Source organism: Calidris pugnax, unplaced genomic scaffold (genome assembly GCF_001431845.1).
Source record: "Calidris pugnax isolate Ruff unplaced genomic scaffold, ASM143184v1 scaffold70, whole genome shotgun sequence".
NCBI lineage: Eukaryota > Metazoa > Chordata > Aves > Charadriiformes > Scolopacidae > Calidris > Calidris pugnax.
The window spans coordinates 3,699,696-3,771,784 of NW_015090862.1; the positions used below are offsets into that span (position 1 = coordinate 3,699,696).

Below are 72,089 nucleotides of genomic sequence, written 5' to 3' on the forward strand. Positions count from 1 at the left end.
ATCCTGGCCAAAATCCGAATGTTTGAATTCCTTCAGCTTCTTTTGGAGATTTGTTTCCTTTTCACTGTCTGCCTCTCTTATAAAAAGTTCAAAAGAGGAAAACCAGTGTTAGTAAATTATTGCTTCCTCTGGGTTGCCCTGTCAAATGGATCTGTTTGGGGTGAAGATCCTTCTCCCTGCCTGGAGTGGTCCCTGCACACCCTCTACCAGTGAACCACCTTCTGATCTCCTGTGGGGGGGATGCAGGGAGCAGCGTTGGTGTCACATGCCACGGCACAGAAAACTGGTGATAGATGCTGATTTTTAATAGCATGTAGTGAAAATCTGATTTCTTAACAAAAAGGGAGGAAATAGCCCACATCTGCACAGTGCCGATAGAAAGGATTTCTTCCCAGCCTGTCAGCTTTGTCATAACTGATTCCAATTTTCTTCTGTGGCACTTACACTTGCTTTCTGGTGACTTCAAATCCTATCAAAAGCTACATCATTTACTTCTAATGCTGTTTAAATGTAGACATCATCTTTGCTACAGGAAAACTTTTTTTTTCTAATTTTCATTTGTTTGATTTCTACGTGGATGGCTCAGTTAAACTCCTTGTGTAACTAGGAAGTATTTCTAAAAAGCAGCATTTTTTGGAGCCCCTATGTCATGTGAGTCACATTTCTAAGCCTTGCCTTTTATAAGATCAATAAATTTCAAGAAAGACTGGGTAAACTTTACCCCTAGAACCAGAGGGCAGCTCTGTAGCCAGAATTGTTAGAAGTATATTGTATCTAGGTTATATGACTGGATTTTAATACTTCAGAGAGTTCAGTAAGTAACTACCTTGAAAACAAAAATGTTTTACAGAATTAACCATATGTAAGTGCATATTTGATTTTACTTTACAGAATTGTGTTCAAAAACAGAGTTTTCTTCAGAATATGAGGCTTTGCAGATAAACCCTTCTCTAGTGAAAAGAACTGACTGTTGCACCTCACAGTGAGCCTTTTCACCTTTTATTATTCACGCTTAATACTTTCCCAATCATTTATCTGTTATTCTTCATTGCTTATAGTTCTAGTCTTCAGTTTTTACAGCTGTCTGGTATTTCTACAGGCTATTCCTCATGTGTTGTATTTCTATGCTGAGTTATCACCACATTGGAAAGACTCCCTCTACTTGTAACACAATTGCGATGTTTTTCTTCATGTAACCACATCTGTTAGAAAAAAGTACATTTTAAAGAACAAATTGAGAACCTTTCCCCAAAACTCCACCTAACCTGGATGTCTTGCTAAAATAAAGCTGTTAATATTGTTAACTCAAAGGAAGCAAAATGAAAGTAGTTTGTGCAACCTAACATAGCTGTAAAACTAGCTATTGTCCCCTAGGAGGGACAACGAAGACTTTAAGGAGAAAGCAGACCTTATGGGGCTATAGTAGGAGCTGATAATAATGGTCTACAAGACTGCTAAATAGCTAATCTAAACTCACAAAGTGCCATGAAACCAAAACAAAAAAATGAACAAAACCATGATTATTATTACTGTGATCGTAGTATTTGCTCCAATGTCTAGCTAGATGCAGCATCAGAACCAAGAAAAATCTGACTGAGGAAGCAAAGGCCAAGGCAGTTACCTGAGGTCCTGGGGCTGGAGAGATTCCTAAAGAATTCCCAGCCTCCCTCTATTGCTCCCCATTTTACACTTGCAAGATGAAAATACTGTCTTTCTGCACAGAAACATTATGCCACTCTGTTCACTCAAGAAGGTCACAGAACCATCTGAATAGAAAGCCATGTGGCTCAGCCCTCTGCAGAATAATACTAAATTTACTTCCTTTGTTCCACAGCAAATCATCTTCAGGATGTCTACAAAGACTGAAAACTCTTGGAGTGACTGGAAGGAAAGCAAGGCAGACCCAAGCAGCCATACCTCTCACACAAGATTCAACAGCATGTAAGTTTTGCTATATTCAAGTTGTTTTTTTTTTAAATGTAAAATACCACACATTAGACTTCATCTGCCAGTTATAATAAAAAGCCCTGATTATTGAATTGAAGTGAGTAGCAAGGAAGTAGAGCAAATGGCAGTGGTTAGTGTGGGACCCCGTTATGAATACATTTAAATTAGTAAGTATATGAGTACACTTACCATAGGTAAAACTGATAAACATAACACAAAAGAGTCCCATTAGATTTGAAGTCCAATGTCCTGCCTGGGCAGTCAGGAGGAGTTTCGACTTCTCTGCTCTAGAACTGAACTTGATTTGAAGGTAAGTACAAAACACTGGAATTAGTCAGTGATGGGAATGTAACTGCAGGGGAAAATTCCTTTATCTCTTTTTGCATTACTTCTGGGTAACATTCTCCAAAAGACATGATTTATGTGAACTGAGAAGAATCATGAGTTTAATTTGGCATCAGAGTTGGTTGTAAAATCTGTTATTGACTTCTTGTCTTCTGCACAGTATTCCAGGAAAACAGAAAACTGGCAAATGTACCATCTAGGGGATTTTAAATGTTGACAGAAGGTTCATGTAAAAAATGTTGCTTTTTTCTTTAAAGAAGTTTTTTTAACTTAAGAAATTAAAAAGAAACAAAAGGAAGTTGTTTACAGACTTTAACTCAAATTATGGATGTGTGACTACATAAAAAAACCAACTACTCCCTGACTTTTTCAACAAAGTTTAAACAGCTCTGTAGCCCACCCTTTTTGAAAAGCTGACGCATCGCTTGTGTTGATGATTTTCCAGAATTTCCAGGTTCTAGCTGGGATTTAATACACTAAGCAGGACTTTGCAGACGGCTGGTTAATATGCTACCAAGGATTTTATAAATTTGCCTCAGAACTAAAGGATGTGTAGGGCTGAGGGAGTGGGACACATCTGTGAAGAGAGGCAAACGGCACTAATTTGGCTCCAGCGCCCAGATCTGTTTCCCAGGGCAGAATCTGGCCAAGGAGGAAGGTGCCCATCCCATGTCTGTCGCCTCCATGCACGTGTCTCTGGGGCACCCGTGGGTGCTGTTGGGCACCCATCACAAGAGAGCTGGATGAACTCACTGGCCTTGTTTCCATCTGGCAATTAGATCTATTGCTGGCTGATGGCCTTTGAGGTATTTGCTGTACCTTAGAATGGGACAGTCAAGAGGGGGCTATGGATCTTTATAACTGATGAAGCCTGCAGCAGCTTTGGCTTCTCTTCACACAATGACTCTTGTTTTTTGAGGAAATGATCAGAGAAGCCAGGAGCTCGTTAGCTGTAGCATAAATATCTCATGAATCTGGGCTTCTAAGATTTGTGGATAATACTGCTGTAACATTTTATTATTGAAAGCAAATACAAAATAGAAATACTTCAGATTCACTTTTACTATATACTGCTTCAGATCATTAAAATGTGGCTGGCATCAAGCAGTTCAAATGCTCGATACCCTGTCACATCTGAAAACCTTTTTAAAATTAGAAATACTGCTCATTAGAAAAGACACTCTGTAGCATGTCCTTGTTCTTCCAATTGTTTTATCATTCATGGGAGGTGACATTTACCTCCCTGAGCTTAGAAATAAACAGATCTTAATCCAGCATGTTCTTTGTAATTACAGAGATACAGGAGCAAGGGTTTATCAGGCAGAAAAGGTATGATTAGGAAATTGTAGTAAATAATTCCCAGGGATTTATCCCAGCGACAACCCTTCCCAGGCCACAGTCATGCTTACAGGAAATGGCAGTTCTAAGTTAAAAGATTTTTGTGTGATATTCCCCAAAGCAAAGAGGCAACTCTTTTTAGGGGCACCCAGAAGGGAGGTACTGCTTCAGATACTGACTGCTGCCCCCTGACATGTTCCATTTCTATTAGATATTTCACACAAATGTTCCCTGTGGTGTTAGGAATTTACAAGCTGGGCTTAGTCTAAGATGAGGTAACCCCTATGGGATAAAAACGTGTCTGTGTGTGTAACAGTGAGTATAGATTGTGCCTGGATAGTAGGGAGCCAGAGTGTTTTTCCTTGGAGGAGGGCAAAGATGCTGTGCTGAAGATGCTGAGCAGGTAAGCAAGGAGGCCCTGCTCTGAAGCAGTTGCTGTTTGGAGTGGGATGGAATGTGAACAGATGACCAGAAGATGAGTAAGAAAAGGCTTTTTTCTTCTACAAGCAATGGTAACATTAACACTGATGGAAGACTCTGTCATAAAGCTGAGAGATGTGAATCTAAACCATTGCTATCGGTAAAATAATTGCTGAATTTTGAAAGAATTGAACACACTGTACCACCACTTTTTGGCTCCTGTCTGCAGGAGGGCGGGGGGGTTTTCTCAGAGCTTCCATCTGAGTCCATAAAACAGATTTGCTAGCCTTATAACAGCCCTGGACTTCAGGCAGATTATTTTATGGACCTGGTGAGGGTGCTACATAACTTGGCTGTGATTTTCCTCTTGCTGTGTAACTTCACGTGCAGGGCAGGGCACAGCCTGTGCCAGTCCTTCTCTGGGTCCCAGCCAGCCCCTCCCTACCCCAGATCACACCAGGCAGAGAAGCTGGGGCCTCTGCACAGCGTGGTACAGACACACGGCCGCGGGACAGCTGCCTTTTAGAGCTGGGCATTGGGCTGTGCCCTCACTCCCACTTCACAACAGTTACGTGGTGACGCGCTGTCTCCTTGAAATGCTTCCCTTCTCTTAGCAAGCACCATGTAACATGCAATTTTTACAGCGACTTGTAGCTTATTTTTACTCCCGACATGTAATTCTTCCTTTTTAATCCTCGTGATTTTAATCATAGTGATTTTGTGGAGAATACCAAATTTTCCATTCTTGGACTTAAAGCTTGATTATTTTTTTTTTCCTCATTTCCTTTGGCATTAATTATCCTTCCTAAAAATAGACAGGTGGAGTCCAAAAATACCCAGTGGAGCCTTAATGGAAGGTTTCTTACAGGGAAGCCAACAGCCAGGCCTGATTTATTCACCCAGCCTTGTTGTTTGTGCAGTCCCACCCTCCACACGGTTCCTGTTTCTCGGGCTGGCCTCTCGCTGGCTCACCCGGGTTCCTCAGAGCAGCTGCTGGCGAGGGCACGTTAAGGGGAAACCATCCCCAACCCAGTCCTCAGGGAAAGCTGCAAACTCTCTGGGAAAGGCTGGGGCTGCTCCCACCCCCTCAGCCCCGGGAGCAGCTCCTCTCCCGCGGGGAGGAAGGTGGATGTGGGTCATGTCTGCTGGGGGACCTGCCAACCTCCTGCCGCCAGCCCACGCCTGCTGCACCCACAGGGGAGGCACTGCCAGCTCTGAGCTAAACTCTCTTCTCCCTCTGCCTCCCCATTCATCCTGTTCCTCCCAGCGGGCTGTGAAGGGCAGTCTGTACCACAGCCCCACAGTGGGAAAGCCTGGGATTTGTTTTACAAGTTCCAGAAAGGTTGCATATTACACCAAACCTGTATGGCCCTGCAGTAGGACCTTACTGTCTGTAATATCAAAGGGTTTGAGACAGTTCTTAGCCCAGTAATAGAGGCTGAAGGAAGAAACAGAGCAAATGGGCTCCTCTCGGGTCTGACCAGTGGTGAGTCTGTGTTTTGGTGTAGAAAGTCTCGATACGCTTGTGGGGGGTGCCCATCTCCACTCCTTACGGGGAAGGTCACAGTTGTGAGGCTGATTTTCAGATGTATGTGAGCTCCCGAATGTGACATTTTGAGAGAGAGTCCCAAACCGACATCTTTTTTGCAGAGGGTGGGGCACGAGGCTTGAGAGAAAAATTGCAGGGTCTTTGAAGTGCAAAGCTTTGAAGTTTATAAAAGCTAGCAAATTCCTGTTGTAGTTCGCTGTCTGTGGAAAATCTGGAAGGTGAGACTTTTAACCAAAGAGACTGGATAACATATTTAAGAGTAACAGGCTGGGGAAGTGTGGCTTTCATCTTTTAACTGTTTATGCAGTGGAGAAGTGAACTTGACTCACAAAGTCTGTACCAAACATACTCTCGCCTGCGCCTTGTTCCTCTTCCACTCGGAGGTTTGGGTGCGTTCAGATCGCTGACGTAAAATGCGTGTGTGCTGGGAGGGGGAGGGAGGAATTTCTCTCTTCCCGTTGCTATTGTGTTTTGTTATGTTTTGTGTCTGTTCAGTTTGTCTCCAGGATCAGAGAAATGACTCAGAAAGTTATTTCCACAATAGGAGAGCATGGGAAAACACAAACATCAGTCTCTTAAAGACACACAGCCCTGTTTATTACACACTGACATACCTTACCTTCTAGTCTGTTGGAAATGCTACCACGTGAGCTATCTTATTTCTTCCTCTAAACCCCCTTTTGGATTTTGCACCTTAGGCCTTTCTTTTTCTCTCCAGAAAATGACATAAAATTGCTCTACTCCATACTCCTTTCTCATTTTTCTTTACTTATCTTCCCCCTCTTTACGTCACCTTACCCATTTATTGCACCTTTTATCTCTGTTTCCCACATTTTTTCATCTGGTTCCTCTCATGATGCTGCCGTACCCCTGCAACCCTCTCTCTCACAGGACCATCTCTCTCATCCTTCATCCGAGCCTTTTTTCTCGGTGGTGTTCTCTCATCCACCCACTCAGCACCCTGCACCTTCCCTCCGGGAGATGTACGTACTGGGTAGGCCTTGGGAACCACACTTGGGCCACCTCTCCAGCAGCTGGCCTGGCCACTGTCAGCCTTTGCGACCCTCTGGAGTGACCTTGCACGCACTGGTGCGGCAGGGTCCCACTGCATGCTCTGCCAGGAGGCACCTTCCTCCGGTGCTGCAGAGAGAACCCTTGGCTCAGCAGTGACCTGCCAGCGACGGTGTCTCAGAGCCTCCCTTCGCCCAGCCCCTCTTCCCCTCTTCAACACTTGCTCCAGCCAGTGGGACCCGAAGGCTGAATCTACCTCCTGCCAGCGCCAACCAGGTAGGACAGGTTAATCTTTTATTTACAATTTAGATGAGGCAGCAATTATACTCGAGAGCTGTTCTCTCTTGGTGAGGTGGAGTTACAACTAAGCTCAGCATTTAGGTTTTGTTAGCACACCTTTGAGGCCTGTTCTTGCCTAAAACCCCACTCAGGCTGTCTCAGATCTCTTTTCTTTGCTTTTTTTTTTTTTTTTTCCCCCCCTTCTAGACTTGTTTAAAGCAATCTTGTTCTCTGAGTTGCCCAAAGCACAAATCTGGCTCCCAAAGCCAGTGTTCATTCATGCTTCCCTCTTCCCCTCTTCCTGCTCAGATGTCTGGGCATCCAGACTCCCCTCCCTTGTCTGGTGCATGGATTGAGAAATCAATTAAAATAATCCCTCCCTCTCTTTATACTCTTAGCTGTGCCAGCAACACACTGTAGCTGGCTAGACACGTGCTTTTGTCTGCTTGAATCGCTGTTTGACTTAGCTCCCTCCTCTACGGCTCTTAGAAAAGATGCTACTGTCTCAGGTCACCTTTGGAGATGCTGCCTGACTTGCTTGCTCTGAAATTCTTTAGGAAGCCCCACACTGATTCTAGTGCTGTATGAGCCTTTCTGCTCAGCTGCTAGAAACACCCGGCTCATCTCATTGTCCCCACCTCTTCTTTATTTCAACCTCCATCTTCTCTCACTTTCCTCTCTGTTTCTAATGACTGTGTATTTGTATTTATGTCACTTTACTCTCTTGTGATCCACTAGAAAAGCATGCCGTGGGTGTGGTTCCTTGAAAAGCTGGGGCAATGCACCTTCAGGTGGACTACTTTGAAGCCAGAAATGATACACAGGTAAACGTAAAAAGGAAAATCCCATTCTAATTCTAGCAGTATTATCGCTTCTCTTCTGAACTGATGGACGACTGCCAAGTCTCTGAACATTTCGTGGCAAATGCTGAGTCACAGGCAAGACAGAAACCCATACATTTAGCAATCTGAGAGGAGAAGTTTCTCTTGCAGATGAGAATGTGTTAACATACACGTTTCAGAGTGTGGGTGTCTGGGCGGGGAGGCACATAACGTTACAGAACCAAGGCAACAACTCCATACTTAAACTGAAAAGGCATATCCTTTAGAAGGATTTGTTTCTCTTTTCATTCTTCTAGAAAGTTTAGAAAACAATCTTCAGTTATCAAACATGAGGTGGGTCCTTCATGTAGGATGTACTTACATGTCCCTAGAAGTGTTGTGTAACCTGTATTTTCAAGAAACGTAAGACTCATTCCTTCACAGAAAAGAGAAGCAAGAAGTCAGTGAATTCAGATAGAGCAAGTGGCTGAAAAACTGGGTAGTGGCAGAGGTTAGACATGTCACATCCTTCCACCCAGAACAAACTAGCAAAAAGCAAGGGGACTTCTAAAGCAGCTGCCTAACCTGTCTGTTGAAGGGCAAGAATTGAACTGAGAACTGTGAATAGGATGAGAGGACATCTGGGGAAGCGTTAAGGGAAAGCCTGCCAGGGGAAGGGTGATGTTAGTTACTTCAGTGGAAGTAAATGCAAGTTCAACAGAGAGATACACAAAGAAATGCCAACTCAGGTATTTTTAGGTGGTTCACCAGGGTTTTTGCCTGAGAATTCTCACAACCTGAATGCTTGAGAGTCCTCTGCCTGGGATTTCCCAGTTATAACACAGACATTGAGAAGAAGCAGTGAGAGGCCACATCATGCTAATGTTAGGAGAAGAGAATGAAACAAACCTGTGGTTTTCTGCTGGGCAGAAGCATTTTGTCTTCTCCTCCAGTGAGGGTTCACTAATAATGGGACAGGGCTATCCACTGCATGCAAAAAGAGTATGTTATGCTCAGATAACAAGCCCTTAAATACTGCATTAGCATGGTTAAGCATTTTTGTGATTTAGCTAGTTCCTCTGTGTACAATATAAACCAGCAGTTGGTCACAGACACATTGAGATGTCCAAGCAAACTGCTACGTGGTCAGAGATAATGAATAGCACTGACAGCTCAACACTGTAATGAACACATGGGGAAACCTGCTTTTATAGATAATGGCTCTCCAAGTTATTTGCTCTGAATGGTTTTCATGACCCCTACACAAGAAAATGTACTAATTTTAAAGTAATTCCCATAATTGCCCTTAGCTTAGTAAGGATATTTTAGCTTTCATCTTTCAACAGCAGTCCACTGTTTTAAATTATTTTTGCAATCAGTGATAATGTCCTATAGACAGATATTCATTATAGAGCACAAAATTGTTTTCCTGGGGGTATGGTGTTACTTTCAAAGGAGGATAAAGGCATACATCTGCCACTGCCTCATGTCTTCAAGAAAGTCATTTAAATCTCTTGTGTTTCAACTTCCTCATCTCTAAAATTAGGAAAGAACATTTCAGGGTGCTGTGAGATTAAGTTACTGCTCTGTTGACATGACATTGCCACTTGTGGAGATGATATCAGACATTTGCAAAGAATTGGGCTTTGAAAGAAAGGATGGCTGACTCTCTAAGTCACGCATACTAATTCTAAAGAAAAACACAGTATATGCCAGCTTTGAGAAAGGAATTTCACTATGCAACTATAAAATACCGGTTAAAGCAGAGGGGAGTACAAAACAAACATCACAGAAATTTTCTCCTAATGATTAAAAAAAAGTCCCACTTTAAAGAGCAGCACTGGGTGAAATTTAAATAAAGATATGAAACAAGATATCAAGCCTCAAATGAAGTGCAGAAATATTAACAACTGATGCTTTTTAACTGATACATAGACAAGAAAATTAAGGGAAACCCAACATTTCATAGTTATAAGTTTTATTTTGGAAAATGTAAACGTCACTAACCATGCATACAAGTTAAGACGATATTTTACAGTTGTTAATTTTCTTCCTTTTTCCTTTTTTTTCCCATTTTTATTGTTGTTGCATAGGACATTATCACAATATATAATCTATGCAGTACAAAATACATAAAAAGTTACAGCAGAGCAAGAATAGATGAACATATAACTGTACAACTGTAATACTTCAATGTAGTGATTTAAAGAGTTGAGAAGTGACCCATGGAAGCATTCATGTGCTGCTGATAAAACTCTACAGGTGAAGATGACACCAGTAACATTATAGTTCACCAAAGCTGGAAGTCTATATGTAAACACGCAGACACTTACTGGCACACATATCCTCTGTCACCCACACGGGCAAGCGCTTGTGAAAAAGCACATGTGTGCACACACACACGTCCCCCAGGATGCATATATCCACAAGTAACTGCAGCTATAACCAGAGATGAAACTCAACCTCAAATGATCTCAAAAAACACTTTCAAACTTTCCAAATGCATTTTGGTTCAGACCCATCACTAGTTACAATGAAATGGATACCTATTTTTGCTCTGTAGACATCCCTTCATTATTCAGTGTGTAGTATATACACACTGGGGTGTATTTATGTATATACACAAGTACTATACAATATACACATATACGTATTTATATATATGTGCACATGATTCTATAAATCCATATATATAAATATATATACATATATATAAAACCTATACCAGTGGATGGGCTTTTGCATTCTATATTCTGGCTTATGGGATAAACAAGTATAATTCAGTTATTTTATTCTGCCTAAGGCTATGGATTTATCCCCAAAAGAGTTAAAAATACAGACGTTCACCATACCATTCACTGACATAGACTATATGTTAGCACCCAATGCACAAACAGATGGTGTGATGGAGTAAACGAGCACCTGAAAGTCAGTTTGTAGGCATCACCTGATGAAATTAGTAAATCAAGTGGCAATGAAAAGGCAAGCTTTAAGTATGCAGAGTTCATTTTCCTTATTCTTTCTTCACAAACCATGTTCCCCAAATAACAACGCGCTTCACACAGCACAAATTCTAGAGCTCATGACAAAGAACTGGAGAAAAGCAGTTGTGAATGTGAATAGCTAGAAACAGGTAAGCTCCTCAGGTAAGCTCCTTCTGCTGCCTGGCTGCATGAAACAGGGAAAGCGCTGTGTCTGGAGAGTAGGTCAGGAGGTTTCAAAGGTGTACAGAGCCTTCTTGTAGCTAAACGTTATCACAAGGGTTAATGCAGTAAAGAGGGTAGGCTAAATACAGGATTTTGGTGTTGCCATCAAACAAAGGCATCTGATGACTTGTTATAAATATATATATCTTTGCAGTTATGTAATGTAAACAGATACTATGCAAATATTATAAAAGCAAGGAAAAACTTATTTGCAGATACAATTTTCACAATTAAATCTAGCTGCCAGGAGTTTACCAGGACTGCTTTCTAAGAAGCAGAATGAAAACTGAATTCATGTGGCCATTAATGCACCTCAGGCCTTTGCACAGGATGAGGTTAATGGCAAGAGGGAAGAAGTTTCCAAGAGCGTCCTTAGTTTCAGTTGAGTGGTGGCAGTGAAGTGATGGTTTTAACTTGCACCCGTTTCCTATAGCAAGGCAGTTAAGCTCAGCTCCTGGAGAGGAAGCTAGAATCATGGCTGCAGAAAAACAAACAAACTTTCAGGGCTGTCTTAGTAATAATAAACCTGCTATTATATTCTGAAATGAAAAGAAAAAAGAAAATTAGGGCAATTTTGTAGTTTGTGGGGATTCACCTCAACAGGGAAGGAGGAGGCAGGAGGAGAGACTGACACTCCTCCAAATGGAGGGCTGTGGAGAAACCTGCACCTTGCCAGAGCAGTAGTTCCCGAGTGTGCAGTGTTCGTTGCTACGCCAACGGTTACACCACTGGGTAAAACAAGGAAAAGGTAAAGATCTGAGGACATCTTGGATAGGCACCCAGATTTCAGAATATAATTTGAGCTACTCAGACTTCTCAGATCTGCAAAATTCAGGAGGAACCAACAAGAGAATGGAGTCTTATGACCTTGCTGGTGCTCTGCTTCTTTTCTAGCATCTTGCAGATGCCAGAAATCCCCACTCACTCTCTTTTCATATGAAAATATTAAAATAAGTTTTGTTCACATTCAATTTTGGAAAATACTAGTGGTTTGGAGTTCTATCCTAAAGCTATCATGTATTGAACATTTAATGGAGATATTTTAAACTCTTGTTAGGATTTTAAAACACAGTAATTTGACTGTCAGCCTAACACACTGAGGTATTTACAGCTAGGTTGTAAAAAAAGAAAAAAAAAAGTTTAAACAACAAATTTCAGAGAATTTCCTGAAAGTGTAGCTATGTTGACTGTATATTGTCTCCTCACCTACTCATGAGATAACTGGCTGAACTTGAAATTTGAATTTGAACCAATTTTTTTTCTGCTTAAACTTGGAGAATTATTAGTGATATCTATGAGGAATATATATTAAATGCTTAGTTTACTTATTTATGTTAAAGCTTACATACTTATTTAATTCAGAATAGATGTCCCATAGTCTTTATATTCCCTAATCTCAGGACTGATAGAACCTGGTGCAAATATTCTTTCTCCAGGCCATTAAAACAACTTGTTTGTAATGTAGCTACTGATTCATCGTGAATTATTATGCCCTAAACAAATGGAATCCTTTGCTAAAGATTAAATTATGTTCTTGTTGGAAAAGATGATTCTACAACTAACTGAGCTTAGAACATGAAGCCTATGATTTTTGCTGAAACTTAGTTTTCCTCTTGATTTGTTCCCCCCTTTATCCCTCTATTAAAGTAGAAATGAGAAATGCATTTATAACTTGTTTAGAAGAATGTGCACATGACACAGCTGACCTGTAGAATTCCTTTAGCTAGATAACTTAAAGGCCTCTTTACTTACTACAGCACAAGAGCACTTTTAGCAGTCACTGAAATGATTGAAATGTGAATTCCTGTTACCTGAATTGTATCAAGTTGTTAAAATTGTGTATCTCAGTACATGAGATTTAAAAAAAAAAAAGGCAGAAATCTATGGAGGCAAAGAGATCAAAGAGATCTGGCTTTCCCCTAACTCCCAGTGGTTAGGCAACTTATCACACAAATTCAACAATATTTGTTGTCTTGCTAAAAACCCATATGATGTTTTTTCATTTTCTCTGAAATGAAACAGTAGAATTGTGCCTCGCATGACTTCAATTCAAAAAGGGAGCATGGTGATTTAATAGACACGAAAACTGAAGCAAATGAACATGAAAAAAATGCTGAAATATCTGCACTTTGAACTGTCTTTAAGTATTTATCCACACAACTAATAGAATGCATAGTATTAAGAATAATGTATATATTGTGGAAGTACCCATGAAACTACTTGGAAATCTATATTAGCCTCTCACAATATACAGTACAATAAAAACTTGAAAAATTGGATCGATGCAAAGCAGCAAGTAAGATACAAGTTCATTTGGAATGTGGAGGCATTCACTTGCTATCAAATGGCTGGTTTCGCAGAGAGTTTCTTTTCACCATGCTACACTTAACTGCATTTATACCCTACAGTAAAAAACAAGAAAACCCAAAAAAATCCAGAATCAAAAGGACCTGAATTTATACTATGCACCATCAGACCCAGCCAAACCAAGGAAACTGTATTTGCTGCCAATGAGGTCTCCAATATATCACAATGCACCTGGTCTTTTGCTGTATTTTCTACCATAGAAAACATAAAAATCTATCTCCTAGTGCTCTATCTAGTGTCAAATATTTAGAAGTTATTGAAAACTAGCCAAGATTCCCTTTTTGTTGCTAAGGAGTTACTCAGAAATAAGAGCACCTTACTTCAGGCTGGTATGTGTGTTTTTGATAAACTTGTAGTAGTGCTGAGCTAAAATGTAATTTCATTTTAAAACTTAAAAATGCGTATTTTATTTTTCCAGTCAGAAGATACCTTATGATTTTTGCTTCCATTTATCAGAAACCACGATTGTGATGCAATAGGATACAGAAACTGTCTTAGCCAATTTTCTTGCTAAGATACAGCTGTACAGTAGGTAAGTACATTGATAAAGGTTTGGTGGGCATTGGTTCAGCTACGGTATTTCCATAGTTCATTAAAAAGAAAAAAATAGAAAGAAAGAAAAAAGGAATAAAGAAAACTGTTCAAGTCAGTGTGGTTTGATTTGAATATTCTGTTGGTCCCATACTGAACAGGCAGTGCAGAGCTTAACAACTTGGAGAAAGCGACAACAGAATGCCTCCGAGATTCCATGCCACTTTGCCATAAAATGTTACCCAGTGTAAATGTTTCTTCATGATTTAGGTTATTTACTTAAGGCATCTTGTTTAGAATTTTTTTTCTCATAATTTTATCTAGCATGAAACAAACAAACAAGTTTATCAACCTCACAGAGATTTTTGCAATAGGATGTTGGTTTTGGAGCATCTTCAGCATGAAGTGAAATGACAGCTTGCTACCAAAAGCAGAGGGCAGCTTGAAGAAAGACAAGAGTCCTGTTTGGACGCTCCCCAATGTAGGTATGTAATCAGGAAAACAAACAGTGGAAGTGTCTGGTACTTCATTCCAGTACTGGTTTGGTTTTTGTATTGTTTGTTTGTTTTTTACTTTTCCCCAGTGTGTGAAAGAACCTAACAAAAAGCTTCTGAGTGCAAATATATTTACAGAGTAAGGCTGCGGTTAGGGTGTGTCTTCATTGTAATTATTGTGTAACATAAATATCCATCCCTGAGAAAGGAGAAGGGGGACACAATCCAACACATTTGATTTGTAAGTGTACATATGTTCATGTTGTGCAATCTGGTCTTACAAAACTAGTTTGACACCTGAGGTGAATTAGATGGGGTTTTTTCTTTTCTTTTTTTTTAGATTTTCTCATTTTCTTATAAAGAATAATCAAGAGGGTCTGTAAATTGTTGCAAAATGTATGAATTATTGAGACAGCAGGAGTCACTATGAGGAAAGTGTAAGTCTGTCCATGAGGTTAGAATAGCCACTTGTGTGGTTGGGTAAAGAATATTTGACTGGAAATTGCAGTGGGAGGCAGCTATTTACTGATTTTTTTAATAAAAAAAACGGAGGGGGGGAACTGAAGAGGGGAAGCGGCAGAGTTTTTTAAATGTGTGCAACACAAGAAAACTCCACGTTAGGTATTAGAAGCAAAGTGCTGACATCCAGTGCAGGTAGGTCTATGGGGAGCTGGCGGGGCTCATCGTCGGACTGGAGGCATCTGAGCGGCTGTAGTCACTGACAGACCCTGTTCTGGAGCTGCTTCCACTGCGCCTCTTGAGCATGCTGGGGTGGAAATTGGCGTGGCGACGGGCATGCTTCGTCAGGTGGTCACTGCGCATGAAGCGTTTCTCACAGAGAGGACAGCTGAACTTCTTTTCTCCAGTGTGAGTGCGGTAATGGCGGGCCAGCTCGTCGGAGCGGGCAAACTTCTTGTTGCATCCTTGCCAGTTGCATTCAAAAGGCCGTTCACCTGCAGAAAGCAAATGTGGCATGATTAGAAGGGGTAACAATGTATTCCGTGATTTTCTGTATGCAAAAGTTAGAATGAAAAGGTTGGGAGCAAGGTAGATGCCACCTGGCACTAATTGGATGGAGAAGGTGTTACGCTCTGCCAGAGAGGAGGCCACTCTGGTATTGCAACACATTAAAAAGTACTGTAAATCAAACTAGCGATACCTGATTTGATAACTGGATCTTCAGGGATGCAGGGCTCCTGATCCTTTCATAGATGTCACATTTCATCTCTCTTGTAGGCCACTGGACTTCACTTCTGGACTTTGACAATATCTGTACTGAGCTCTATAGAATATTCAGTTATTCTTCCAAGCTGTGCCTATGTCTGTCTGACTCAATGTTGAAGTTCAGAACGTGTGATGAAGTCTCTCTCTTCAGCTATTTAAAAACAATTCTGCTGAAAATGCAAGCTGGCAATTTTGAGGCACTGGATGTGAGGCTCTCACCTGGTATTCTCCACAGCCACACCTGTGTTTTCTGCATTTGCTACAAGGTGCTATGGTTTCTCTGGTTCACTGCCTTAGGACTCATTTTGAAGAGAGCGCTGTATTTCAGCTAGGTAAATCTGCCACGTTGAAGGCAGCAGCCTTCTCTCTTAGCTAACTTAAAAACCATCATCTGTTACGCTTAAGGGGAGCTCAAAGCAATAGCAGTCTGGTGACCCCATGATGAGATCTCCACAGATCTCAGGCACGGGAGACGTCTGGGACAGGGCCAGATGCCCGTGGCTGTGCTGGGGTCTGCACCTGGGCACTGTGGCCAATGTGCAGCCCGAGCACCTCGAGCACTAGTCACAGACAGAAGGAGCTCTGCTGGGCAGAGGGTGTCTGGAACAGGTCCTGGTGTGCTGCAGAGCCTTGGGCAACTCCGACTATCAATTTCCATTCTTAGTTTCTCTGTTTGTTTAAAATAAAAACATCAAATCATGAAACGTGCTGTCTGCTACTTCTGTATAGTGCTTTGGTTCTTACTGAGTCTGGACATCACATATTCTTTATTAATCTAAAACATCTTATTCTTTTTTGAATACACAGTTAGCATTTTTTGTAGTTGTAATTTTTATAACTTCCTACTTGCACTAACCTTAATCTTTCTAATGCTGAATAGCCAGTACCAGAGGCTCAGAGAGCTCAAAAAATTCTGTGCCAAAATAAGAAATAAAATGTCTTCACACTCTATACCAAATAGGAAGTAAATAAATAAATTAGCCTCCTGGAGAAATTCAATACACCTTAATTAAAACTGTCTGATAGCAAAACTGACCCCAGCCAGCCTTCAATCTAGGCAGCCAATAATCTATTTTAAATTCACAGATTTTGCCATAACATTTATCTCCAGAATCTACTTAGGAGTCTTCTGCTCAGAAAAAGAGATTTGTAGGTTCTTTTTCCTTCTGTTTATGAAGCTTCCAAGTTACTTCAGCCGAATCTCAAATAGTCTCTCAATGAACAGACAGTCAATTCCTTTTTAAATAGGATTTTGTTCAAGAACGTGGAGAAAGGAAGTGTCCCTGATGTTGCCTTGATTATTTAGGAGAAAGACCAAGGCTCATTTGACCTATTGTTCTCGAGTACATTTTGCGGATTTCATTAGTTACACCTATTAGAGTGCATAATGCAATGGCTGTGTCTGTACAGTACACAAGGGAGATTTTCCTATGGAGTGCCATGAACACCACCTCCTAAGCCATCTGCAAAGGCAGCTAAGATGAACAGGACTGCTTTCAGTTGGCTTCCCTTGAACTAAAGCCTAAAAAGCATGGGACAGCACAACCTTTTTTAAGAATAAAACCACCAACAACTGCTTTAATGGATATAGTTTTGTCACTTAAAAAACCCCACATAAATCCATTCAATGTCCTCCTCAGCCTTCTCCTGCAAACTGCCAGGGACTCATCTCTCAGACTGCTGTTTGTCATGTATCCAGTCATCTGTTGTTAGACATGCTCCCGCCTGCAGTGGGACATGCTGGTCTTCCCTCTTATGTGACCAGATTCACGAGTCTTCTCCCTGTGTTTTTGGTCATTCAACAGATATACTTCCATGAGGACTCTGGGACCATTGGGAAGAAGGGCAATGAGACAGCATCTGAGAGCTGATCTGGCATGAAGAATCAAAGTTTCTCATTCCTGAGCTATGACATCATTTTTTGGTAAGCAATGGCCTTTGGATATTTCTATTGCCCAAGTTTATTTTCTCTGTGTTTTCATTACAAATGGTGTCAGCAAATGTTCTTCGGTGCCCCATGCACTGGGCCCCATGCCCCATGCAAAGACTGCTTTCAGACTAGGAAGGCAAGAGCTGACATGCAATGTTTTGCTTCTGCTGTTGGCAACGCCATGAAGCAGAAAGAAAATGGCACCTTTTCTGCTGATTGGCATCAGCTGCTCTTTTCTGTGTTAGCATTTGGTGCAGCAGGCACGACACTCCAGTGCCTAACGCGAGAAGAGGTTCTGGAGTGGGATTGCGTAAGACCTGTGTTATCCAGCACTAACAGTCATGGAGGCATTGCACAACTCATCTCCCCCTCTCCTCACTGCACATCAGATCTGGAGGAGAACATTCAGGTTCCTACTCACTTGCCTGATTTGATGATGTTGGTGATGGTGGTGGCGAGTTATGCACTGAGCCAAAGAATATGTGGCCTTTCTTCTACTATTTCTCTACTGTCCCCTACTCTCCTCCTTTCTAGGAGCTATTTCACTGCCTCAGTCCTCTCTAGCCTTGATTTGATATCTTCTTGGTAGTTGCCTTTAAGTTTCTTGGGGAAGTGGTTTTGTCCTCCATGCATTCTCTGACAGCTGGCATCATTCTACTAATATTACTAAGTTCTCTAGAGTGCTTCTCAGCTTTGTTGAGGTTTAGCAATACCTCCTCAAAGAAAAGCTGTATTGTGAGGAAATGCTGGATGCCTTGTGTGAAGATACGAGAGTCATTATTGTTCATAAAAAATCAGTACACAGTCTGGAACAAAGTTGCTGCGGGGTGTTAATTAAGACAAGACCTAGCTGCTGCTCCAAAACCACACATGGAAATTCACAGTCTGTCATCAGTCTCATCTCTCAAACAGAAGGGATGTGGTTTTCTGTGCAGGTAAGTTATATAAATGTCCTTTAACCAGCCATAAAGGAATCGACAGAGTGAAAGATTATATGAATTGATTGCTTAATCTCATTAGGGAACATGCAGCCACAGTACAACTGTCTTGCATAAGCAGTAACCCGTGGACACGCTGTACTCAACAAAGAGCTTTCACCATGAAAGTGGTTGTACACAACACAACAAAGATTTTGAGCTCCATCTTAGGCAATGCTGAAGTCAGAAATTTACCTTTACACGATGACTGCAGAATTTGATCTTGTAAATTACTGTGGAAATGTTGTCAAATATCTTAAATACAGCAGGAAACATCAAGGGTGTGAATGTATATATTGTAACATTGTATACATATTGAGTCTGAACACTATGCCTTGGCAGTGGCAGTGTGCATTATGAGCATTATTAGAGGGTCTCAAAGAGCCCCAAAAGATAAGGAAGCTTGAAAATAAAGGAATCAAAAAGCAGCTCAGGCTTCTATACTCTTCAGAGAGGCAGGCAAGAGATGCCTTTAAAAGATAACAAATATTGTAAATTTTTAAATTTTTTTTACAATTTTAAATAGGTTTGGAATTCCATGTTCCAAATCCCACTGAACTGTAACCTTTGTAGCTCTGCCAGAGCACATGACAACATAACTTGTGTTTAGAATTACACAAGCTGATGGAAAAACATCACATTTGAGAGTTAAATTCAACTGATCTTAACTGAAGATTACACAAGTAAGAACATTTTTGGCTTCTTCCTGAACTCCACCCAGTCCAAAGAAAAAAAAAAAAGTGTGTAAAGCTGCATTAAGCAGCTTGCAGTGCTCAGTGAGTAGAAGTGCGTGAGATCTGCAGGTGTGCTGCCTTTGATTCATTTCAGTGGCACAGACCCAGCGACTCGTGCTGCTCATATTGTCTGCCACAGGAGCCACAGAACTGCCTGCACTACAGAAACAGCATTAAAAATACACATCTCTCTCCTCTCTTGCTGCAAGGGCTTCAGAAGCAAGTAAAGCCAGCCTATCCCTATGATATTATATAAAGGTCCTTTGTATTATTCTGTATTTGTACTACTAAGTCAAACCACGTATTGGGTGCTATTTTTTCAATTTAACTCATGTAGTAAGTAGCTCTGCACGATATGTTAGCATCTTTAAGCATATGCCAAGGCCATGCAGTAATAAAGAAATTTGTATCTTGGGAATTCCATGAGTGCCTGCAAAACCAGAAACAGTAAGCCAGAAACAATTTTCTGTGATCTTTAATCTGTTTTGCTGCTTTGCAGAACAGTATTGTATGTTGTTATGAAAACAGACTAGAAACCCGAACATGCCACTGTGTGCTATTCTTGTATTTCTACATTTTCATACACATAATTAAGGGTATATTTGGAAACACAGATCAGCAGGCTGGGTGGGGAGGATGAGGGGCAGACAGTTAAATAGAGATGTGACTGAAGCACCCTTCCTCCAAGAGAGGAAATGCTATCCTGGGAAAAAACATTCAGCCAAGCTGACTATGTTTCTTAAGACTGGCTGTTATTTAAAAAAAAAAAAAAAAAAAAAGAAAAGGTCATCCTTCGATAGCACTGATATGTATTTATGAATATTTTCATTTCTGTTATTCTTTCATTTATAAACAAGGTCTTTTGCATAGCCAAAAAACCAAGCCCTTTACCTTCTGAGTGCAAGAGAGAGAATAATGCATGGCTTTGATGTTAGACAAATGGTAGTTTCTTTATCAAGTATTTAAAAAGGGATCAAAAATTCCAAACCCAATTCCAAATTTCTATAAACTGAAACCAGCTAGTTCTAAATTAATGATTTTGGGGATGATATTTCATAACCAAACAAGCCAAATGCAGTCACTTTTTTTGTATCTGCTTTTGTGTGTCTGTCCAACAGCTTTCAAATGTCTTGTCTACCTTCAGCTGTACCTAACAGAGGCACCAAATTCAGCAATATTAAGCTTGACTAGTTCCAGGAAAATCAGTAAGTTTTAGTAATGTTCTCAGTGAAAAGAAAAGTTATAGGGTGAATCTGACTGTCACTAGACACCAGAAACCCAATATGGGAGGGGAGTGTGGTATGAATGCCCAAATCCAAGAAAAGCCTCAGTCAGAGTTCACACCTTATTAGACACTGGGACATAACGCTCCCCCAAGCCCCCAGGACACAGCAACGAGGAGCTGGGCTGCGTTAGTACCTGCTGACACAAGCAGGCGTGTTCCTGCTATTTCCATTATCTGGGATGTGACCTTTACTTAGGAACTGGAGTGCTCAGATTTCCAGCAGGCACCATCAAGTACAACCTCACTTTAAAGTCTGGGCATCTTTATTTTAATCTTAACAAATCTAGTCATTAAATTGATAAATTATTGGATCTTATGTTTTCTGTGTGCATAGGAAACTCTACTGAGCAGGAGCTGCAACAGCTACCATAATATTAATGACTTAAATCTTTGGTTTATTTTCTGTACCGTAACATTTCATTGAGTTATTTAGACATATATGAATATTTCTTGAAAGGGGGATTTCCAAGAGGCAAGTTTTAAGTGTATGTGTATTACTGTTTGTTCTGGAAGTGCTTGTTATTGCTCCATCTGGGAGCACAGATTACACTGTGTGATCTACCTGTATAACCACAGCTAATTAGAACTACTCAAACAGTAAATGATGAACACACATTCAGATACTATAAGGATAATGGCTAAAATGCTAGAGAAATGTAAGCAGTACAAAATTTCTCCCCTAGCCTTAGCCACAGTTAAGACCCACCCAAGAACCAAAATAACTGATTGGATATGTTCCATGCAGCTATCTGGTTCTTCTTAAAAATATTACCACTTTCACCATAATGGAAACAATTTTTTTCTTTTTTTCCTTTTTTTTTTTTTTAAACAGATTATCAGTTATATTCTAGACCTTTATTTCAAATTTGTTCAATGATGTCAGATCTTAAATCTTATTTTGTAACAATCGTAGCTACTTCACTGTATATTTATGAGCGACATTTGCTTTTCTGTTGTCAACGCAGAATCATTCTAGCCTTTTGAGGCTTATTTCTTTTCCAGGACACTCCATCACATAATCTTTCTGTTGTCTAAAATATACATTTCATGGCTTTACTGAATCCCTGTTCAAGCTGAGATGTCCAAGCTGAATGGCTCTGTCTGTGTGAGCTTCTATAGCTTAGCACTTTTAAAATACCCATGTTTTTTATCCTGCATTTTTGCACAGTGAATTAAGAATCTGAAATTTGAACCTGTTATCTTTACCAAGTCATTTTCTGCCTACCATGTTAACTTCTGTTTAGTTCCCACTTAATCTCTGCTGTAGTTCCCACTTAATCACTGAGTGTTCAGTACATTAAACTTTGTGCTCCACTCCCAGCTAAAGCCTAGTTCCAGACCACTTCACACAAACAACCAGTAAGTAGCTGAAAGTTATGCTGCAGGATCTGGAAAATAAATCTTACAGCAAATTGGCTTTAAAATGAAATAGCCATAAATTTAATAAAAGGAAATAATGCTACATCCTTTGCTAAGGTTTTGAATGAAAGAGTGAAATAAAGGTTAGAGCTATGTGGATAACGTATTTTCTGTTTGATTGCAAAATTATAAAAAACAACTCTGAAGTGTAGAAGAATTCAGCAAACGAAGAGGCCTATAGAAATTTTGTTTTTGATAGACCAAAATTTTTTACTTCTTTTGGAATTTTTTTTTGTAACACTATTTTAATTCCTTTAGCTTTGAGGAAGTTTTCAATGCAATGATGATGTTAATCTGAACTGAATCAATGAAACACACTATCACAACTTTTCTGAACTAAAAAAAGATAAGCTTGCTGGGTTTCTGACATATAGTTCTAGCCTTCATAAAAGACTAATTGTCACTGAACAACTGTTTGCCAAAAATATAGTTTCTATAGTTCTCGCTAATAAAACATGCAAAGTTATTAATAGTCTTCATTAACATTTTGTGGCAGCTTTCCCTCCATGAAGATGAAATGCCTGACATTGTTATTAGGTGACTAACAAGATTTGATCTTCTAAGGGAACAATTTCATTTGTGTTTTCAACTTCCACTGGATCTCCCTGTGTTTATAAGCACAAGGGATATTCAGAGACAGCCAACAAGGGTAGGCTAACCAGCCAAGGGTAAGGACCATGAAAATCTATCCTCCCCATCACTGAGAAATCTTGGAATAGAGTTTAGATCTATGCAGAGAACAAGACTGAGAACATGCCCTCTAGCATTGTAGTGTGGCCCAAGGAATCTTACATGATTCCCTACAGCATCTTAAATGCAAGAAACTTATTTTCCAATGTTATGCTATGCTGCTTTGGTTTCCTTGTATATTTGTCCTCCTGAGTCATTTTGCAAACTGTTGGTAAGTGACGCAGCCCTTCAAAATGCTCTGTTTTGAGCTCTCACTTCCAAAACTACAAAGATGCACCACTTGCCTGGCAAAAAAGCAACCAACCCAAAGTCTGTGCCAGGATGACCAAGCATATTTTCCAAACATATATTTTTTACAGTCTTCTCTGGACTGATAGAGAGTGTTACAGTTTATGGACACTGTATTTGGTGGACCAAATACAATTGTATTTAGTATGGACCAAATTCTATTTGGTTTCCTTATCTCTAGCTACATTTATGTTGCAGTATCTCTCTCTCTTTCTCTGCTAGAGAGCACGCCAAAAAAATCTGTAGTCCTGCTGGGCAACTGAGAAATTAAATTCTTTCCCATAGATTGAAGACCATAAAAAAGTCATAAAAAACCCTTCAGGAATTCCACAGTTTGAAATTCACATCTGTGTCTGTAGACCTGAGCACTGATGCTACTCATTTTACCGCACCCTTGTACTCAGCCTAATATTAGCAATGACAAGTATTACGTTTCTCGTGTGCGGTTTGTCACTTCCTGGTTTCTGAAAGGTTCACACTTTATCTCTTCTCCCTTCCTTACACAACCTCTCCCTGTCTTGTTTGTTCTTCCTCTTTTGAAACTACAAACAGTTGTACTAGGCCAGGGGCTTGTGAAGCTCTGAAGTCAATCATACAGACTACATCAAAAATGGCACTGTGTAAACACAGTTACATTAGTGTGTGTTAAATACATTAAAGAGCTTTTCTCTTGAAACACAATCAGATACAAAATCGCTAAGGTGAGTTTAGCCTACAAGACTCCTTCCTTTTATGATGGCATCCAGATATATAGACACAAATCTTTAAAATACATCCTCTCGATTAGAAGTACCAGAAGTATTTAAAGCTACTTGAGCAAAGAGGCTGAATAAAGCATTGAACCAAAGGCGCTTTTATAACTTTCTGAATAATGAATTAACCTAGTCATATGCCCACCACTTAGGTAAGAATATGTGCATTTGATGACTCAATTTGATGCATCAGTAGAATCCAGTGGAATAGAAAAGCCAGCAGAAAGACAATTCTGATACTAAAGGCTGAGAAAGTGAAAGTGAGGGAACAAAGATACATGTCATTTGTAAAACACTCCTAGGTCTTAGGGATCCGTCATCGTTCTTCTAACCAAGGGTCACAGTCCACCTGCAACTACTAGCAAAATGAAGGGAGTTTGTTTAGTGAAGGCAGGTGAGGGGATCCTTATCTTTGCTGTCCTCCCCAGCTTCCCATCATAAAACTGCTAGTAGCTGTGACAACAAGGTAAAGAAACAATGGTTGGTATCTAAAGCACTTAAATTTACCAAAATGGCTCTAAATAATATCTTTATGAGTATACCACTGAGATTCCATGAAAATATTTAATGCATCATACCCGATTCTCTCCTTTCTCTTCTTCATAAGTTATTTCTAACAGTAAGACAAAGAGGATGCTTTTGAATATGCGGATAATCTGCCCAACAGCCAGGTTGTATGTCAGCATTGTTCACCTATTTCTAAAATACATATTATGTGCACTAACCCCACAGCACTCTGCATGATGGGGTTTCACAGCACAGCTACCTCTGCTCCATGCCAGTCTTCCTTCCCTAAAACTCCAAACTGTTTCTTTCACATACGGCGAGATTACATTCTTGCCTCTGCAAGCAGCTGATGACTATATAATCCACACACATCTTCTTCTGCTTTGTACCTAAGCTTGTACGGAATGCTCTCATTTAAAAAATCGCTATGAATATATTGCTTTCTTTGGTCAGAGCTGTGTTGTACTTGAGGTTGTAGATAAGGCTGGTTGCAAACTAGAGAGGAAACAGTGGCGGTAAAGTATTGTGTCAGACAAATGTCACTATTTCAGTGGTCTTTCTGCTCACTAGTCTGAAATGTGGCATAGCTAAAAGGAACAGGAGAGCAACAGAAAAGTGACAGAGACAACAGGAAAGGTCTTGAGTGTGAAATTCTGTGGCCTTCCCGTAAAGTCAGCCCATGTGGCTGCAAAGTGTGTCCCTGGCCACTTCTATACAATAGATGATAGCAGTCTCAATGAAAATCCTCCTGGAGCAAATACTGTTAAGTTTAAACTAGGAACTCACTTGTACCATTTATACTGCACCTTCAGCATGCACTGATCAGCTGCTATAAATGCCACTTGGCTTCACAGCTTTTACTGGAGAGATGAAAGGAAGGAGGAATTCTCTCCAGCCTTGGTCAGTGAACAAAGCCAGCTTCCATCTCTTCTGTTTTCTGAACCTACATTGCGCTGTGTGGTGTACGCTTGAAGGCAAGGATGCCTCACGAAGGTGGACATACAAGGTATTTCTCTTGACTCTTTTCTGTCATATTTGCTGTAGTCTTGCTATGTGACTCCACTCTTGGCATGTACACTTTAAATGTACCATCAGTACAGCAATACCTCCTAGTCCGTAAACCTGTGAGCAATCAAAACTTCAGCTACCTCTTACAAAGACAGGAATCCATCAGCCAGGAAAATGTAACATTACATGAGATGGTGTTTACAATGCATGCAATTTCAAAGGTAAGGGGTAAATCTTACAGGTATATGTGGCTTTATCATTATTATCTAATGCTGCTCTTTTGCTGACTCTCTCTTACCTCTAAAGCTTAACGTTCACCATTTCACTCTCCTAGAAGTTCTAACACACAACTAAAATGGAGACCTCCTGTCTAAGGAAAGAGGAACATCTGAGCCATGAGGATACCCATGAGGTCAGAAACTTACCCTGCCTCGCAGGGACAGCGTCCATGTCCAGGTGAGTGTCCAGACTAGAATGGCCCCTGCCTGCCCCACACGAATAACTTCTATCGATCGTGCTTCCATTAAGCCTTTGTTTACAAGGACTTTTGCCACATGCTATTATAAAAGCAGCACTTTTCCCCCTCTGCTGCTGGAATCTGTGAGTAAACAATGCTCTTTTACTGAGACCAATGGCAGGCCTAACTCTTGAAAAACAAAAGGCAACAGCCCCAGTGTCAAAGAGCTTAAGTTTTAAAATAATACAAACTAAATGTTGGACTTTCTGTCAAAGTTAAGCACCTGCAATTGCTGTATGTAATTTCTGTTCAATAAGCTTAAAATAAGTCTCCCTATCTCTGAGGCATTAAATCCTAAACTAGTGCTCAGTAAAACAGCTGAAATGCCACTAATTTAAAAGAGCAACAACTTCCACTTGATTTTGTCTCTCCTGTGGCTTTTTCCAAGAACAGAGATCAATAGCTGACCCTTTGACTTTGCACTTAAATACAAGATAATTAAATTGTGTTATGCTGAAATGATGAAGTGATGAATTCTGGAGAGAGGAAGATGTGCCTTAGCTACATGTCAATTCCAAACCACACTGAAGTATCAGGCTCTTTGCACAGAGGAAGACTCTAGGGCTTAGTACAGTATCCCATTAATTACTATATTACTCTAATTTGTTCCACTCAGATCTATGAATGTAAGAAAGGAGGATGATTATTAAAACCTCTATACTAAATAGAAAATAAATGAAAAAAACACTGTAAATAGATCCTCTAAACATGACTGGGCATTACTGAATGGCAAAAGTAAAAGATGGGGGATTTTTTTCCTTTTCCATTGGTCAGTTATACTTTGAATAAATATACTTCAAAAGAATACTGAGGTTGCAAAACCAAAAAATGTAAGTGGTAATCAGCAAATCTGACCTATTGCATCCCCCCAGCAAAGGAATTTCAGCCTAGAATTCTTGCCTTGAGCCAAAACTTTGTTGTTTAAGGGGCTTTCTTCATTCCTTACGTACAAAACATGTGTCTTAAGCATAGGTCAGAGAAGCCTGGCCTTTTAAAACATAACAGAGACTAGCATCAATGAAGGTATGTGGGATTTTGTTCTTCTTTTTCTGTCATGTTGCCAGGCCAATTCAAACCTTTTAAAGTGACAAAGGACTAGAGGAGGGCTCTCCAAACATATGTAATAATAAACACAGTGCTTTTATGAAATGAGTCCAGTTAAAACTTGAAAAAGGAAGTATTAACATGGACCTAGATGTATATACATGCTGGACTGAGATCTTGTTTAGTGATTTGCACTCTCGTGTTACTTCTGTTCTAGCATGCCAGCAGGCTGATTTGTTGTCTGCTACAAGCTGATGATTTCGGTTGCACCACTCGCCCTCTGTTAGAGCAAATAAGGTGATTAATGAAAATGTTATGCAGACAGCAACTGAAGCCAAAAAAGAAAACTCCCCAGACCTGACTCTCCGCCCTCCAGGAGGGAAAAACAATCTTACCCACAGCTGACACAACTGAACCAAATGCACTACAGGGAATGTGTAGTTAAGGTACCAACAGAAACACAAGGTTTCCATTACAAACTGCTGTCTGGATCTTTCCTGTGCTACCTCAGAATTGCTCACTCTGTTACCCAGCGCACTCTGCAAATGCAAACCAGCTCCAGATCAGCAGCTCCACGGGAGCTCTAAAGACTATTACACTCCTTGGCACCTTGTCTTTCTCCAGCCCACTCTTACAGTGGAAAAAAAGATTACATGCTCACTATAGGACACTTCCCCCTCTTCTTCCAATCTGTGCTACCTCTTCTTGAAAGCCAGGATTATGTCCCAACAGAGCAGACAGACTAACCATCACGCCATTCATTCTCAGTGGCGTGGTCTTACATAGAGAAATTACAGGCATAGCAGAATTAACCAGTAGGTACTCACGGGCCAAATGGCATGAATCAAACATGCAATGTACTGACTTCTAAATATCAAAACTGCTTGTCTGGAGATTCTCTTGTGAACATATCACCACAGATAACTATGCTGCTTTTTTGATCAATGTGATGACCTAGCCTTCCTCAGCCTTCAGTGTGGGGGACTTGCTCTTCTAACAACTCAAGGGTCTTCTCTCTCTACCTGTAAATGCTGTTATCTAGTCCTTGTTGGAAAATTCTAGTTAGCTTACCTTGATGGTCTTAGGTTTTAATTGATCTGAGTTCTGATCACTGTGGGAGGTAGGAACTACAAGTTAGATCAAACCAAAAATCTTGAACCTGAAGATGCTTGTATTGCAAGAATGTTTGAAGTAAAACAAACATCAAAAACCATCCCTGTCTGTAGGGTGAACACAGAAAAGATCTCTGTAGAGGCTTAGACTGCTTTCAATGAAAGTCTACCTCACAAATAATTTTTGTGGTGGTTTTCATAAGAAATTTGCATGGTAATGTTCCTGATCTCTGGTATGACAACTGAAATGTTTTAAGCGAAAGAGCAATTTAAAAAGTAATGATAAATTACAGTCATTTGGTGTGAACTATGGGTGAATTCAAGCCAAAATTGTGAAACTTTGACTCCATGAGCTTTACCCAGCACTTTTTTCTGTTTACATATCAATGATTTTTTTATTATTCTATTCTACTAAAAACAGAAAAGTGCTTGCAAAAGCAAAGCTTATCAAATTAATGAAGGGTTGTCCTGCTATGCAAAATAATGGACTAAAGGATTGTTCATCTGAACTGAAACCTGTACTTTATTTATCTGAATTCTGGAAGATGTTGAATGTCATCTGCCTCCAACTGGAGTCCACATACTTTGGCATGAATAGACATTGCGGGTAAGTTATTTTATGCGCACAGCATCTCCCAGGATTTGGGGGTGGGGTAAGATTTCATTTTGCTAGAAGCCAAGCAAACAGAAGTTAGTAAAGTTGCCTTTGGCTGTAACTATAAAATGTCTCTTTGTGAACTTTCGAACTGTTTCATCAACAACCTCACAGTAACACAGCATGCATGAAACATGGGACTTCAGCATTTGTAACTACAGCTAAAGCTGTAAAACTGAGTGGAAAATATGATACTGAGAGTTTATTGAAACTGTATGAAGAAGGCAGGGAGTGGGAACTTCCTTTTATTTTTATTCTTATTCTGGATGGACTGTTGTGCCAGAGAGCAAGGTGGTGCTGATGTAGTTTATGAGCAGCATCAGCCAATGACCAGATGAAGCATCCAGCTTCAGGGACCAGGCAGCTCTGGAAAGCAGTTTTATGGGCTTATAATCAAACAGTAAGTCTGTTGCTTGACACCAGGCAGCTACCATTCAAGGTATGCATAAACCTGTCGCATATACTTAAAAAAAATCTTCTGCCCGGATTGTAAAGCCACACTTCCTGTTTAAACCAGGATTCAGGATTTTGTTTTTAATAAAGGAATCAGATTCTATGATAACAGTTGTACTCATATTCTAATGTGCTCACTTGTAAAGCAGGTCAGCTTTTTAGAAGAGACAGTATCTGCAGTTCAACATTCATCTCTTGCAAGTCTCATTTATTTGTTCTGACAATGTCTTCCCTGTTTATTTTGCATCTCCCCATCTAGCAGTCTCCTCCAACCACAGCTCTATGAAGAGCATCAGATACCTGCTTCAATTCTAGTTTCAGCTTGTTCTTCTGTCTTTTCTATGTGGTAATTCTTTAAAACTATAAATATGTGTAAGGACACACACATCTAGGCCTTGTTCTCACATGTAGCCAGAAAATAAAGAAGAGGTTGTCTTTTAATTTTGGTTGTCTTAATGTTTTAATCACTGGAGTGATGTCCAACCAGTTCTCTGAAAAATCAGGCTCCTATCCAGTGTCTCAAGTTGTTTCTGAAAGCATGCGTTACCACCTTGGCCATATTCTATACAAAATAGAAATAAATGGTTATTGATGAGTTGTTGCAATGAGATTCCCTTAGCATTGCTCCTTAGACAGACTTGCCAAACAACTCCCTAAGCCTGCAAGACTTCAGGTACCAATGGGTCACACAGAGGGAGGTACATCATGTGACAGAAGAGAGGCTGTTTTCTTAGACTGCAATAGAGGAGCACTGCTGCTAGAGCACCGTTTCGCTGAGCATTAACATCCACAATATAACACACCTTACGTGCAGCTAAGCTCCTGCAATCTCTCCGTGTTTTATGACCATTTTGCAGGACAGCTGGCTGCAGGGTCACTAGGGAGACTTCTCACCAGCAGTGTCTGACGTGTGGGGTCATGGCATAAGAGAGAGGCTGTGGCGAGTGCTGGAAATGAATGAATGAAGTATGTGGTTGTGGAGGAGTACAAGTCAGGAGCCAATTATTTCAGTACAACTCTGGATGTGAAACAACTGCAAAGCTAGGGCGTTAAGTAGAACACAGACATATTTCAGAGATAGATAGCTCTGTTAATGGCATCGTGGTGTATATAACTTTGAAAACACCCCTCTACTTTTGAAGGAACTATCTCATCACGTACTTACATAAAGATACCAACTGGATTCCTTTTTTCAAAAGGAAATACTACTTTCAATACTTTCCTTTTTCAAAGCAGTACTGAAAGGAACATCTTTACTATTTTGCAATTTACCAAATTGCACATACATAGATATGAGTCAATATCAACTATTAACTGTTTTCCCTTGCATGTTGCTCCCATCATTGCTTGCCTTTACAGAACAGTCAAGCATTAAAACCAGTTATGTCTCAGTACTGAATGTGGTTTATATGTATGAATCATGCTAGAAGGGCTGCCCAGAAGCCACCACTTTCTCTGTAAGTACTTTAAAAGCCTCTTGACATGCAAACCATTTTACTGTGTGAGTGATTCCTCAGCTGAGATTCTGAATTCTATGGGTCATACATATGTAAAAATGTAGTTGCTGTAAAAGTAGACAAGTTGTAGTAGAAAGATCCCTATTACTTGCCAAAGCATAAATTACTAGTGCCTCAGGCACATTTATTCATGCTCTGCTACACATCTTTGTTTAAGAGCCTGCTCTTTTGGGTGAGGAAAGGAAACCTGTTGGCCTTTAGGCTTTTTGAGATTGTGCACCTGTTCCTTGTGTATGCAGGAAATTATTTGACCACACTTTGCATGCCCAAAGCAGAGGGGCTAATGAAATACTCTGCAAAATACAGCATTTTACTGTGGCCAAAGATTTTTCAGGATGGGCTTCCTGTGATGGAAAAGTTCTGTGAAATATAACAGGAATCGCACGTTATTTTAAACTGCTGTGAAATTCTAGAAGATATCCCTGCCATGTAAGTCTGCAGGTTAGCTCCAAAATCCTCTGCACAGAACATATTTTTTACTTTGAAAAAGATAATATAAGTTCCCAGCTGTCCTCATTTCCATTTGGCCTCTTGGTCAATGCAGTGCTAAATCTGGGAACTACAAAATGATCTGAACCTGACTTCCTGCCCATATTCCTAGCTCCTGCCGAGCACAACTCTGGCAGCCATGTGGGCTCTCGGGCTGGGATTCAGGAATTGCAGTATGCAGAGCTGCAAGGTTCATAAACTTGAGTAATCAGGAGGTTCTCTTACAACAGAGTGACTGTAAATAAACCCAAAGAAAACAGGAATTGCAACTTCATGAGTTGTGTTGTATCCTGACTTGGCTGTGCAGAACGGAGATGATCCGACTATTGCTGTCACAGCTTGATAGTGCCAAACAGGACAGTTTATAATTCCTTCAAAAGACATGATGCGCAAAGTACTTTGATCTTGAATTTCTGCCAATTCTTTGAAACTTGTTTCTACTTTCTTTTGGAACAAAAAGTTTTTACAGCTCAAGTTTAGGATTGTTCTCTTTGTGAATAATGGACAAATAAGAGAAAATCTTAGTCTTAGGAAAAACGATACATCATTACGCTGCACACAAACAGGTGATCACCATTTTTTGCAGAAGATAGCTCAGCACTGTAAAGTTGCATACACAATGCTGTCTGCATGCTCATAGATGCACATTTGTAAATCACCTTTTCAGTGTAACTCCTCTGTTCCGTTACTCTATTACAAGGCTATAAATGCTGTTAAGAGAATAAATTAACCACTCTGAGCGAGGCAGGCAGGGCTTGTTCCCTTGCCTTAATATACAGGAGAAGGAACTGGACAAAAGGAATGTCCACACTGAAAGTAACACAGAAACTGGAAGAACTAGAGTTGATGATTCACTGACTAATGCTGTGTCAGTCGAGTTCTGTATTCGACTGTACAGAAGCTGGTAAGGAGCTGCAACTGTGTTTTATAATCACAAGAATCAAACACAAGCTTGACTTAGGAACTTAGGACTGTTTATATATTTTAAAAAAATATATATATTAAAAAGCCCAAAGGTGGTCTGATTTACAAGTGAAAAACAGTTACACAGTGGAAGTTACTGTTGTCCTTACTGTGTTTGTCCCTGAAACTGCAATGAATATACTCAAATGGAAAGTATGATAGCACAATCACTTCTGCATAAGGGGAATACCACAGAACTTGCAGGGCACCCGTGAGAACGTTACAGCCTCTTTACAACTACGTAGTTGAGAAAACAGTTACATGCTAACTTGGATTTCTTTGCAAATGAGAGTGGAGCTCAGTTCCTCCAAAGCATTCAAAGAAAAGAAACTATCACCAAGTGTATAAATCACATCAGTTCCTTCCCCTTCAGCAAGACTTTAATCTAAACATGTAAAAAAGCAATTTTCATGCTAACATCAGAAAAATGTAGCTTATACCAAATGAGTTTGAGTCTTTTGTAAACAACAGCGATCATCTCCAGTTTACAGTGTATACGTATAATACAGAAATGTAAAGTGTAACTTGCATATGTTCAAGAGTGTGCTATACGCAAGACCAGAGGTAGCTGGTGGAAAGAAGCTTTAAGCAAACATTTGCACAGTTCAGCTCAGGTGTCATATGCTTTTCCAAAAGAATTAGTCTAAGTTTAGCATTTGTGCACATCTTAGCAGCACAAAGTAGGGTATTGATGATATATCCTCAGAAAGCATAGCTGCTTTTCCAAAAATTCATTCCAAAAGCAAAGCACTAGCCAGACAGCATTCTCTGTTTTTGTAACCTATTAGATTCTTAATGACAAAAAAATAAATTTTAGTAATTTTTGCCTTAGTGACAAAAAATAATCTAGTGATTTGTACATTCAAAAGGGAATAGTCTGTTGCATACAAAAATTTAATTACGTTTTTGTAAACAGTCTATAAGAACGCTAGTCAAGATAAAAACAAAAGAAGAGAAGGATTCTTTCATGGAGCAGTTTGGCATTACACTGAGAGGGGGGGAAGTATGCAAATCCTTATTATTAGCCTATCACTCATAGTGAACTATGACTTTTATTTTTTATGTTATCGGAGCAGTTTGGCATTACACTGAGGGGGGGAACTATGCAAATCCTTATTATTAGCCTATCACGCAGAGTGAACTATGACTTTTATTTTTTATGTTATAGACCCCTAAAAGTTCAAGGAATTAACAGCAGCCTATTAGACAATCTCATTTTAAATTATAAGGAAGAGAAAAGGAAGTATCAAGTCAAAGATCTAAGTTTAAAATAGTGTATTATTACAGAGATTATTTTGATTTGATAAGGTGAGTGATATCATTTTCCCCAGAGGAAACACTGCTCAAAAAAAATCACATGCAGAAATGCACAGAAAACAGGTGAGGTCTACATGGCTTTTCACCAGTAAGCAACATTAACAAGAAAGTCTCTAAAACAGAATAGCCCTTCACCGTCAACGATCTTAAGGTATGAGTCAGGTGAGAGCTTATACCTGGAGAGAAATATATGTTTGCTTAGTCCACACTGCTTACCAGAAACCTTAGTCAATTCCTTGTACTGAAGCTATGGTAAGAAACAGAATAACAAAATGTTCTGTTCTTTTTGGTGTGGTTTTTTTTTTTTTAAAAAAGAAGGTGCCTTTGGGGACTGCCTGAGACTTCACTTAAAAGATGCTGGGGCTGAACATCTGTACTTTGACAAGTAGTGTTTAAAAGCTGTTTCTCTTTACAGCTTTGTCTCTGCATTATATAATGAGAGCTTCATAAATTATTGCTTAGACAGTATAAGGTATCTGACAATCATATTACTAAACACATTTCATCTGGACATTTCTCAGTTATAGAAGTCTGGGACAAGGTTCATGGTAAAGCATTTGTGCGAGTTGTTGTACAATATTTGCTTACTTCAGTGAGCACAGCAAAGATGACATTGTAACCTGGCCAACCATCTCATCTTCTGAAACCTACCAATGAGACCTGTAAATTAAAATAGCTCCCCAGAAGACAGACTTTTACATTTGAATCCAAGCTCCAACAAATGCTGTCTGACTAGCATTGTATTCCCACAACACTCAGCTACGGTCCCACTTAGGATATCTGTGCTTCTACAGATCTTTCATAAATCATATCAAGATTAGAGAGCTGTGATACATGTGTACAGTTTCCTTTTACTTTAACAGTTTTAAGCAGATTTTTATGGTGTAAATGTAACAATTTTCTTCAGTTGTTCTCCAGAGTCTGCAGATTATGTGGGATCTACACCACAGATGAAGCTGACTGGAAAGTAAAGGGTCTGAATACCATAGATAGATGCCAAAACTCTAAAATCCCTTCAGTAGCATCTGCTAAAACTCACTGTTACGAACAGAGACATTTCTCCTCTTAAAGTCACCGTTCCAGGCCCTCTACAAACTCTGGCAGCTCTCATACCTGTCTGCCATTTGGAAACTGATCTTTTCAACAGTATCAGCTATTCTGCAGAGCAGGTAAGAGCCTGCGATAGTGAGGAGAGAGAATCCTCCCTCCAGGCAGCATGTCCCACTATCTGAGCAATGCCAAGTTAACCTACCAACCCGCAGCAGCCCCATTCCCCCTTCAAAGCCTCACTAGCACATGAAGGAGAGACAGAATCAGAGTTAGGGTTCACCAGAAGGGAACTGTATGCAAAAACATTTTTATGTATATTATCAATGCAATGCTTACTAGATTTGCAGGTGAGTGGTTTCTTTCCAAATAAACACAAAATTCTATGCTTCAAAAAAAATTTAAAAAATAATGTTTCCTTACTAGGGACAGTGACAATTTTTTTTTTTGAGACAAGAGGTAGGTGATTAGCTGGAGATAATCTTACTTCTCATACTAATAACTTGAAGTAAACCAGATTCTATTAAATCCACACTACAGCATCTATTAAACACATGGTATAGAATTAATTTGTCCCATGACCAAATTCTACATCTTTTCAGCCATTGATTGGGAAAAAAAAAAAAAAAAGTGCTTTTTAATGCATTTCTTATAGGTTTATTTATGCTAAGATTACTATGCTAAGATTACTACAGTAATATACTATTACTATAGTATTCCAAAGCATTTGCTTTTCTGGTTGCTCATAATTTTCCTCATACATTTCTATTTAAGCTAAAATTTAGTGCACATGTTACCAATCCAAGAGACTAGTTCTAAAACGTGAGAAGAATTCCGTTGTTTCCAGGAATGATGAAAGTTGGGGGAAATAGAAGGTGCAAATACTGTTTGTCTCTGCACAAAGAGGAAAAAAATGTATCAACGAGAATCCTGGCAGAGATGTAATCCTTTGGGGTATCTAAGAAATTCAGTTTTGTTTTGGCCATGTTCTGAGAATTTAAAAAACATACTCTGCAAATACACCCTGGATTTATTATACAATAAGACCAGGCATCTGCCAACATTCTATTGGCACTGCTTGTATGGACATATATACACCAAATGGAAATTTCCATTGACTTAAGAGAAGTTTTCAGTGCTCTATTAGAATTTCACATGCAGGCATAAGAAAGCTGCATACAATCCACATTGGCCTTGAAAAAAACTCAATCACCAGAACAATCAAAAACTGCTATGGAAATCATGTATTAATGCTAGTCTGCAGTCCTTCTGCTGGCACATAAAAGAAATTACAAATTTAAATACAGTAAGCTCCTACAATACATAATGACAAATAGTCTGTGGCTCAGTGAGATTTTAGTAGCATCCCTGTTCATCTTTTTATAGCAGGATCCTAAACTACCACATTAAGAAGGGTGAAAAGCCCCGTATATAAATTCATACCACTATAATTTAAATTATTTACTCCCAAAGCGCAAAACAAATATTTCCCTGGTGTATTAACAAAAAGCTCACCATTTCAGCAAAATTTTGCAGGAAACATCTGAAGATGGACTGGGCTGTCATGTTCTACCTCTTCTCAGCTGGCTCCATTGTAAGTTTCTCTCATGGAAATACTGACAGCTGTTTAGTTAAAAGCTCGATACATCCTTTTTGGCTGCTGTTCCTCAGCTGGTCTTAGTCTGGAACTAAGTGGTTAGCATTTCTGCCTCTCTCCTTGACCAGTTTTAAAAGTTACTATTGAGGGCACTAAAGACTACATAACCAGCATACCCATTCTGCCTGTGTATTTACTGCCCAGGGGTACTGTAGCTGGCTGCATAAGCAAAGAAGATGGAAAGCTGCAAAACACAGAGCAGCAACAGTGTGCTCTCTATTCCAAAAAACTCATATAACCAAGTAATAGAGAGCAGTCTGGTAGAAATGTAGTGTGCAATAAATCTAAAATAGCTTATTGATCCATTGACTGCAATGTCACCAGATACCCAGTCACAAATATTTTGCCTGTAATTCCTGAGAGCTATACAAAATGCTGTAACCGATTACAGAAAATCTTTTTCCTGCAGTAGAGGTCATTTCAGGATATGCTTGCTTTAATACCATTTGACTTGTGCCAAGTTCCTGGTTAGTAAATACTTTTTATGTTAGGGCTGCAAAAAAGCTTCTGAGATCGTCTTTCTACCAGTAACTACAACAGTGGTACTCTGAACTTTTAAAAACTTTTCTTTTATATTAAGTGGAGGCCCTGTAAGATCTGCTGAATCCGCAAGACCTGAAAAATACAGGATATGTGTGTCTGACTTCAGTGCCTGCACTTAAATAACCCACATTGTCTAGCCATTGTTAAACCAAACACAGCAAGATAATGATCTCACTGCCCATGTGAATCTACCTAATAAAAGCCAAGTGGGTAACAAAGGAAAAAAAGTATACCTATAGAAATTCTACAGAAAGGACCCTTCAAAGGTTGTCCTGCATTTGAACAACAGAATATTTTTTTGACTCTGTCAGCGCTGACTTCCAAACAGCTGATCCAAGATTGGAAAGGGGCAGGGGGGAAGCTGGAATATGCTTAATTTATAAAACAGAACTAGAAACCACATGTCCAATATAAACAAGTCCCAGGTTTCTGCTCTTGGACGTGCCATAACCATGTTCAGCCAGACAATAACACAATGCAACAGTTGTATTTTAAATGGTTAAAGGTACCTTCTTTTCAGATAAAAACCAATGATGAGTTTGTTTCATAGAGAACTCCAGTTTAGCAAAAAGGTTTGTTTATGCACAACTCATGTCACATACAAATACTTTCCAGTGTCCTGCAGGGAAGTATGTGCTACTGCAGAAAAATCTATGGATCATTCAGAACACTTTTTCCATAAGGCTGTGACTAACTTCTAATACCAAAAAAAAAGCTATCAATTGCAATCGTCCATTCATTAAAAAGACTGTTTGCTGGTTTACTCCAGATTATCTGTAAGACTTAGGTCTTACTACTGAGAAGGAAGGGCTGTTACTGGTGTCTGGGATGAGGAAAACCACTGGAAGGTGATCCATCCTCATCACTTCCAATATTAATAAGCCTCATGACACTGGATCCAAGTACCACCTCCATGCTAAAAGGATGATGGTTTGTGAAAAGAGAATTCTGTGAAGTTTCTGATTTTCCACTGGATACCCAACATTTTCACCCTGTAGAAAAGGCAGTCCCTGAACACTGTAGTCTGTTGACTGGAACAGCCATGCTCTAGTTGGGATATTTTTTGTTAATTACCGTCTGCTCAATCCGCAAAATGTGATTCCTAGTAACTTGTGGAAGTCACAAACCAATTCATTTCCTTTCTGTAAATTGTTTTCACTGGTTTACTGAGCATGTTTCAGTGCAACACAACACGTGTGTCCCATCAGATTCAAAGCCACACTCACTTGTCTTTTAAACAGATTGTCATTTTACTGTTCCCTACTCACTCAGCAAAAGCGGGGAAAAATTATGGAGAGAGAATATTTAGCTATGCTGAATAAACCTGTTTCAAAGACAATGGTGAAGAGAGAAAAAGAAGACACGGTATTTTTTGTAGTGGACCCTCCCTCCATCACAGTTATGACAATGATAAGCACAGCTTTGCTTTAAAGGCGCTTTAGCAATAATACCTAAACTCTGTTTATTGGTATCAAAAGACTTGATTTCTGTGACTTCTGCATGATTAGTATCTCTGTAAAGGCTGGGGAGGAAAAGGAAGGGAAACCTCTCACAGAAAAACCTGTATAACAATCAGGAGATTTAGTTCTTAACTAGCTAATACTACTCAAGTGTGTGGTAAACACTGCTTTCAGCCAATTGGATTCTCCATGCAACCAATTTAACCCTAACTCTTTTGCAGCTGAGTTAACTGGATCCTGTTATTTAATCCTGAACCAGTCAGGTAAAAGGAGTGAAGAGGAGCACTTCTGCCTTTCTTTTGGACTTCAACTGAATGAAAAATGTAAGTTTTCCAACTTGCTTAGTCTTTTAAGAAATTTATGTCCTGTGCTTATTTTAAAGATTTTAACATTAAGAGACTTACAGTATATATACTGCTTATTTGGTATTTTCAGTGAACATAGACTCTGATCCAGGCTTAGGATCAATACCTTTAACTAATAGCTTTATTCTTTGGAATTGCATGTTAGGGTAAGGAGTTAGGTAGGGCTGTAAATGAAGTTGGTTTATGTTTTCAACTGATTTTTTTTTTTTTTTAATGTGTTGAAACTTTCTTAGAGGAAGTAAAAAAGGAGTTACAGATCTCTTTCAGAGCTAACAAAAACAATGCAGCAGTTTTGTATTGTTTTTAAAAATACAGGATAATTAAAAGAAACTTAAGATCATGGGTTTTCAGAAAAAGGTAGGAGCAGTCTGCTGAACTGTTTAACACTGAGAAAGAATTCTTGTGGCTCAGGCTGGAAAGACAACTGTTTCAGGGGTCTGGCATTTGAAGCTGTCCTGAAGTTACCATTTCAGCCCATCTTGGGGAAAAATCTTAGAGAGAAGACTTTGATCCACCCAGCAAAGAGAGGAGGTGGAAGGCAGTAGAAGAATGCTATGGGACACAAGAGCCTAGAGGCACCCTGGAGCTTTTAGATAATGTGGGTGTATGCTAGTGATGGTGAGTTAAGCATGCAGAGCCAACTACCTGTTTCTAACTTCTAACACAAGAAGTCAAAAACAGGAGGCCCAGCCACTAAAACTGAAACTGCTGAGCAACATGCAGAGGGCTGAGTTCACTTAGTTTGTACTCTTGCCTGTGGGAAATGGGCAATGGGGAAAGGCTTTCCTGATTTCCTCTGGCATTCTGTTCAGGAGTGCTACTTTCTATTCAGTCCTGGCATCCAGAGCAGCCCAACTGGCAGCTCAGAGGATGGACTGCACTAGTGGTGCCCAGTCATTTCAATCTGCTCTACATAAAAGCAATCTGCAGCCTTGCTTTTCTCTTCTCTCTTAACTGGCACGGGAGGCATTAGATTAAGTTTCTCCCCTTGCGACCTTCTCCTGCAAAGGCTTGGTTCTCCACAAGCACTGCCTGCTTGCCACACTCATGTGTGTATACCCCTCCAAGAGTCACTGTGTGCCTACAGGCAAGCCAAAGGAAACCTGAGCCAAGTCTAGTCAATTTTTTTTTTTTTTCAGCTAACCAGCTGCTTCTGGTAATTGCCAGGTGCTAAAATGGAAGATAAACTTGATTTCACCAATACGTGAACCTGCTTGTTCTTACACTGGTTAATCAGTTCCTTCACGCGTCACACAGGCAGCATCTTGATTCAAGAAGTTGTGTTAATTGCTGTGTTTTGAATAACGTAGTTGTAGCAAATCAGACATACTAGAACTGAAAGCAAAAACCAGCCTCCTGTTTAAAACACATTATCCATACTTTATATAAAGGCCTCTTTGCTAACCTAAACACGGCCCAAATACTACTCCAGTCTGTCCAGCCTAATTGTTATGCTGTTGTCACACTTGTCACAGCGAGGTCTGATTATTTCCCAGATTGCTTTCAAATACATTATGAATTTCTCCATCTTCATGTACCCTAGTTACAAAGTAATTAGAAAAACTTTGTTTAGGGAAACAAGATATAATAATTGAGGGAGGGAGAAGGAACATAAGTTACATTTTAACTTTTTTCATATCGGTTCATTAGTGCTGCCCTTTATATGACTATAAAGATTTAATGTAAAGAAATTTCCATTTCTTTACAACTGAATGGAAATGAGTCAGTCTTTTCTACCTGCTTCAGTTTGGCTAGTATTTCATGAATAAGGGTTAAACTAAAAAGAGTAAGAGATACCAAGTAACATATCCTCCATATCTGCGAAGTTAAGCAGGCTGAATATACTGCTGCCCAAGCTCACTCTTCCAGCTAGAGACCAACAAGTCTTGCCCACCTTCTCTTGAATGAGTCCTGATGCCTATGAGCAAGGATAATATGATTAGGATGACCTTCTCTTCTTCCTGTACCCCGACAGCCATACAGAAGTCACCTAGTTTAGCAATAGTACAGAGGAGCTACTGTTAAGCCCTGTGGCCCCGAGTTTGTTTCACTGCCACGCTGTATCATAGTAAGACTCCAGACTGAGACTGGTGCCCACATCTCCCTAGCTTATGCTAATTTATGCAAACACATTTAGTTCTGATGGCTGTCAAGCAACTTCTGCACTATGATGTACTGCTTAGGGAGTGGAACCAGTAAGTTTAGAAGGACATTTCAATGGAATTAAATGAAGGTTTATTTTGTGCTTTCTCTGCATCCATGATGGCACACTAATGACGATGTCTAAAAGCTTGAGAGGTCACAGTGATTTGTGGGGCGGAAGAGGAAGACTGCAATACGTGATTCCTGTGATCCCACCCAAAATCCAGACAGATTTAATCTATATATTTGAACATAGCATAAAGTGGTAAATTGGGGCTCTCTACAACCCACAGCAGTCCTGGGGTCCTCACAATGCTTTATGAGACTGTAACCTGTAGATGGTTGAATATTTAACCAGATATTCAAGGTGAGGCTCGATGAGGCCCTGGGCAACCTGGTCTGGTTGGGGGTGTCCCTGCTGACTGTGGGGAGGTTGGACTAGATGACCTTTGGAGGTCCCTTCCAGCCTGGACAATTCTATGGCTATTTGGCTTTGCACTGTCTCTCTTTTCCCACTGGTGCATCAAGAGAAACCAACTAGTTTCCAGTGACTCCAGAGAATTTCCAAACCTTCCTAGTGACCCCATGCTGAAACCCTGCTTAGAGAAAGGAGAACTTTATCATGTATATATAGTTTATCTGATTTTCTGGAAGTCTTTTGTGTTTAGGAATTTTCCCAGGAGTGGAGAGGATTTTTAAAACTAGTGTGTCAGTGAAATTTTTCTATCAATGGGATCAATATAGCTAGGGACAATCAGGGTGCTGTATCTGTGGGTCACAGCACAGCTTCAGAGGTTCAGGGGAACCTCAGTGAAAAAGAATTTGGACTTGACATCTATCCACTGACTAAATATAACCTTCTGGTAAACATTAAATCTTCAAGGGCTTTGTGGCTGATGATCATGTTGAACTCCAGGACATTCAGTAAGAGAGTAGGGTGGAAAACATAAACATGAAAAGAAACACAGGGGGAGGGGAAGGGTTTGAAAGCTGGTGGAGAGAACGGCAAAGATTGTGGTGACTAATGTTTTCTGCGCGGTTCAAAGGTTTGTCGATTTAATAAAGATGAAGCATTCATGCGGCTGAGATAGTGTTTAGTACACTAGCAGTTAAGCTAAAAGCTATGGATTGCTCTAGCACATTGTGTTCTAATAGAGAACTTTGTTCTAAACACTGTACTCGGAGCAAGGGCCTAAGGAGAAATAGCAGATGCTTTTTCCTTGGCTGTTCCATCTTGTTTCTTTTGCTTTAAGTAGGATAATTAGCATCCTCTGCACTATGGTTTTTGCTTTGGACATTTGAGCACTGAAATCTAGCTGTAACTATCAGAAGGACTTCACATGGGGCACCAAACAGCTGGAAAATAGTCCCAGCTTTCAGTCCCTACCAATGCAGGCCAGATTTGACCCATTAGTACTTCGAAGGCTCTGTATCTCTTTGCCACATCGTAAGCGCAACAATCTATTCTATCCTTCCTCCAAGGATGATGAACAGAACATTTAGTTTCTGAGCACAGTAGCAGACAAGGACAAGCAAGGTCCTAAAGCACGTCATAAACTGCACTATTCAAATATCTCTAGAACTATTATCTTTTAGCATGCAGTACTGTTCTTAGCCTTCAGTTCACCCCTAAATACCTGCTCATCTAGTCATATGGCACATAGAAGAAGTTCCACTCCATAGCAGAAGTTTTTGATTGTTTCTTAGTAAACAGGTTTGGGAGTTACTGGGGTAGATGTTTAAAGCACCTTGCATCTGTGCTTGGGGTACTTTCTCCACTGCTTGGTGAGGTGGATAGCCATCACCCTATCCATTTGACACAGGCAGACTGATGTGTACATGTTACGTGACTTGTTCGGGACCACTGGAAAACAGAGGAGATGCAAAATCCTTGTTCTAAATCAGTAAAACCCATTATATGTTTTGTAAAAACAAACATTTGCCAGTCCTGGAAGTCATATCTTGTTCTGCTAGGTTAACTCCTACTGTCATATAAACTTTTTTCAAGCCTGTCACAATTTCTCTTCAAGAAATAAAAAAAATAAATCAGACACCTTAGAAAACGTTCTGCAAGAAGAGTAAGAGACATTGTAAGACTGTTTAAAACTCAATCCAAACAGAGACAGACCTGTTGCCAGTGAGGAGGGAAACTTGGCAGCTTTGTTTAAAGCTTCCCACACAGACACTGGAGACACAAGAAAACAAAGAAGCTGTAGTCCCCGAGGGTCCTGCCACTCCCAGGGCAAAACCAGTCCCTTTCCCTGCTTTTCCTCCAGCTCTCACAGACACGCACACACTCTCTTCTCTCAGTGCCATCAGCTACAGCAATAACCAATTACACCCTACAGAACTGGAAAAAATACAGGAAATAAAGAGTTAAAAAAAAGGAAAAGAAAAAACCCAGAGAACTTGGAGGCCAGCCAGCGTCCCCGAATGACTCTGCTCAGCCGGCAGCCCTAAGCGACACTCCCCACCGGCCCTGCCCTCCCTCTCCTCTCCCCGCAAGGCGGGCAGTGCCCAGCCCTCCTCTCTTCAGCAGGGACAGGAGTTCCCCTTCTTGGTCTCTAGTCGGGTTTGGGAGCCCAGAAACATTGCTAAATTTATCTTTTGCTTTTGGGACAATGGCAAATGCCAGAAACATGAAAGCAAAAGAACTGAAAATTAATGGAGACGATTCCCTGCAAGCCAAGTGGAAGCACCTTTCCTGCATAACTCCCAAGGAGGCAAAAAGCAGTTACACAGTGCAAAGCAGGGCAGGCTGCCCGGGGTGCCAGGAACACGCTGTTCCTTTAGCTGTGCGGCTGCACAGGGAATTGTCCATCCATATGCTCAAACCTGATGGGGCTTTCTTCTCTCCCAAGGAGAGCAAACCATACGCTCAATTTAGAAGAGTTCTTGCTTTACCTCAGGAAGGCAGCAGGAAAAGCCAAAGGCACACTGAAGAGGTATGGCCTGTGTAGGTGAAGCTGCAACCTCTGAGCTAAAAATGTACAGTAGTCATTTCGTGATGTTTAATTCTCAGGATCTTTTTCTTAATGGTCTTTGTAAGTCAACTGACCATAGATCTCAGTAAACTGATCTGTTGCCTGAAATTACTTGGTGGAACAGCTTGCACAAGCCTGCTCCAGTTGATGGGATGCCTCTGCGTATGTGCTACGATCACTGCCTTCAGCAGAGATCAGTCTCCTCAATTTTTCATGCTCCCTGTGTGACTGGAAGCCATCGTGTTCCCCAGCACCAGGCAGAGCCATGAGGTCTGGCAAGTCATGGGGCCTGCTTCCAGATGGGCTTCCTAATACCTTCAGTGCGTAACTTTCACAGGGCTTGCAAGACTTCCACTTTTTCTATGTGGGTGTCTCATAAATCGCAATAGCAACAAAAACGTGGTCAGTTAAGTCTTCACCAAGAAGTAAATTCTGTACACTGATCAGAACAAGTTAGTGTTTGCATTCAAATGTTTTTTTGCTTTGAAAATGGTTTTACCCAGCTGCCAAAAGTTTAAGACTGCCCGTGTCCCCCTCTCTCTTTACGCTTATGATAAATGTCTCCTTGTGACTCATGTTCAGGCTCCCAACTGCCTTCCTGCCTACTCTAGCTTTCACACAAGTGTCTGCTAAAGAAAGAAACAGACACACAGTCATTCAGGTGCCTCTAGAACATTTAATTTTAAAACATCCAGAGTATTGACGCTCGCATGGGAAGTGGTAAGCTGGTAAAAAGGTAGTGACAGGAGCATGTAGGAAAAAGTAGATGGGGGAGGGTAAGAAGCATTGGAAAAGGAAGTAAAAGACACACTGAACAAGAAGGCTAGCAGCTAAAAATTACAGCTTGGTACAGTCCACACAGATGACCATTCCCTGGGACATTAAGTAATGAAAAAAGGCAATATTAGCTTTGAATGCATGCCCAGTAAGGGTTTAGTCCCAGAGGGTTGGGGTTTTTTTGTTGTTGTTTGGTTTTCCCAAGCTTGAGTTCTGAGAGGTGAAACCATAATGGTGGCCAAATACAAGTTTGAGTTTGATTTTTCAACATTTATTTTAATTACCAAGCTGTAACAAATAAATCTCTGGCTGTATTGTAACTAACCTGTGTGGGTCCTTAGATGAGCTTTAAGATGGGAAGATTTGCCATAAACTTTTTCACACCCCACATAGTGGCATTTGTGCTTTTTCTGGGGTGATCCAGGGTCAGTCCAGCTTCTCATGCGTTTGTTCTTTTGTCTGGGGCTTGGCTCAGTTACTGCAGCCAGGCTAGTAGGTGTGGCTGCTCTTCCTCCTCCACGCTTACCAGCCGAAGACACACTTTCTTCCCCAAACTCCTCAGGAGCAATAGACATGTGTATCTGTTCTGTGACACCAAAGGTCTCAGTTTTTTCCATCCTTAGAGCAGGTGAGTTTGGGACATGCTGGTTCAGATCTGCTAAAATGCTAGCTACCACAAGTAATGATGATCCATTGTCCTTCCCGGGTTCTCTGACTTCCCGCTTATCTTCTCCATTTGATGAAGGAGGTATTGCTGCATCAGGTTGGGGATCAGGCTCTCCTTTGGGACTATGGACAATAGCACGACTGGACATAGAAACAAGGCACTCTGCTGCAAAATGATCCACATATGCTGCCGTTGCCATTTTTCGTAAGTTTCAAAAGAAATCCAAACAGAAGGGAAAAAAATACCCAACCCCACAACACTGCTCTTCCCCTTTTTAAAACGATTATGCGAGCAGACTTTTCCTTCTCATTTCTTAGGATCTCTCTGTAGAAGTAAAGGTCGAATTAGCAGCCATCAAAACCACACTCTGTGCGTGACGATCACACCCAGCTTGTCCCTAAATCGAAAAAGGGCTGGAAGTCCAATGGAAGAGGGAGCAGCGCAGACAGATCCCGGCACTGGCAGCGTGTTGCTCTGGGCCCGAGTTAAGGCTGTTTTTCGTAGGAGGCAGCAGGAGGGAGAGGCGGTGTCCCCGGCCCGTCCATCGCGGGGTGACAGCGGAGTCGCCTCTCCCCGTTACCGCTCCCCGGGGCCGCCGGACCCGCCGGGGGCGGGGCCCGGGAGAACATCTGGGCCTGACGTCACCGCCAGCCCACATCCTGCCGCCCCTCAGGTTGGCGGCGCGCGAGCGGGGCCGTGCCCGCGCGCGCCGCAAATGAAAGGGAGCGGCCGATTGGCTGGCGGGGCGGGTCGCGCGCCAGCGGCACCCTCCGCCCCGCCGCGTCCCGGAGCCACCCCGCGGCGCAGGGTAGGGCCGAAGCGCGCAGGGGCGGCGGGCGCCGACCCCTCCGCCGGGTCCTGGTCCTGCCCGCGGGTGGCGATGCGGGGCGCGCCGTGTTAGAGCTCGTACTGCTAGGGACAACCTAGGGACAGGCGCTGAACTGCTAAAAGGAAGAGATTAAACAAACGTTGTTAAGTCGGAACGGGTGCGAGTGGGAGGAAAGAGCTGGAGACGGACTTTTTACGAGGGCACGTAGCACTAGGACGAGGGGTAACGGCTTCAAACTGGAAGAGGATTTAGGCATCAAGAAGAAATTCTTTACTGTGAGGGTGGTGAGACACTGGCCCAGGTTGCCCAGAGAAGCTGTGGATGCCCCATCCCTGGAGGTGTTTGAGGCCAGGCTGGATGGGGCTTTGAGCAACCTGGTCTAGAAAGAGATGTGGAACCCGGTCTAAAGGGGTGGAACTAGATGATCTTTGAAGGTCCCCTCTAAACCATTCTGTGATTCCATGACTAGCCTGTTTTGTCCACAGCTATACAGATGAAGCTTGTATGCAGGTTTTAATAGCTTGTGATGGGTTTAACTCACTTGAAATCACCTTCCTTTCTGTCAAAACTCTCCTCACTATAGCACTCTGCTGCCTCTAAATTATGTTCAAGTACAGATAAAAATAACTTGCTTTTCATTATTATTCTCAGCCTGCAAAGGACACAGCGCAGCCACTTTTTACACAGATTAATGCCTGAATGAACAAAAGGGTTGTGTGACTAAAGGAAAGAAATGCACCTGAATTCAGATCTGAAGGCAGTCAGTCTGTGGTGCTTCTTATCTTTTGCTGGAATGTGTTTCTCCTGTCTTTACTACAGATGGACCTTTTCTCTGAGACAGAGATGGTCAGAAAGCACGAGGGCTTCTTTGGAAGCCTTTCTTTCTGGATGGAAAGTTTTGGAGTGTGAGGGGGTGTACAAGGAAGTGAACATCTGTTGCAGAAACTCAAAGACTTTTGGGGTTGAGTCAAAAATTGGTTTCATACACGTGAAAATGTCTTATACAGGCGCAATGTCTCCTTATACTACCACTGCACCCTATGAAAAATAGACACGCTTTAGGTTCTTGAGTGTCCCCCTGTGGGTCAGGCTCATTTGTAACCCCTGTCAGCCACAGTGCTCCATGTCTGTCCTCCACAGCACAGCCTGTGGTGCTGCCTGGGGCTTCGGTAGCTCCAGCAAATGCAAGAATAGGGCACACGACCCACATGGGAGGATGTGGTTTAATGCTGAATCAAGCAAGATCATTTTGATACAGGTATATCGTACCATCTGTTCTGCTGAGCATACCTACAGGAAACATTTACACATTTTCAAATAAAAAGGTTGAGTTTGGGACTTACCTATTTGTTCCCAGATGAAAAAGGAATTCTGGGAAAAACATTTTTACAAGACATTTTAGTTGATTTTGAGCTCAACCTCCTCCTTAAACAGACCCTCTAGCAGTTCTTCAGAATTAGCAGCAGAATCAGAGCAGAAACCCTGCAGCTCTCCCAGTTTGAGGAGAAACATGGGCCATTTTCAGGGGAGTGAGGAAAGGGCAGAGGTTAAGCTCAAATTTTCAGTCTTTACCTCAACGTCAAGGACCATTACCAGTAGATGTACAGGAAAGGGGAGACCTGGACTATCCCTGCTGCCAACAGCCAGCGGGCTTTGCCTCAGCATCGACACCCGTGCCCCAACCCTATGCTGCCCCTCAGCACTGCAGTGCCCTCTCTTACCGCCTCTCCTCGACACTCTCTTGCTCTGTGATGTTCCTCCACAGCCTGGCCCAGCTCCATTGTATAGCAGAGGCTTGTCCAGAGGTTCCTGTGGCTTAGAAGGCTGGTGTGGCCTGGCTCCGGGCAGCGGAGAAGTGCTGGCAGAGCCCCACAGCGAGTTCAGCAAGTCCAGGGAATCCCCCCCGCCTGGCCTGAGGAGACAGCCGTCTGGACAGACAGGACCTGTGATTGGCTGCTCTGCCCCCTTCCGGACCTTCCAGGGAACTCCAGCCAATCACAAAAGATCTTACATGCTGTGTGAGCTTCGCCTCAGAGGCGGGCTTTCTGGGCGCCATGTTGGCTTGGAGGGGCCTGTAGCTCCAGGGGGGCTATTGGGCTGATAACCTGCTGTTTTATGTTTTGCTTTTTTCGCGTAAGCAGGTAAAAAAAAAAAAGCTCGTCCCGTTCCAGGGGTCTTTGGCCAGAGGAGAGAGGCACTGCGTCCTGTGCACAGCTGGACATTCTGGCCACAGGCGGGCTGTGAGGAGGTAATGGTTTGCCATGGCTGAAGGCAGGGAGAAGTCCTAACTTTCTTTTTCAACAGATCTGTTCGGTTGAAGCCTTGTCCTGATATAGGAGTGCCTTTCATGTAAAATTAACGGCCATAACCAAGTCCCTGGTGAACTTCGTGGACTCTAGTATTTCTGCAGTTTTGCGGTTGAAAGCTTGTTTCAGTGTCAGTCTGGAGATGTAACACTGGCTGTGCTGCGTGTGGGTAAGGGCAGGCTGCTGAGGCCAGAGGAGCAGGTTTGTTTTGATGAGAACTTGCTCCTTTTTTGGTTGAATGAACCTTTTGGGCATGATGTCTTCATTTGGGAAAGAGCAATGTTGTGACTTGTTATGGAAAGGTTACTTGTAACAGAAAGGCTTTTACTGGGAAAGAAGAGTTAGTCATATTCAGCAAATGTGTGTGTAGCGCACTTAGGGTTTGTGTGTTACTCTCTTTTAAATCAGGACTGTGAATAAAAATATGCCTCTGACTTTCTAATAGCTGATGAGAAGTAAAAAATTGTGTCTTGCACACTGTCGGTATGAAAGAGTCAGTGTCTCTTTGCGTGCATAGGACCAGGGTGTAGCAAGTGTGCTTGTCATCTGGACATGAAAAGTCCAGCTGCCTGGTGGAACCAACTTTGGCTTTTAGTGTAGGATTATGAATATTAAATGCTTCTGTGTGAACTGACAGTAGAAAATATCCTTCCTGCAAGCAGCAGGGATGAAGAGTCTCCTTTGTAAGAAACTTCAGTTGTTACTTCAGAACAGTAGTACAAAAAGATTCCATGGAAAACCACTAGCCAAAATACTGTGCCTATTTATCAACTTTTTCTTGTAATTATAAAATATTTATCTGCCTATTTGTTTGTTTTTATTATTTATTACATATTTATTTTCTCTGAGTAAGTGGAAAAGTGAATTTCTCTAAGTACACAGTAAATCTTAAATTCACCTCTGCTGAATATCCTGCGATTATTTACTTGGTTCTCACCGAATGAACTGAATTTTGAAACTGGGATTTCCAAAACATTTAATGAAAATAGATCCTACCTCCCTTTTAATTTTCTTTATTTGATTATGTTGTTGTTGAGTTCTCACCTGCAGGCATTTGTCCCACAGACTAAGGTGAGAATTTTTCCTTCTGCTATGGCACTATTTTTCTATCCACTCAAGTAATACACCTGGGGTTTTTAATATTTAGTGTTTTCTCAATACGTAACTTAGAGTCTTGTTTAGCTACAAATGCAAAGCAGCAGAATAGTCTAAAACTGAATCCACCCTTTTCTGCCCCTCCCAAAATAGCTCATTGTTTTAAATTACAGGAATAAGAAGCTCTAAAATGCTTTGTGACATGTAAATAGTTTTATGAACTCTATTAGCAAGAATTTTGAACAGAATAGAGCAAAGTCCTTATACAAATACCATATGTGCTTCAAAATTAGCTGATGTTTTCTTTTACGTGGCCAAAATAAATTGAAAATTGAGCTTTAGCAACATTGGTCATGACTGGCGTAGAAACTGCTGTTCCAGTTTAAAGGATGCTGTAGTGTCAAATCCTTATAAACCAAATTATAGTGGAAGTCTGCAACAATCAAAATTGGGCAATCTGAAGAATGAGTTTTATGAGTGGGAGATACAAGGAATTTTATCTGAGAAAAATTAGTTTACTATTCCCAAGAAGATGATAACATCTAAACTTGCAGTTTTATAGTAGCAGACCTATCATCAGCACTTTTCCTGCCTGGGTTTGCTCAATAATTTATTTTATTTTCATATACTTCTGCTTTAGGTCCAATGAGTCAGACATATGAACAGTATAAACTACAGGAGTTCTATGGAGTTCAGTGAAGTTACATTATTTTACATCACTTCAGGACATTCTTTATGAGAAAAGGGAAAAAGTAAAAGTAGTGCCCCTCCCTGTTTCAGTTCCACACAGCAGCTGTAAGATGAAAAAAACCGGTTTCATTTTGTCTATGTAAATAGTCCCTTGTCCAAGAAAACTGAAGAAACAAGGAAAAAAGGAAACAGAGAAAATAGCAGACATCTCTGCCTGTGTTCTTGTGGTACCTGTATTCATAATCCTATATTTCGGTGGAATATTAATCTACTGATGCTTTCCTGTGGTTGCTTCTTAGGGTTCCATTGAGGGGGGCTCTGGAAAGAAAGGGGACAATTAAAAAGCCTATGTCCAGTAGCTGTCTCGAAGAGGAGCATGCCTAATGATGTCTCTTTTGTTGATATCAGGTTAATAATAACGCAGAACTGGTAGAAGATAGGAGGAGAGGGAGGAAATGAACAGCATTCTGCCAGAGACGAGCTGCGCTGCATTGAATGTTTGCAAAGTGCTGTTTTCACTACAGTTCCCAGTGAGTATCAGATGTTCACCCTCATCTTCATGTTCCCTTTAACTCACTTTACTTTGGACAAGTTGCAGTGTTATAGAAAGTAATTGCTTGAATTTGTGTCAACATCACCAGTAAGTCTCCACTTGTTAAAAACTTGGACTGTTAAAAAAAAAAAAAAAAAAGGCTCTGTTGGCTTAAATTTGACAACACTTTTGCAAAGAGTGGAGGTAAGGCTTAAATATTAAAACAATCAAGAGGCCACTTACACGTGGGGTCCGTGAGTCAGCAGCCAGCAGCTTTGACATTTCAGAAACACTGCAAGGTGCTGTGGAAGGCTGAGAATGCTGTCACTATAGCTTACAGTGCTATGGCTGTCACTGAGATTCCTTGACTGCCTGTGACAGGAATCAAAAAAGCCAGAATAACATCCAAAACAATGGTCTTGCCATCTTTCTAGCTCAGCTGAATACAAGCAGGTTGGAAATGTCATGAAATTATTTTTGTAAACGACCTCATTTGATTTTCAGTGTAATTTTATGATTTCTGATGAAGGACAGAGACTTCTGAATTCTTGAGTATTGTTCTTCCTCCATGCTAAAATTGGAAAAGTGCTATTGTAATTAATGATTGCACACAAAATGGCAGTGATAAATGAATAATTAGGAAAATAAACTCTGAAGGAAAAAAACCTCACACTTAAATGTTTTTATACTTGTGGAAGATGGGGCACAAAAGAGACTCTGTTCTCTATACTATAGTGTAGCAGTTTGTGCTATCATGTGTGCTGTGGAAAAGAGAATATAATACAGATGTTAAAATGTTCTTGTGTTAAACAATGATTTAAATACTTATTTCATTTTCGTCTGTTTATTTCTACAGTAGGAGACTGATGCGACCAGTAAGGAAATGGAGAGTCTTAACTGGACTCCCGCCCGCTGGTCTGAGTGAAGTGTTATTTATTATATATTGATGTATCTTTGTGGCAAATGATAAAAGCTGAGAAACAAAAGGGAGCACAGTTGTTGTTCATTACTTAGTCCTTTTCTGTAACAGAGCATGAAATAATAGTTAGATGTCAGAAATGAGCATCAATTATACTGTATACAAACTGTATCCATTTTAATGGATTTCTTGAGAGGACTCTTACTGAGGCTGTCCACATAACCATCACAGCCACTGCCTGTGCAAATAACGCCTGTGCATTTCTAATCAGCAAGACTGATTGACAGACCACAGCCTGGTGGGGAGAAGGGGTTGATTTCTTTTATTTATTTGTTTATATATTTTTACCTCCTTTTGAGAAGAGAAAGGTGGGGAGGAAGGTTCAGTGAAACCATCGCTACTTGTACAGGGAAATGTTTTATTCCAGTGCTTTTGTTTTGGAATCCAGCCGTGGTTCTTCCTTTCCTCAATAATTTTTTCAATTTTTATTTCTCAGGTAACATGAATCACAATGTTTAGTAAGCAGACAGGTGTGTTTTGAAATACGAGATTATTTTTTTATACTGCTTTTTTTTTTTTTTTCCCTTTATTAGCCTTTCTTGATACTCCATTAGCCAGTCTTGATGACTGGCTGAGTAGCAAAGCTAGACTTGCCTCTGACTTTTCTGGACAGACCTATAGAGTGGTACATGTGGACTCCTCCAGCTTTTGTCTCTGTGGCACAGCTCTCCTCACCTCTCTACATGGGGGCTGGCGTCACTGCCAGCATCCAGGTGCCTCTTAGTTGCACAGGGCTTATATGCTTAAGAGGTTCTGTGCCTTCTGGGAACTGCCCTTTCCATACTGGAAAGCCCAGAGGCAGAAGTAAAGCACTTTCTGAGCAGCAAACTGAATCACGAAATTCAGTTTCTGCTTCAGCTGTCAGACATTGGGTACTGGGGAGATCACAGAAGATATCTGCAGTTGCTGTGCTGATGGCATTCTGTTTTGCACACAATTTCTGAGAAAGCTGTGACCAAAGAAATGTCATATCTGCGGCTGTATAGGGCTATTTCTCTGGTTTCTTTCAGCCATGAAGGAGGCAAAGAGGCCTTTTTTAAGAGGGTAGTGCTGTTTCTTGCAATGATGATCAGCAGAGTGTCCTAAAAGGCTTCACAGTTATCAACATCGCTGAATACACCAAGCAGGCCTGGTTCATAGTGTGCTTGACCTCTGAAGTTGAGGTGTGAGAGTGTCATGGTTCATTTACAGGTATAAGCATGACTTTCTGCTGTGATCAGACTTCTGAACTGGTGTTGTTCTGAACTGGTGAATGTTTACCTGAAGTAAACATTTGGGGTTTTTGCTCTTAGTTTCCTTTTTCATCTTCCTTTTACCTTTCCGTCATCTAATTTTCCTAAGATTGCTGTTCGTCATACATTACAGGAAAGCAGTTCAGTGAGAGCAAAGCTGTAGGTCAGTGGTCCCTAACATGCTATGAAAAAGCTTCCAAGTGAAGGAGTAATACCTGCTGGCCAGTGGTTGTGGGACATCCAATCATAACAAGTCAGCAGCTGCACCAGTAAAGGGCCTTTTAACTGTTGATGTAAAAACTTAAGAATATTGGGAAATGTAACTTTCCTGCCATAAAAAAAATCATAGGACTTGAAATGATGAAATCCAGTTCTCCATCTGGTGCATGTTTTTGAGGAATTAGGTCAAAAAAGAAGAAAGTTAAGTTCTTTCAAATGCAACAGCAGGTTGAGCAGGACCAGAGAACAGGAGGGTGTTCAGGTTAAGGTACAGCAAACACGGGAAAGTAAAACATAAAATAATGGATTTCTCTGTTTTCAGTCTCTGTAACAGGAGTCTGAGACTTCTGTCGGATTTTGCCAGCTGTAAAGCAGGCAATAACGAAGTTAGAAGCCATGCATTGAGAATAATCACTTCCACTGCATTTGAGCCACAGAATCATTATTTTGAGCTTTGTTTAACTCATTTCAGTGTTGGTTTTGGTCTTTTATTATCTACCCATTTATAATTACTAATTCTTTGCTTATGTGTGCTTTTTGCAACATATAAATATTGCATGTTGCCACTTTTGATAAGCTTCTATTCATTCACAAGCACAGAGAATACTGACACGTCACCAGGAAGCTCTCAGATGAATGAGCTGATCTAGTAGCTTATTCAATAAATGTTGTGTGACATTTATTCATGTTCGTCCTTTCAAGCCAGGAATGAATTGCAGGTGCAAAATATTCAGCTGAATATTTCTGCAATATAGTATTTGAAGCAGATATTATAATGTCAGATCAGTAATATTTTGGGCCTACTGAAGTGGTCCGTGGTCAAAAATTGGCATTTTATATTTATAAAATGATTATGAAAGATCTGCTGTTTGGGTACAGTTGGTGTGTAATGCTTGCTGTTGGGTCGTTGGTATGTAAGTTTGTGTTAGACTGCAAACTAAATTTGGAGTGGGGGGGTTTTGTCAGTTTTCTCCTGCCTCTGAATTGAGCCACTGCAAGGAACAAAAGAAATTCTTTCAGATAGCACAATGAGGTGGTAAAATGCTGCCAGCTGTGTGTCCCAGTGGAACGTGCATGGATAAGAAAATGGCTACTTGCCATGGCAAACCATTGTTTATAGTCTGAACCTGACATAAAGGTGAGGGTGTAATGGAGGTTTAAGAGAGGTGATTACGTGATGAGGCTGACCAGACAATTGCTCAGCAAAGTAACTGCAGGTTATGATACATAAAAGTATCTCTGAATAGCGGGAGTATAAGTGTACTTACTACCTCTAAAGGAAAGGTAGGATGGAGGGGAAGAAAGAATCCATTTTGTTGCTGCTTGACTGAGGGAGTGCCGCCCAGGGCTGTGGCAGAAACACTGAGTGTTTAAGTGGGTGCTCTATGTTAAAAATTTTATCAGCACAGATTTCAGCTTTACTGGCCTTTGTGCTGTGAATTTTCCTTTTATTCCTATCTTTAGGCTTCCATCATATTAAGCTCATGATACCAGGTATATGGTCTGTTCATTATCCATGTAGCCTTCTGTGTAAGTCAACTCCCTGAGTTTTGTATAAAATAAGTAAGTTGGCTTTGAATTTGTGAACAAAACGGTTCTGATACCGCAGGGATGTTTTAGCTATTGCTGATTAAGTGCTTACACAGCATCAAAGCTTTCTTCGTTTCTCACTCTGTCCCCACAGTGAGTAAGGCTGGTTGTGGGTGAGAGGCTGGGAGGGGGCACAGCCAGGACAGCTGGCCCCAGCTGATTGAAGGGATATTCTGTACTGTACAGCATCATGTTCAGCAATAAGACTGGGGTGAGTTTTCCAGGGATTGCTGTTGCTTGGGCACTGGTTGGGTATCGGTGTAGCTGGTAGTAAGCAGTTGCTTTTGTATCACTGTTTTCCTTTGTTTTGTTTCCCCCCCTCCCCTTATTAAACTGTCTTTATCTCAACCCACAAGTTTTCTCACTTTTGTCCTTCCAGTTCTCTCCCCCATCCCACTGAGATTGGGGGAGGTGGTGAAGAAGCATCTGTATGGGATTTAGTGGTCTACTGATGTTATCCAAAACCAGTCGCTTTTCCTGGTTCTGTCTCCCCTGGGCAGTGTCCTCATGCTCCATTTTGGCTGATCCAGCCTAGGGCTTTTGGTGACTCCTGCTTTGCCATGGGTTTTCTGGCAGCAATGGGAGATTTGCCAGACTTTATAAGAAATTATTTTTTTTTTATTTTTTTTTCCTTTTGGCACCACTATCAGTTCTTCTGCAGCCAAGTACTTTTATTGCCACTTCTGCAAAGGAGATTTATTGAGCAGATAATCCAGCTCTCTGAAACAGAACCTGAGAAGCTAAACCAATCTTGCTTTGTCATTTGTAAATGTATACTGCTTTGCTGCCTTATATTTCTGTAAACTCTGTGATTCTTTGTCTCCTATGCATTTAATACATGTATGGTCTTAAATGCAGTGTTTGTGTGATTCCTTATGAAGAAAAAAAAACCAGTTTTGAAGCTGTGTTCTGCTTTTCTTTAATTTTTTTCTTTTTTATTGCCTATGTTTGCATTATATCCAGGCTATCTGTGTAAGACCTGCATCTGGTCAGTGTCTCCTGCTCTTCAGCCACTGTGCTGGCATCTCTCACTTTCATGATAATGTTATGACTTCTCTTCATCTTTACAATAGCCATGATAACCTACATACTGAAGCCTGAGTGCCAGCCCTACAGATGCCTAAAACCCAGATTATTTTGACTGAGATAGGATGAGTTACCCCACAGCAATTCATGGATGCCCAAACTAAACTTAATCCATGTGGGAAACTATTATAAACTAGAGAAATGTACTCTGAAGCCCAGCCAAGCAACGTTACTGTTGTAGAATGAGAACTGTGACACCTTTGTGTAGTGGTTGGGAATCTGATCCTTGCATTTTCAGAAATGCCCAGGCACAGGGCACTGGGCACAGGTTTTGTTGGCACCTGAAAAGCAAATACTTTTTAGTGGCATAGTTTATGACATTAAATGGAGTAAGTGCTAGACAGGAGATTTAGATGTATGTGTCATAAGCAGACAGACTTCAGCAAGTTCTCTTGATTTTTTTTTCAGGGACACTGGGTGACAATGGCATCATTTAACATGACAATATTTTCTCCTCTCTCGAGTCAGTTCCTGATGCAGAAGATAGATCATATCTCTAAAGCACAGAAGGCCAGTTACAGAAATGTGTCATCAAACTACCAAAGACTCAGTTTGTAGTGTGAAGCACAGAAATGATCACTTAATGTGACTAAGCATTGTGCAGAAACGTAGAGATATTTCCAGGAAACCCAAGCTGTGGGGAAAATTGTGCATTTCATATGACACAGGAGAATGAGCTATACTAACTGGCACTAAGGGAGGTGGCTCACAAGTTACCCCATCCATCCTCCAGTATGTTCCTGCATAGGCATAACAATGCTATCCATTTCTGAGAGCACTGGGCACACAGTTTGAAAGCTGGATTCCTTAGTTTAGGTACTTTTAATGTAGTTTTTGTCAATTGAATGTCAATTTTGTAAATTCCTTGCTGTACTTTCTTCCTTTTAAACTACCAGTAGTTTAACTTGTTCTGAAGCAGGTATATGTGCTGCATTGAGCTATATGAGAGTAATTCCTTTTGGGAACACTGGAACTGTTCCTTTCTCTGGAATGAGAGAAGACTTGTGCACAGTGCCCTGTATCTGGCACTGGTGAGGCCACACCTCAAATACTGTGTTCAGTTTTGGGCCTCTCACTACAAGAAAGACATTGAAGTGCTGGAGCATGTCCATAGAAGGACGATGAATCTGATTAAGGGTATATAGCACAAGTCTTACGAGGAGCGACTGAGGGAACTGTCGTTGTTCAGCCTGGAGAGAAGGAGGCTGAGGGGAAACCTTCTTGCTCTCTCCAACTACCTGAAAGGAGGTTGTAGCGAAGCAGAGGTCAGCCTCTTCTCCCAAGCAACAAGCTATAGGACAAGAGGAAATGGCCTCAAGTGGCCTGGGGTATCTAAAAGACAGGTAGACATGGTGCTTAGGGACCTGATTTAGTTAACAGTTGGGTTAACAGTTGGGCTCAATGATCTTACACGTCTTTTCCAACCTAAATGATTCTATGACTTCCTTGCACACTTGCTGGTTCATAGGCTGTAAGCATCTGAAATCACATAATATCCTTCAGGGAAGGCTTATCATATCCAGTGCTTGTCTCACTGGTTAAGGCTTAAATAGACTTTATCAGGATCAGGGAGTGACTTTTCACAGTAATGGTTTTCCCTAGGAGTTATTCAGAGTTTCCGGCATTTGTCGTTCAAGCGGATCATCCATTGATCATCAAGCATGATCCTCCTTTGAAGAAGAACATCTGCAGTTTCTCTGTAAAGTGGATGTACCAAATAGCTTCTTGCTTCAAATACAACTATACACTAGAGGTGAACCCTAAAACTTCTTCCTGTCTTTCCTTAAATAATTAGTAATATTGTTGCTACAGTTCTCATAAACCTTCAGTGGCCTTAGTGCGCCATTCTTTTCTTATGCAGCTGAAATCAAAGGCACCTGGCCTTCAGACTTTGCATCAAGTGTTCAAGGACATGTTCTTGAATAAAAAGAAAGAAAATCTGAACTTCATTAGAAAACAGAGGAACCAGTGTAGTGCAAATTTTGCTCAAGGAAAAATGTGTAAAAATCTAGAGCCAAATTCCCAGAGTCTCCTTTGTATGATCCTTTTGGTTGTTTTTTAGTTGGTTTTTTTTGTTGTTACGGAAGCCAGGCTTACTCAATTTCATGTCTGTTTCCTACTTAATATGTTTTCAGCTTGTTCTCTGAGTTCAAGTGATAAAAGCAAGTAATTTTATAGATGTCCTTTGAAAGCAAGTAAGTGGCTAGAGGACAGGTCCCTGTCCGTGCTGATGGGAAGCTGCAGCAGAATTTTCCCCTTTTGAGGCATCAGTAACCCCACACTGATGTCCCTAGGAAATAATTTTTCTTCAGTTCAGCTGCCTACGGAACTATTTGCTAATTGTTGAGCTGCCTGTGGATATATCGCGAAACATAGTTTGCTGTTTAACGCTATTCACACATTGTTCTAGGGAATTCTTGGTGTGCAGATTTACAGACAGGTGACTGAAAATTTGCAGTTTGTTTTAGTAAGTTGGTTAGTTTCCTGATTCATGCAGTAGTTCCATTTCCTAAATGTAACCATCATAGGAGAGCAATGTGGATTTCCAGTACAGAATTTGCATTGTTGCAGAGTAGTTGTGTAATCCAGAATTTACTTTGAGCAAATGTTAAAAAAATAAATGTGGACTTAAAGTTAGCTCTTCAGAGGATGTATCATTCATAAGAATCAAACGTGTTCACTCAGGTTCAAGGAAACCAAACATAAAAGGGCTCAAAGAGCACTACCTGGAATGTGTTTAGAGTACAGATACTGATAGTTTTCTAAGTGCATTAGTTGATTTACTCTTAGCCCGGATTATTCACTCAGGTAATGAAGCTGACCTTTGTTTTGTGCATTTGTCTGTTCTCAAGAATGAAAATGTAGTGGGAAATGTGGTCTGGCTAGATCTGCTAAGCGATCAGCTTGTGTTCTCTGCAGTTAAGTGGTTGAATACATTCTACACTGGGAATATTCACTGCCTGCCTGAGAAGCTTAGTTTCCCTTTTGGTGGTTTGTGTATTAAAAAAAGGAAAAACTTTGACCAGTAAGGAGATGAGTTCAGTGACATTGAGCAGAGTATATAACATGCTGGTAGTCATTTGGAAGTAGGACAAAGCTGTACCTGTAAACTCCAAGTGGACAATGATCTTTGGATCCCTGGTGGAGTCAGAAGAGGTGAAAGATTTATTGGTCAACATAATAGCAAACACCTTTGCTTTTGGGTGCAATCTGTGAGTAGCTCTTCTTCAAACCCTCTTTTGTCTTCCCCTGCCAACCGCCTGCAGTGGAACCCCACAGTGTCTCTGCAGTTCGCTCTGTTTGTACCTGTGATGAAACAGATTTTTCTCTTAGTAACTTTTACATTTATTTTCTGGGATTTAGTGTGCCTGACTGATAATACCTAGGCACTGCAACAATTTATAATGTTCTCTCTAGCGTGGTTATTCTGTCTTCAGTAGCCTTCTTATTTATCAAAGGATAGCTTAATGTTGAGACTGAGGGTTGTGAGTACTGTGTGTGGCAGGTGCTGGCTAATTGCATGTGTTCGTCTCACAGCTGCCAGTGTTCTTCGGTCCAGCTGAGCACATCAGGGTTCATCTGAACCATGACTTTGGTCAACAACAGCCCATAACAAAGGACTACTTGTTCCACTGTGGTGACAGCAAAACGCCACGGGGCAGTGCTGGCTATTTTAACGGTTTTTGATGATTTTGCATAGCACAAGTGCTGAACAATGCACACTGAATGAGTGGTGTGATGCAATGCATTTTCCAAGAAACCTAGAAGAAAAAAAAAATCATAATAAATCTCTTCAGTGAGTGGGATGCTCTCTGGGTAACTAAGTGGGCTGTACTCTGCAGCCTCCAGCAGTAACGGTGCTGCCTTTTTGATACCAATGTAGTTAAGCCATAGTGTAGAACTTCCACGCTGCGTTTTGGAATGAGAGAAATAACATTGCTGTATAATCCCGTTCACTCACTCACTATGTGTTTCGCTCCTTCTCGTGCAACTGCCTCGTTTTTCAGTTGCACTATGAAGGCTGATGCTTGCAATAGAAATCTTGTACAGGCAAAATATGAATGCAGGCTTAATTACTTATTGCACTAATTAGTACACTGCCATGACAGCACTTGTTTGTAAATTAGAAATCCTCATTTAATAACTAAATTACAGTTTATTTTCATTCTATGTGTTTGAGTGTTGTAACTTGCAACACCTTTCAGAAAGAATCCCATACAGGCAGTTCCGATTAGAACATGGTGATACTTAATAACGCATGTAAATGCTTTAGTGATTATATGATGAAAATATTAAATATGACAATGCCATTGTTTGGGTGGAAAGTGTTTATGTGTGTATTATGAGGTAGAACACACACGCTCTGGCTGGAGCTCACAGCACCCACAGAACTGGAGAAGATGCCTTTGCATTTGAAAGTAGCTGCACAAAGGGAGTTAACTCCCTAGCTCATTTTTGACAAACAGATTTTCTTTGGGTTAGGGGATTTCCCAGGTGAAAAACCCTGCAGATCAGGAAGCAAAAAGCATGATGATGCAGAGGCAGTTAACAGCAGCTGACCCTCAGTGAAAAGGCCGGTGAGCTGTGGGCTGGGGCAGGAAAGGGTCGAGGTTCAGCATTTGACAGCTTCTGGTCAACCAACAGGACATGGATGTCTTCAGAGTAAGGAAAGAGCTGAGCTGCATCCTTGATTTCTCTTTCAGTGGGAAACTAATTCTGCCTGTTGACAGAGACAACATGCATCTGTTTTTAACAAGGAAGTAAGGAAAAAATACCACCCTGGCTTTCTCCTCTCCATTCTGGTCTATGCTTTTCCATGAGGTACTTGTCTTAAATGAAGCCCTGCTTTCCATCTCTTCTGCCTGTCACCAGTGAGGGTTTTTACTCCTCGCATCTGGCTTTGTTCTTGAAGCTGTCCTCCTTGCAGTGTCCCTCGTTTAGAAAGACAGCTGTATTCAGTCAGGGATACCTAATTGTGTCCTTGAGGTCCACCAAAATCAACAGTGCTTTTCTGAACTAGGACTTTGGAGTTTCTTACCCAAGCAGGAGTAAAGCCATAACAGAGCAGGAGTAGTGACATAACACTGCACAGGTACAGATCAAATAGCAAGCATCACATAGGCACAAAGGGCATCCAGAGGACAAAAATGTTTAAGAAGAAAAGCTCAGGGAAATAAATTCAAATAGGGAGAAAACAGAAGGAAGCAAAGAGCACTGTCTTGAGTTTGGAGAACCCTTTTCTACCCCAGACCTCTAAATTTCCCAAAGCTGTCTTCAGGGCATACATCATATATATTAAGGACTTTGAACCATCTTTAATGGAGATTACTAGAGGGGCTTTTTGCAAGTAGCGAATGACACAATTGAAAACACAACCAAGCAATTTTAATGTGAGTGAACTGTGGGGCAAGGATACAGGGTTCTAAGGGGACCTTTTCCCAACCCTTGAGCTCACTGCTTGTAACCCAGAGGATTAGCTCCAATGTACAAAGTGCCCATTGTGTTCTGCACACGTACTATTCATGTATATTTCAAGAGATGTAATGCACTTTAGTAGGTAAGTGGCACAATTACAGACAAAGCCTATGGAATATGTCTCAGAGAGGATCTGAGCAGTAAACTGTTAACTAGCATGTTCCATGCTGTAAATAAAAAAGGCTTTGACTCTGAAGAGAGGGAGGGCTGTGAAAGCTTGACTGTAAATTTTGCTTAAGCAAATACTGCAGTTTATCTTGTAGGAATGTTCCCTGTGCATAATTTATGCAGTATTGAGAATAGGGAAGTCCTACAGTTTTGCATTCAGTGGGAAAACTGTTACAAGAGTCTCCTCTCTGTCAGTTGCTGCCATCTGGAATAGGCTTATCATGCCACCTTTCATTAATTCTCCCAATTTATTTTTTAACACCTCTGTTACCCTTCTGCCATAACTCTGTTTAATTTAAGTCTGATAAATATTTGCAGAAATGCAACTTTCTGGCAAGCTAGTGCAAAACCCAGGGCTGTGGGTCAGAGACAGGAGAGGAGCAGAGTAGAGTTTTATCATTCCGTTGCATCTGTCATATAGGATATCCACAAGTAACCCATCAACTGACTGCCTATTTAATTCTTTGATAAAGATGTTGAGGAAACATTTCAATAATGTCCATCAAGGACCCATTTAACAATTCTGTGTCTCCTTTCTTTACTGTGCCATGTGATTTGGTGTCTCTAGGTCTTTGCAACTATCATGAGTTAACCCTTCCCCTGCGTTTAGGTCTTTGTGAGCTCATTCAAGTTATGCTGTTATAGAGTAGCATAGTCTCTTTCAAGAGATCTATTCATTTTCTTCTGCTGCATTTAACATGTTTCTGCCTAATGGCAGTAACCAATTCATTAGTATCCCTTTATAGTATTGGTTACTTCATAAGATGCTGGGCTTTTTTTTGACAGATTTCAGGCTCTTACCATTCTGCAAGGGCTATGGTCCCCCAGGAAGCATGGGACTTTTGGGCCTGGCAGCAGTGCATTGCTGGTGGTCTTTGTGGTCTGGGGGAAAGTCTCACCTGCCAGCAATCTTGCTATTAAAATGCACAGGAGACACAGGCATTAGCCAGTTCAGCAGGTGCTAAAGCAGAGGCTGGGAGACAGACAGGAGAGAAGGTAGTGGGAAAAATTTGTCTCATAGAGAGCTGGGTGTGACTGCGGTGGGTGTGGAGGAGGAGGAGGAGAAAGGAGAAGAAGTGGTAATACTTTGGCTGTGTGACTGTGTGGCGAAGAGAGGAGAGAGAGAATGTGGTGCTTTGCTTACTTACAGAGAGAGGTGAGGGTGAGTCAAAGGCACAGAAAGGCTGAACAAATGTCTTTGATTTTTATCAACCTTCTGGAAGTTGCCTGATGCCCAATTTAGCTGGTAGCTCTGTCAGTGAGGGGAAAATGGCCACTTCTCAGGACACTGGAAGGGGAAGTCACTTTGTTGTTAATGCTTGTTGCTGTGACACATCCCCCCAAAGTATTTTAGGAAAAATACTTTAAAATATTGAAATGAATAAAGAATTGAGTGGTGAGGAGCAAAACTTAACCATCTTTAGGTCGAAGTTTGCTGCTTGCCTTTAAATAATGTGGGTTGCTGTGTACTTTTGAGCTGGTTTTGCATATGTTTGCTAGAAATTAAAATTCAATAGTGACAACCAATTGAGCCCTTGCTCCTGCAATAAGGTGTGTGTTAATGCAGAGCCTTAGAGTCTGGGGGCCTGTGTGATCTTTTGTAGTCAACTGAATGTGTAGCAGTACCTGTGGTAGTAAATACAGATTAAAACAAATGCCTGTTACTGAGGCAGGTAGGTAGAGGTAAGACCACTGTGCTCCTTACTCTGGATGATGTTCTGAATATTTTACCCCAGGGTCCTCACTGTCATTATGTAAAATGTGTTTATAGTGAAATAGCCTTGGGATGTGATGTTGAAATGTGCCAGTGTAGCTGGAAGACTGGCCAGCCTCTTTACATCCACATCTTACTCATGTAATTGAAGCACCTTACTAAAAAGTGCAATCTCACTCATTATTTTGTGCTTGTCTCTACAGGGCCTGCATTCCTTGCCCTTTAGGAAGGCTGGGAGCACAAGGCCTGCATAATTGGGCCTTTTTTCTCTTTTTGTATGTAGGGTTGAGGTTTCAAAAACATCCAAGTAATTCAAGTATTTACTTTGCCTTTTCAAAAGTGACATAAGATTTTGGGACCTCACTGAGATGTTTTAGCAGGTCTGTATTTTATGGCAGTGATAAAATCTAAAAACATGGTTATTCTGTCAGATTTTAAGGCTCTGGAGAAAGCTGAGGAGCTACCCTGACTGTACCTGCAGCTGAACGTGTGGGGCTGTAACTTCAGTAAAGATATATAAAAAGGTTAACCCCTTTTTGGAAGGAGGAAGGGAGCCTGTCACTTTACAACAAGATTTGTGCTCAGACATCCCTTTTGCAGCCCCTCCTTAAAACCTGGTGACTCCATTTCTGATCAGATGTGCTGGTAGTGCCTAGGAGGTCTGTAGGCATGGAATGCTTGCAGCCAGCCATTTGCCTAATCAAAGGAAAATGTTCTTTCTAGGATGTGTAGACTTCAGAGAAACAGTAAAATCAAGAATAGTTAGGTCTGAGTAACTTCCTACTTACAGGTTGTGATGCATTTGGTTTCCCTTGCTACAACTGAAAAGAAGTCATCTTCATCAGTATGTGACAAGCGGCATATACAGTGAGAAGAGGAAGGAGGATAAGACATTGAGAGGGGCTGGCAGTCAGACTAGTACAGCAGCTTTGTGCAATGCATTTCAGGCCTTCTGATGATGAAGAGCTGTGCTTTGGTCATCTGTGCCACGCTTTGCTAAGAGTAGGTTTGGCTCTTGTAGTCACTATGAGCGCAGACAGGCCAGTATGAGCGCAGCTTGCAAAGTTACTGTTCAGTGAAGGGCCTTCTGGGTGGAGAAGGTTAAAGGAATAAAAGGTAAATGAAGAACTGAGAGTACATTGAACAGAGCAAGGGCAAGAGATAAGGAGCAGGAAATGGCATGCAAAGTGAAGGATTTTCGAGATTATTGCTTGAGTTTTCCAGTATTCACAGAATGTACTGTCCTTTCTTTCTCCTTCTATCCCCCAAGCAGATAGCAGTAGGTGGCAAGTATCTCTAGTGGCAAATATCTAGTGGGGGTGTAAAATAAGCAAAATGAATTTCAGGTCTTTGGTTTCAAGTTTGTAATTGAATCGGATGTTCAGATGCATGACTGACTGTGTGTCATACTGAATTAATTCTATCAAGTATTTGCATTCTTCTCCCCCATCTCCTACTTCCACTCCCAGCACGATCTAATTTAGGAAATTGTGAAATCTTGTGTGAAACCCTCTTGTGTAATACTGCTCAGCAAAACTATAGCAACAGCATTTCAAGTAAGATCCCTATTATACATGAATATATGTACCTAATTTTAATGACACTTATCCAGTGGGAAGAAATAGTAGACTCACCTTAGTAACTGGAAGATAGATTAGATCACGCAGTGGTTATCCATTATTGCCAGTTGTCTGCTTGTAGAAAGCAGCTTTGAACCAGAACTTGTTCTTCCAAGGGCTGCTGACATTAGGAAGTGGATGGTACCTACACAAGGCATTTCCCAGTACATGCACTAGGCCACAGCTAGAAACTGGAGAATGAAAACATAACCCACAGGTTATGTTTATGGCTGCAAACCACTTTAAGGAGTGTTATCTTCTATAGCACGTGCTGTTGGGAATGTGAGACCTGAGCTGAGGATTTGTTTAAGGAACAACTGAAAATTTTGGCCAAAGTCCTGGCATTTTGATAGAACAAGAATGCTCAGCTGGCAGTGCTGTGACAGGCAGGGCAGCAAGCCCATTCATGGCCAAGGCAGTGTGCTGCTACCCAGGACGGCTGCAAGAGACACATGAGGGGTATTGCTGGAAAGCACAGTCTGCTTGAAAAGCACCAGCAGTACGTGATATGTGAGATATGTGAGATATGTGAATAAAGTAGCTGGTCATGATTGCAGTCAGGCCTGACTGAAGATTGTACTTAAAGTACGGAAATCATCATACCCCCCAGAGGCCCATCAAAGAGCTTTGTAATGTGTTTTCCCTGTGTTTACTACACTATGCAGCTTAGTCTAGTGCTGGCATTGGAGGACTGGAGCAGGCATTCTGGACTGTTTGAATACTTTGGAAGTAAGTGCTATCCATGGCATGGGGAGGGGGTGCTCTACAGTCTCTGCCAGGTTTCTTTTTTTTTCATGGATCAGAAGCGATGGTGCTGCAGCCCATCCTCATGCAAGCATTGGTTCTCCAAGAGTACTAGTCTATACATCCCCACCGCTTCTGACTCAGTGCAGTGGAATTGAACACCAAACCCATTGTCTACTTGTTTATCCACTCCTTGTTCCTAAAGCTGAGACGCTGAATAGAGGCAATTCTTTTAGGTCTGGCTTCGTGCCTCATAGCAAGCATATAATTCCTGCCATTTGTTTCAGTTTTACTGTTGGCTGAAATTTGAACATAGAGCCCAGGATTTTTTTGTGTTTCTTTTTCTCCCATAGGCCAGTCTCATTATGTAGGATCATATTCATTGGATTGGCATCAGGTAATTTGTTGTTGTGCTGAATTTTGGAAGTATGCTCGTCAGTTGCACTCATGATGCTTACATCTCACGTATCTATGAGCTATACACAATGGAAATCATTACCTGTTAATAAAGCCTAAACTGTCAGCCTTTGGGCTGCTGCTGTTGTATGAAGCTTTGCACGAGTAGAGGGGCATATGGAATGTTGTACTTCACAAACTTTATTTCCCACTATAGAAACTTGGTTCTTCTGTTACAGCCACTACAATACAATGGTGGTTTTAGTGAATCTGACCCCTGAAAACTTGTGGGGATCATGTTCATGGACTTTTGCTTGGCCAGAAGGTGCTTGGGATTTAAATTGTAGGTAGAATTTAGGAGGTAATTCTACTCTCCAATGTGCAACATAGAGCCAGAAATGAAAGGAGAGCTGCTCAACCCATGACGTGGTTTCACTTCCTTTTTATTGCCAAAACCTAGATGTGATGGTGAATTTCATTCTTACCATCTCATTCTATGGCTTGAGGGAAAGAAAATCTTAACCTCTGAAGTGCTTGTGTAACACTCAGGCTCTTTTGTTACTTTTGCTGTTTATTTGCAGTTGAGAATTTCAAACAAATTTTCTGAGGCACTGTCACACGTTTGCCTTAAGGCCAGTGTTTCTACAAATCATCACATGTGGCTCATGGATCATTCATCTATATACAGAGATTAGATCCTTTCAGGATGCCTCACACCTATGTGTTCTCTTCCCAAGGAAGGTGATTCTTTCAAGATAATTCACTGAATTCAAAGTGAAAAGACAAACTGAGCCCAACCTTTGAAAAAGAATAAGGACAAAGAGAGGTTCTGTTAATTTCAGGCCCTCTCCACTCCCCTCAAGCCAACACCATGTATCCCCCAGTATAACGTCCTAATGGTAAAGGATATTAACTAGTTTGATTTGGTGGTTTTCTCTTCATCAGAGTTTTCCAAATTGCTCCCAGCTGCCATCCATTTCAGGCCACAGGCTTGTGTCTATCAGGCTTATGAAACCAAATATTAGAATAAGCACTTATTTCTACTACGGAATTGTTGGAGTTGGAAGGGACCTTCAGAGATCATCTAGTCCAACTCCCCTGCCAAAGCAGGATTGCCTATAGCACATTACTCAGGACTGCAATCATACTCATATTTTGAGACTCATTGGGTTAGACTAACTTTCTAATCCAACTGACTAAATATCAGATTGTAAAATGGGCAGTGATCACTTGGTGACTGTAGATACAGTCTGCACAAGAAGCTCTTCAGTTAGTGTGGGGGTAGCAACTGTAATGGAGAGTAGGCTAAACTAACCCGCCTCTTGAAAGAGTAAACTCTCTGTGAGGTTTGGTGCAGCTTCATTCCTGAAGGGGACTAAGCACCAGCAGCACAGGGATTCAGCCTCTTGCATAGATAGTACTTGGGCTAGTACTTGGTGCAGACAGGGGCATGAGGAAAAAGACCGCCTCTTTCCGTAGATCTCCTCCTCTCCTTCCTTGCCCAAAATGTCCAAAATGTTACTCTTTTGCTTGGGGACAAGTAAGTTATGCTGTCCCTAGTGTCCCTATCAGCCAAGATCATGGCTAAATTTGCAGAGCCAAACTTGTAAATGCACCTAGTAGAAGGCTTTTGAGAGAGAGCATATTATGTTTTGCCAGTAGCCAAACTTTGGGGTGGAAAGGTAATGGGGCGGAAGTGGTTACTAGACTTTTGAACTGCAGGCTTTATATAGCTATAAGAAGGTTACTTAAATACCAGCTAGACACTCAGGTGACTTTTAATCTTTTTATTTCAGTAGTCAGAGACTAGTGCTGGGGGAGGAAGACACCAGCTGCAGTAACACTTGTTTTTCTGTTTTTGTGGTTACTCTTCAGGGTTAGGCAATATTTATTTCCCAGCATAACTGCTCAACAGCCTTCCTTTCAGAAGTGTCAACACATGCAAGTATGTGTTTGAGGAATTGCTGCTACAGTACCTAATGGTTACGCTTTTTTTTTTTTTTAAGTTCAGTCACTTGTATATTGTAGGTTAAAGAGACTGAAGAATTTTGATGCAAGATGTATGCAAACTCGTAGTTGGGCTTGTTGTTCTTTGTGTCTAAGCATGCATTGTGCTACCGTAGCCCTTAAGCGGTCTGCTGCAATGTCGTGTGAAGACTAAAGATTTGTAAATGAGTAACTTTCATAGTTTCAACCCAGTGAGGCTTTCTCCAGCCTTGCTTTTCCTTAAAAACACAAAGCAGAGGAGGTTCATATCCCTGCAGAACAAAAGCATTTATTGTTCTGATACTTTCATTTAAAAGCTCTCAGACTTGCTTGCATAAAGGCAGACTTAAAGCCAATCTGTGTCTTTAAGGGCCACCACACTCTGCACTCTGCATGAACAGTGAAATGTTTGTGACTGTCACTGTCTCCCACTAGACTGGCTTTTCATTCACTTGATGATCATATTCAAGTTTGATCTCCCTGGATGAAGTACTGCCTCAGTAAAAGGGGACTGGCAAAATCCACACTGACTCAAATGATGCAAAGGATTTCAAGTTCTGTTTTTTTCAAAGCCCTTAGCAGGCTTGTTGCAGCCTGTCTCAGAGGCCTCTTCCTGTATCTTTGCCTCCTGGATTCCTCATCTATTTTTAAGTCTCATGCTCTTTTCTGTGCCTATTTTAACTCTATTACTGTACTGTTTAACCCCTGTGGGATATGGACATGGTGGGAAAGAAGCGGCATATTAAAAAAAAAAAAAAATAAAATTAGTTAATCTACATACTCCTCCAAGTAATATAAGAAGTATTCAGCAAGGGTGTCATATTGTGTCTGTCTGTTTCTACCTGTGCTAACGCCTAGGCAAAATACATAACTTGAGTTAATGCCTATGATTCAGGGTTTGCCCACAACTCTGAAGTGTTTTCCTCACAGGACGTGTACTGGTTTGGGCTTGTTATGGGGATTCTTTTCCCTCACTAGTATCAATGTGTGCTATGTTCCTGTGCAAAGCAAAAGTAAACAATTTTCAGGCCTTGGATCTCTTTAAATTTGTTTTGTGCTACAGATCCCTCAGGGATTCCTATGAACTAAACTGCTTGAACTCATCATGTTACCTTGTATTTCACCTTGATTCACTCTGACTCAAATCCCAAATAAGGTATAAATACCTGGAGAGGTATTTAATAAAACTTAAGTCAGACTTTTGAGATAGGAGACTGGAAACAAAAAGTTGCAAGCCAAGCGATCCAGTTCTATTTTAAATTTAGCAACTAGATAACTCTCCAGTGGCGTAACCTCTGCTATGCAGAATCCTAATGACATCTCATCTGTGGGAGCTGGGAATTAGTGTTTGTGGCAAAAATGTCTTCCGAGTGTTTTTAGTAGCTCCAAGTGACATTTCACTTTTCTCTGCGATTAAGTTGTGGGGCACAAGTGTGAATTATGTTGATGCATGGCTTCCTGTGTTGCAAACAGTGATTTCCTAGCCCTTACCTATGTAACCAGGCAGTGTGTTAATACAGTGAGAGGTTTGTTTGTAAGTTGTTCCGCCCGGGTATTTCCACAAGGATAAGTGTTTCCATTCCAGGTGGTAGCTGCTGGAGGTTTGATTGCGCACATCCTCACGGCAGGCTCTGGCAGCAGTCTCTCTACAGTAGCACTTGTTTGCTGGTTTCATGTAGTTCAGGAAGAAATGGCCAACCCTTCTGTGTGAGGTGAAAGCTGTGATGGTCCTGTCAGAACAGTAATGAAATAGCCATTTTGATTTTGGATGTTCAGTTTCCATTTTAAATGACCTGAACTTGGGAAGACTAACAGAGCTTTGGTCCAAAATTGCAGAAGGATTCAGCAGCATGTCCCTCTGGTGCCTCATGGACATTGTTTGCAGAATGGTTAAAACTATTTGCTCCTTAAGAAACATTTTTAAAAGCATGTAAGCTTAAAATGCTATTTGCATTCATCTGTTTGCTTGTAGACATGTCTTGTCCATTATGTTACATGAATCAGGAAATGAGCCATTGAGACAAAATCCTACTGAAAATTATATCTGCCACATGTGCTTTTCTGAGTACGGTGATAGTAAAGCCAGTAGATGCCAGATCTTCTGTGTGACCGTTGATAGGTCATTAATCTCAACTGTTTCTAAACTCTGTATTCATTGTGGACTTTTTATTTTGGATGCCCAGTTGGAGGCTGCTAAATCAAAAACTTCCATGGCTTCCAGCTGGACCTGAGGTGGTCTATATATCCAATGTTTAGCATTCACAAAACTGAAAAATCTAAAACTAAAGAGCATTGTGGCAAACATTGGTTTTGTGATCCCTGCCTTCACAGCCACACCTACAATAGGATGGTGACATCACCATTTCTAACCATGTTGTCATGTAATGCCATGCCATATTGAGTACTTATCTTTGTCAGGCAGAGAGACATCTTAATTGGATGTTACTGCAGGTATCAAAAAGCTGGAGAACAAATAATGTTGTGCACATTAATTAGTACTGTAAGGAATTACATTCTTTTGTTGGGTTTCAGTTCAGTGTCAGGGATTTCTTAGGAATTTGACAGGCTCCAAATGTGTGTGTGTATATATATATATGTATAACCACACGGAGACAAATATCTTGTCTTTTTTCTCACTAAATTAACTGCCTTGGATTTATTTTACTACTTTTTTTTTTTTTTTTCTATTGACCTCCCATTCAAATTGTCTTCCACTGGTCCTATTGCCTTTGTCATTGTCTCTTTGTTCAAAAAGATCCTTGCAGAAACGCCGAATACTTCTTGCCAATCATAACACCCACTCTCCTATCCTGTCATTTGGTGGAGTTCATCTTGAAGCGTACTGGCTTTCTCTCAGCTACATTTCTGCCCGTGTTACCTCCCTCTTACAGGCCTGGAACTTGCTGTGTTCAGCCTCCTGCGTCTTTGAGAATATACTTTTCCTCATAGCATAAGTAGCGTAACTTGTGCACTCCTTTTTATACCCTCACTCAAATCTATGGAAGTGGTGTATCGAGGAAGAGTCAAAGCCAGCTTATCATGCTGGATAAGAGCTCTTTTTTTGTGTGTGTGGCTGCTCTTATTTAACCCCTTGTTTGCCATTAATTGCTGAGTATGTTACTGTATGTTTTACTGAAATTGTCAGAACAGCCATACAAAGCCGAGTTTTGATTTTCAGTAAGTGCAACTGAACTAAGATTCCTTCTTTAGCACCTGAGCTGTGGTTTTGTATCTCACTTGTCAACTTGTGAGATTTACTTTTGGCATGTTTTAGAAAATCTCACACAATTAAATAGATTGCAGATTGTTACCTTGGACACCTGTTGATGGTGTTGGTCTTAGAAGGGACCCATCATGGACAAGGAAAGCACAGTATGTTGACTTTCTCCATATGCAAATCCATGAATTTAGAAGTGACAGTAATTCTTGTAATAAGAGTAATGCATGTCTTATGCACGTCTCAAGGCTCACAAGACCAAAATGGTGTGAGACTTGGAAAGATCCAGAGAATACAATGCTGCCTTCCTCAAAGACGTGAAATTCATAGAGATTTAGATGTATGTATCATATAGAATCAAAATGTCACTAGTTAAAGCAGCTGCAGTTGAGTTAGAGGAAAGGCTATGGAAGATCCTAAAAGTGCAATGCTTTCTGTCTTGCAAAAGTATAGTGAGAGAGGTTTGGTGCTGTAAAGCTCTCCCTCTGTCTCTCCAATGTGTGCATTGATGTCAAGACGAAGAGAAGGAAAAGTGCTCATTTTCATTAAGCATATGTTCTGGCTTTTGTCTCTTCAATCCCGTAATTTTTCACTGTTTAGTTGTGGTCAGTGAGTAGATGCTGCTTGAAATAACCTGGCACTACAACAGTTGGATTGCAGGGTGTCTGGGTAGTGAGCTGAATAAATGCATGCTCCGTAGTTCACGTGGTCTGCAGATACAGTTTCCCATAGAAGTCCCCTAACAGTCTAGTCACGAATACCATCTGTAGTGGCCAGGGAGGAGGGCGTTTAAGGGTTAGTTACCCAGAGGGTGGTATGGGCTCAGGTGCTCCCCTTGCTCTGTATAGGCTGACTGCTGTTCTTGACAGGAGCAGCTGTTTCCAAAAGTACATGGTTTTGCCAGAATTGTCTCGATCCTAAAGCAAAATGCATGTACGTTATCTCCCAGTGTATTCCAGATCACATCTGTGGTCTTTTCTGGACCATATCCAGAGATACAGACAGTACCTTTGCCTTCCTGAGGCTTGGCTAGAATGGTGAACATGGTGACACCAGGCACAGCCACCTATTTCTGAAGGGGACAACGATGAGTATAGTTTGCATAAACCTCCGTGTAAAGAATGAATCCTCCCCACTGTTCAGCATAAAGACTGACCCAGCTTCCTTGTACACAGCCTGGTCGTGGCCCGGGTAGCACTATAATCCCAACAGCTCATGTCAGACCCAGACATTGGGGCAGTCTAACGGGATGTGGTGGCAACTGCTGATCAGCACCCATGTTAAAGGACAGGCCTTGGTATTGTCAGTTGTGATACTGTCCCAGTCCTCCTTTAGTCCCACTACATCTCATGATCTACAGAATTTGGCCTTTTTCTCTTTT

At 41.0% G+C, this 72,089-nt stretch overlaps 1 protein-coding gene across 1 annotated transcript; it reads right to left on the bottom strand.

Moving 5' to 3' along the window:
- Positions 1-9,671: 9,671 nt before the first annotated feature.
- KLF13 (Kruppel-like factor 13) lies at positions 9,672-45,452 on the bottom strand. Its single transcript, XM_014944677.1, has 2 exons — positions 44,490-45,452; positions 9,672-15,261 (listed from the first exon to the last, which is right to left on the bottom strand). Exons 1-2 carry the CDS (start codon positions 45,028-45,030, stop codon positions 14,969-14,971), a joined length of 834 nt encoding a protein of 277 aa, XP_014800163.1. The 5' UTR covers positions 45,031-45,452; the 3' UTR covers positions 9,672-14,968.
- Positions 45,453-72,089: the final 26,637 nt, after the last annotated feature.

Excerpts from the sequence above, each read along its gene's own strand:
- KLF13 (XM_014944677.1), bottom strand. The coding sequence starts at position 45,030 with ATGGCAACGGCAGCATATGTGGATCATTTTGCAGCAGAGTGCCTTGTT. Across the intron at positions 15,262-44,489 it reads TCATCTAAGGACCCACACAG|GTGAACGGCCTTTTGAATGC; the intron begins GTTAGTTACAAT and ends TGCTTTCTGCAG.